General features: G+C 34.4%; 7 protein-coding genes and 1 long non-coding RNA gene across 29 annotated transcripts; 4 read left to right on the top strand and 4 right to left on the bottom strand.

Moving 5' to 3' along the window:
* Positions 1 to 5466: 5466 nt before the first annotated feature.
* LOC144558857 (uncharacterized) lies at positions 5467 to 8835 on the bottom strand. Of its 17 annotated transcripts, none has more exons than XR_013513023.1 (6): positions 8528 to 8832; positions 8107 to 8184; positions 7944 to 8014; positions 7652 to 7746; positions 7342 to 7534; positions 5467 to 6471 (listed from the first exon to the last, which is right to left on the bottom strand). It is a non-coding gene; the product is annotated as an uncharacterized LOC144558857 (long non-coding RNA). The 17 variants fall into 17 exon arrangements; XR_013513020.1 differs by having other exon boundaries at positions 8130 to 8184; positions 8335 to 8832; XR_013513018.1 differs by having other exon boundaries at positions 8335 to 8832.
* Positions 8836 to 11174: 2339 nt separating this feature from the next.
* LOC144557930 (putative clathrin assembly protein At5g35200) lies at positions 11175 to 19911 on the top strand. Of its 2 annotated transcripts, XM_078306597.1 has the most exons (17): positions 11176 to 11422; positions 11841 to 11882; positions 12536 to 12646; positions 13077 to 13146; positions 13276 to 13373; positions 13833 to 13974; positions 14465 to 14565; positions 14708 to 14791; positions 15618 to 15668; positions 16101 to 16166; positions 16365 to 16430; positions 16743 to 16823; positions 17099 to 17161; positions 17370 to 17534; positions 17722 to 17803; positions 18509 to 18627; positions 19173 to 19911. In XM_078306597.1, the coding sequence occupies exons 2-17, from the start codon at positions 11841 to 11843 to the stop codon at positions 19692 to 19694; spliced, it is 1863 nt and encodes a 620-aa protein (XP_078162723.1). In that variant the 5' UTR covers positions 11176 to 11422; the 3' UTR covers positions 19695 to 19911. The 2 variants fall into 2 exon arrangements, with proteins under 2 accessions (XP_078162725.1, XP_078162723.1); XM_078306599.1 differs by lacking the exon at positions 15618 to 15668 and having other exon boundaries at positions 11175 to 11422.
* Positions 19912 to 22288: 2377 nt separating this feature from the next.
* On the top strand, positions 22289 to 23546 carry LOC144558560 (F-box protein At5g50450-like). The gene is made up of 2 exons (XM_078307404.1): positions 22289 to 22415; positions 22817 to 23546. The coding sequence occupies exons 1-2, from the start codon at positions 22289 to 22291 to the stop codon at positions 23302 to 23304; spliced, it is 615 nt and encodes a 204-aa protein (XP_078163530.1). The 3' UTR covers positions 23305 to 23546.
* Positions 23547 to 25098: 1552 nt separating this feature from the next.
* Positions 25099 to 28281, bottom strand: LOC144557931 (uncharacterized). Its single transcript, XM_078306600.1, has 8 exons — positions 27994 to 28281; positions 27525 to 27649; positions 27366 to 27403; positions 26884 to 26994; positions 26507 to 26586; positions 25861 to 25897; positions 25637 to 25678; positions 25099 to 25470 (listed from the first exon to the last, which is right to left on the bottom strand). Exons 1-8 carry the CDS (start codon positions 28207 to 28209, stop codon positions 25397 to 25399), a joined length of 723 nt encoding a protein of 240 aa, XP_078162726.1. The 5' UTR covers positions 28210 to 28281; the 3' UTR covers positions 25099 to 25396.
* Positions 28282 to 32228: 3947 nt separating this feature from the next.
* Positions 32229 to 40401, top strand: LOC144558110 (putative GDP-L-fucose synthase 1). Of its 3 annotated transcripts, XM_078306840.1 has the most exons (6): positions 32229 to 32376; positions 32459 to 32679; positions 33056 to 33267; positions 33948 to 34223; positions 34623 to 34851; positions 40196 to 40401. In XM_078306840.1, the coding sequence occupies exons 1-6, from the start codon at positions 32358 to 32360 to the stop codon at positions 40217 to 40219; spliced, it is 981 nt and encodes a 326-aa protein (XP_078162966.1). In that variant the 5' UTR covers positions 32229 to 32357; the 3' UTR covers positions 40220 to 40401. The 3 variants fall into 3 exon arrangements, with proteins under 3 accessions (XP_078162966.1, XP_078162965.1, XP_078162967.1); XM_078306839.1 differs by lacking the exon at positions 40196 to 40401 and having other exon boundaries at positions 34623 to 35166; XM_078306841.1 differs by lacking the exon at positions 40196 to 40401 and having other exon boundaries at positions 32343 to 32375; positions 32470 to 32679; positions 34623 to 35166.
* On the bottom strand, positions 36665 to 39004 carry LOC144557940 (uncharacterized). Its single transcript, XM_078306612.1, has 3 exons — positions 38786 to 39004; positions 37478 to 38101; positions 36665 to 37369 (listed from the first exon to the last, which is right to left on the bottom strand). Exons 1-3 carry the CDS (start codon positions 38855 to 38857, stop codon positions 36911 to 36913), a joined length of 1155 nt encoding a protein of 384 aa, XP_078162738.1. The 5' UTR covers positions 38858 to 39004; the 3' UTR covers positions 36665 to 36910.
* A 1218-nt stretch (positions 40402 to 41619) lies between the features above and the next one.
* On the bottom strand, positions 41620 to 51784 carry LOC144558112 (protein transport protein SEC24 B-like). Its single transcript, XM_078306842.1, has 24 exons — positions 50709 to 51784; positions 50321 to 50551; positions 49641 to 49715; positions 49464 to 49562; positions 49268 to 49379; positions 49053 to 49180; positions 48857 to 48976; positions 48526 to 48606; positions 48318 to 48395; positions 48092 to 48184; positions 47846 to 47900; positions 47617 to 47693; positions 46333 to 46404; positions 46150 to 46233; positions 45856 to 45975; positions 45506 to 45574; positions 45333 to 45410; positions 44749 to 44887; positions 44365 to 44529; positions 43282 to 43427; positions 43020 to 43199; positions 42522 to 42610; positions 42395 to 42426; positions 41620 to 42069 (listed from the first exon to the last, which is right to left on the bottom strand). Exons 1-24 carry the CDS (start codon positions 51537 to 51539, stop codon positions 41957 to 41959), a joined length of 3267 nt encoding a protein of 1088 aa, XP_078162968.1. The 5' UTR covers positions 51540 to 51784; the 3' UTR covers positions 41620 to 41956.
* A 13295-nt stretch (positions 51785 to 65079) lies between these two features.
* Positions 65080 to 69841, top strand: LOC144557834 (ubiquitin receptor RAD23b-like). Of its 3 annotated transcripts, none has more exons than XM_078306447.1 (13): positions 65080 to 65315; positions 65899 to 66060; positions 66451 to 66486; positions 66580 to 66641; positions 66728 to 66772; positions 67097 to 67274; positions 67752 to 67871; positions 67998 to 68063; positions 68311 to 68358; positions 68455 to 68564; positions 68794 to 68872; positions 69143 to 69277; positions 69614 to 69841. In XM_078306447.1, the coding sequence occupies exons 1-12, from the start codon at positions 65250 to 65252 to the stop codon at positions 69254 to 69256; spliced, it is 1086 nt and encodes a 361-aa protein (XP_078162573.1). In that variant the 5' UTR covers positions 65080 to 65249; the 3' UTR covers positions 69257 to 69277; positions 69614 to 69841. The 3 variants fall into 3 exon arrangements, with proteins under 3 accessions (XP_078162573.1, XP_078162574.1, XP_078162575.1); XM_078306448.1 differs by having other exon boundaries at positions 69143 to 69261; XM_078306449.1 differs by lacking the exon at positions 66451 to 66486 and having other exon boundaries at positions 65112 to 65315.
* The last annotated feature ends 172 nt before the right edge of the window (positions 69842 to 70013 follow it).

The raw sequence follows: 70013 nt of genomic DNA on the forward strand, positions 1-70013 counted from the left end.
ATAAAGATTGAACTAAGAGAGTAGGGAGGGAGGGAAGTAAAGTGAAAACAAAAGGGAACAGCTCGCGTGATTGATTTATGCTTTAGTGTTACGAAAATATATCTAGATGTTCACATCATTGAGTTTTAATAATTAATTAGTTAAAAATAAAGGATGAAATTGGTAATCAATGCACATAAAAGAGGACAGCTTAACAAAACCTTATGGAATTGCCTCAACTACCATGAGTCAACTTGCAATATAATCCTTATTATGGAATTCATATCACCTAAGGTACCTCGTTTTTTTAGTTTCAATCTGGTCCGTTTGTTAGGTACTAGCACGAATCTTCAAGGGATAGCCTCATACCTCCTTTCTTGAGTTTGAATCTGGCACGTGCATTGCACGATTGAATCGAATTGGTTTGAATACATGATCAAAGAGTCTGGATTGGATTGGGGTTTAAAACACAAATTCTACTGGTCTGATTGATTCATTTAGAAGATTACAATTTTTTTTTTTTTTGATAATCTCTACAAAGACTGTAAAATCGTGAGTGTAGTTCGAACTTTTGATCTTTGAATAACCAAAATTCTAAGACTTTTTCTTCTAACCAACTTATTCAATTAACTCGATATATGACTGAATTTTGGGGAATCAGATTTTGTCCAAAGGGCTTTGGACAAAATCTCATCCAAAGCCGAGCATTATCATTTTATTTGCTTTAAGATTCGTGCCAACATATTTAAAACTTAATAACTCTGAATGACTCTGTAAATCTAAATCATCTGTATAAATTTTAACACAAATCAAATAATTTACAACTGACTTTGGATAAATTATTGTCCAAAGCCCTTTGAACATAAACTAAACCCGAATTTTGGATATACATAAAGAAGCTGGAGTTAAAAGCCTGCTTGAACATTATATTTCTTAAGATAACTTGTTTATAAATTAGAGGGTTCAAATGCCTCTATTTTTTGTGCCTCCATCATGTCTTTATTTTTAAAACTTTAAAATAAAACCATTAGATGTGATCTATGTTATTTTCTCTATGTGTCCATAAAAAAATTATCACATTTGGATTTTGCTTTTATGTAAATCAATAAGTCAAAAAATCAACATATAGAAATTATCCACATTAGTATACATTTTTACAAGCTCAAGATGACAATCAAAATAAAGTTGAAATGCCATAATTTTTACACGTGCATAGATAAAATGATGTAGTTCATATCCAACGATTTTATTTTGAATTTTAATATTTAAAATTTAAGTTATTAAAGTTTTTAAAAATAAAGACATGATAGAGGCACAAAAAATAAAGACATTTGAAACCTCCTCTATAAATTATTGTACTAGTAATGTTATAACAGGAATAATGTACTATTTTCTTATTGTTGGACTTAGCTTGCAGTTAGTTAATAATTAATGGATTGAAAATTATTGTAGTCTAATTATGAATTGTATTATACGGAACTTGACATATCCGATCTGTGTCCACCCATTATAATTTGATAAACTCTAAACCCTAAACCAAGTCATGGACGTGTTTTTTATTATTTTAAATAAAAATAATATATCAAATTTAGTATTAAGTTGTGAATTATTTGGTCGGTAATTGAATGATGATATAAACCTTTACTTTTTTAATAGTTTTATGAATAACTAATTGATTTTCAAAATATGTCTCTAAACCTATTCAAATGATCCCGTAAACTTCGTTACTCAATCAATCATGTAATCTGATTCAATGAATTATAAAAACTAGCAATTTTTTATTACAGTGTGGTTCCCAATAAATACCTAGTCTACTTGCTTTGATCATGATTACTTGGAACCAATGTTATAAAATGCGGTTTCTATGCGGTATGCGGAAGGCCACCGCATACCGCATATACGGTATACGGCCGCATATGCAGATTTATATATGCGGATTAAAAAGAGTGATAAAATAAAATATAACATAATATCTCATAATATTATAGATATAATAGAAAATACAAAAATATATAAGCCTGCAAATGTGAAAATTATACAAAATCCTTGAAGTATTTTATTTGAGTGAAGTGCTCTATTAGCTTTATGTGAAAAACACTCAAAATTATTAGTGGGGTATTTTGAAGTTTGGCCCAAAACTTTATTAAATCAAATAAAATTGCATTGGTTGGCCCAAAATACTAATATGTGTCCTCTTGGGCCTGACGTCACTAAGCAAAAAAGCAACACAAGCACAGCCACGTGAAAGAAAGAAAAAAGCGCATCCGATACACTTATAATCAATGAATACTTTAGTCCCAACTCTCTGAAACAAGAAAAATAAAGCGCTCTAGAGCCTATTAATAGATGGGAACAACTTGCAACATTACTTAACTGGGCAGTCCGCATCAACTGGGCAGCCCGGATCCGATTTTATATGGGTTTGGTTTTGGTGAATACTGAAACCTATAAAATCCGCATACTGAAACCGCATAGCCGGATTTTATGTGGTTCTGGACTGCATACGCATATGCTGATCCCACTTGTAGAAATTCTCTAACGACTTTTCAAACTTGAAAAGTGTCTGTAAACCTCTTCTATTAATTATGTATACTTCAATACTCAATCATATAAACTAATACAATAAATTATGCAAAATTAGCGATTTTCATTATAGTGTGGTCCCCAATAAATTCCTAGTCTAACTAACTACTTTGACCAGGACCACTTCAACCACTTGTAATACTTTGACCAGGACCACTTGTAGTTCTCTAACGACTTTTCAATACTAGCAGCTAACTCGGAACAACTTTAACCTCTGTAAACTATTTCGTTAAAAATTGTAAACTCTTTCTTTGAACCCTGTAAACATAACTATGTAAACTGTTTTTTTTAGAAACGAGTTAGAAGTGGTCCAATTCATTGGAGGGGTTTTCTGGGGATTATAGTATAGGGATATTACCTTTTCTCTATATTTAAGCTTTTGAAAATTATAAGTTTTTTTGTCTATTCTTAATTTTTTTTCAAATATATTTATATATCTATTTTTCTCTGAAAAATATTTAAAAATATACCTATTATTCAAAATAACTTAAAATTATGTCCCACTTAAATTTTTTCTCTCTCCATCTCTATTTCAGACTGCTAGAAATAATAGAGGTTAGATGCTACATTTACAAATTATACCCTCGCAGTGTATTAGGCGAGCCCCAACATACCAATGTTATTCGCTGTGAATTGTGATGTTAGTAGTACTTTTTTTGGGATATTTTTTGTTTGTTATTTTAGGTTAAAAATCTTTGAGTAATTGTATTTATCTCACGATTTACAAAGTAGTTATTATACAATATTTTTTTTTTAAATTCAAGAAGCATGAAAACACATATTGAATTACTTGTAAAATTATATAATTTGTTATATCAGGAAATAATAGATATGTAAAGTCAAAGAATGTGAATTAGTTTGTTCTCGCCCGATTAGCAAGTAGGTGGGCCTTTTGAATTTATATTATGGAAATGTAAACACAGCAGTAATTTTTTCAATTTGTATGACTAACGGACTACGCTGTATCAAATCCTTCCTTGAAGACGAAATGTTTTCTTCTTTCCAAAATTGATGCCGCCCAGAGGAATGCATAACCAAGAGGTACTGAATCAAACCGGACCGGAACAATCACCACTTAGAGAGGAGGAACATGGCAATGAATCAAATCAGACCGGGACAGTCACCACTCAACCGAAAAGACATTAAATCAAATCGGATTAGAATAATCACCACTCAAAAAGAAGAAAGAAGAAGGAAAGGATGAAGAAGAAAGAGAAAGAAGGATAACTATTTACATTTTCGTTATGGACAACAACTATAAAAATGCACATCTTATTCATATATAGTTACATTACTTATTCACATATATATAGTTAACTAGTAGATACAGGGTCGGTCCTGAAGATTTTGGGGTCCGGGGTGACAGAAAAATTTGCGATCTTAATATAAATATTTTTTTTATTAATATGTCAATAGATCATATAAAATATGGGGGACAAAATTTTCTTCTCCCTCTCCTTTTCTTTTTTCGCTACTTGATGCATATTTTTTAGGAAACATTGTTTTAAATTAAAAGATAAAACAAAGTAATAGAACGATAAAACCTAGGTAATGAGGCAGAGCAGCCCAGCAGCGGTCCGCCACCTTGCCTCACCCAGTTCAGTCACTGCCGCTGTCACGTCGCGTTGTGTCGCTATCGCTGCCGTTGTTGCTGTCGTGCCGCTCAATGTCGTTGCCGCGCGCGCCGTGCAGTGTCGCTGCCGCTGACGCGCCGCGCTGTGTTGCTGCCACTGCTCATGAGAAGAGCAAGATTTATTAATTTCTTTCTCCCTCGTTTACTTGTTTATTGATTTACAGAGAAAAAAAGGGCGGAACTAGATTTTCAATTTTTTAGGTTTTTAATTTTTTGAATCATGTTGGTTGTTACTGTTGAAGAATTGGTAGGTTGTCAAAATGAAGAAACTTTAAACAAATATTAAAATAAAAAAAATAAAAAAAAAAGAATGATTGAGCCTTTCCTTTTGGTGAAGAAAAGAAAAAATTGGGAATATTTTTTTGTCCAGTCAGCTGTCCGTAAATAGAATATTAATCTTGTTGTTCTGCGATTTTAAGTTTTTAACACATATAAACTTTTTTTTTTCGGGCCCTTTGAAAATTTAGGGCCCAGAGCCATCGCCCTGGGTACCCTGGGCCATTGAGTAGATATATTTTGTTAATCACTTATGTGGTTGGTTTGTAAACTTCATATATAACTAATGTTATTTTTGGTAAAAAAATATAATAATTACTGGTTAATGATCCAACTTTTTTTTTAGTTAGCATTTAAAAAAAATAAAAATTTAATTATCATGATATTTTAAAATTCTCATATTTTAGAGCAGACTCTGCATCATTATGGGGCGGCAGTTTTGATATGTCACGCTAATGAATTTTTATTATTTTTTATGAAATATTTTATTATTTTTAAATAGTAACTAAAAAAATCGGGTTAATGGTTAGGTAAGTAATTAGATTTTAAGATATTTTGGTTGTTTTCTTTTTGTATGACTTTGTACCGTTGATTGGTTTCTTGTTTCAATAAAAATCGGTGGCATAACCATCCGTATATATAAAAAAAAAATTGCTCGTCGATATCTTTATATTAAAAAACTTATAATAACTAGTAACCTTATTGCGGCTCCGCCGCAACTGTCATTCTTGTTATTGATTTTTGTAAGTGGCCTTTTTAGTTTCCTCGTTCGGCATATTTTTTTTTCAGCAACTGCATTGATTAAGTAAATATGGAAATAAATCTTGTTGTATATTCTTTTTGCGTGTACGTTGGTATATATAGGGTATTCTTGTCCCATACTGCAATGACTTGATTATTTTCTGTTAGCTTCACTTCTTTCAATTTGGGAATTTAGCTTCACTTCTTTCAATTTGGGATTTTGATCATCAAGTTTAATTATTTTCTACTAGATATAATACAAACCAGAACACTATGCCAACTGATTCAACATCCATTTTCTAATCGTCACCTAAAACAAAATAGAACTACTGATCCAAAATCCATAATATAACCATCATCTCAAAAGTAAAATAAAATAAAATGAAAGATAAGCTTTCCAGTGGTACGCTCCAAGAGCCCATCTACATCATGGCTGAGAGTCAAGGATTTAGATTAGTGTTATGGACTTCCATTTTGACATCCTAGATGAAGCATCTGACCACCTACTAAACATTTACCATTTGTCAGCTTCATCCAAACTTCTTTCCCATTTGAGTTTGAGAACTTCAAATCTGATGATGATAAGCCTTCCCATGAAGAATTCATTGCCGGCCTCATCAAAGCAAACGATGCCTTGTTCCACATGAAACTATTATGCCTTCTGTCATCTGCATCATAATTTACAATACAGAATTGTTTTTGTTTTCTTAATAAAAACAAAAAAGAAAGAACAGTCAATTTTTAATGCCAAAACTATAGGTGTAACTCAAATTTGAATGGTAAAAGAAGCATACTGTATGGGTGCTAACTCGCTTATATGAGATGCATTGTTAATCCCAACGGTTCTGTCTTGGTCGCTCAAGTAAAGAAGTTTTTATCCTAGAACTAAATGTTTGAACGGTATCAAACCATTAAATTTCGTACCAGAAATCAGATCATGCATACCTAATCAGAAAAATGAAAGCATGCACTCCTTATAACATTCAAAGATTTATCTATTTAGATTGTGATTCGATTTGCAATATTGACAATGCGTCTATTGTATTTCCATGGACATTATCTCCTTCTAGCGTTCCTTTGTGTCATACCAGAAATCAGATCATGCATACCTGATATGACAATTGGAAGCATGCACAGTGGAAATTTGAATCATTCTTTGTGGATTAGTCGAACAAAAAGAAGTTTACCCAAGTAGTAGCATTCCTTTGATCCACAACTGCGTAAGAAAAAACCCATCGATCTTCTAAGCAACTACGATCCTGAACAAAATAATTTGCGTTGCAATCAACTCACACTGTATAATAGATAGCATACAAATTTAGTGATAATATATGCTGCCGAAAAATGAAACCACAATCTGCCAAAAATAAAAGCACATCATAAAATAAAAATATTCAACTTACATAACATTCTTACTTAAATTTGTTTACATTAACAATTTGGCATGCTTGCAAGTCAACAGTCAACAACACTGAGTAAGACACGGAAAGAAATAAAACCCAAAATATTTTCCAGTTATTTTTTGGGTCTGAATTTCCCTGATTTATTTAGTTTGGTCAGAATTCAACCCAAAGAATACAAATAATATTAGGTTATGGAATTAAACCTACTGGAGCCATCGTCTACGTTTGAAATGCTGAATAGATCAATGGACTAAGCGTAATTGTCCAACTCAACCTAAATTTTTCCTGTCGATTCTACAACTATGCTCCAACTAATGGTAAATTTAGTATCAATGCATAATTACATTAATTATGCAATTCCAAGTAAGCTTATTTATTAAGCCTAAGATCATATAGCTCTCCGGTTTGGAATTTAATAACACTATTTGACTCAGTACAACAAAATTTAGCCTTAAGTATCCTGGATTGAGCACGTAAGATTCCAATTTTAGATCAAGTTGAACAACTAACCCAAGATAATACAATTTTGCCACAATTATCCCTTACTTGTGAAATTACTCCCAACTAAACATTCTTATCTTTATTCTCAGCTGCATATTTAGCCTTCACTTACTCTCAATAGTACTATGAAGAAGAAATACAAGATAAGCTATCAAAAAAATACATGGGAAAAAAATAGAAACTGTAGTGTGGCTATCTATTTTCAACCCTCAGCTACACATTTACCTTTTCAATAGCGATGGATGGTGTGACATTCTTTGTGAAGAGGTGTTCCCCAATCCCAACACAGGTTACAGTCATGATTTTGTCTTTGCTATGGTAGAGCTTTGTCATCTTCAAATTGCTGATGATGGAGTGCATTAAGTCCAAAATCTGAGACCTCGAGAACACCCCTTGCATCAAGCAAAAGATTTTCATGCTATTGAACAAATAGAAGGAAATATAAGGAATCCACCTAAATACTAAAACAAAAGAAACAAATCATAATGCTCCTATTCATAAAAAACTAAGCATCTGATTTACTTATATCATTCACCTTGAAATCTCAATGATATAGGCCTCTGCTATGGCAGTAATCCACAACAGTTATCAGTTGTTGGAAGTACTACCTGGCCTCATCCTCCAACTTCCCTTTGGACATGAAATGGAGTAAAAATTACACACAATAGCTATTAAATTTCTGACTAAATAAACTATATTATATTACAAGGATAACTATGCTAATCAGCACATGCTTGCATGGATGCTAATACAAAAAACAACCAGTTATCCAGGTTGTTTGATATCCAATATTGAATGTGGAAAACAGGTTTAGAGTAATATCTTACAATTGTGTCAAGGAGTTCAACAACAGTGACGAGTTCCATGACTATGTAATCTTGGTCTTGCTAGCCGTCACCTATGAAGCCCAAGCACAACCCAAATAAAGAGAAAGAAAAATTATGAGGCTATAATAGAGATATTTAAATAAGTAAATGATGAAGAACTTACAAAATGCCCAACCAACTTCATACATGTGAATAACATTGGATGCTTGATCAACTTCATTGTTGAAATTTCACGCTTAATCTGCTTTGCGATTACAATGAGATCAGAAAAGGGAAATATATTCTAAGGCTCATTTATTGCTGCATCTTATATGGTACTTGGATCACCATGAAGTCAGAAATTTTGATAAATGTAGGTACTCAACCTGAACAGTCCCAAATTGGCACCAACCTGATACCAGTAAGGGAGCCCCCACCACCAACTTTACATAAATTATTCCTAATTCTATATCTCTAGAAGCCCCTTTGCCTTTTCCCTTCAGTATGCCTTAAAAAGAGAAAGCTTCTCTGAGTAAGTGTCGATAAAGGTAAGATAGAGATGAACAACGAATGGACAAAAATTGGTAAAAAGAAAGACATATCACCGTAAATTGTAAGAAATTTAGCGAACACTTTGATTTACATTAGAAGGTTTTGCCTCAAGTGCCATAGCTGCCCCCGTTCCACTTGCGCTCCATTGTTTTTCTTTCCTTTGGAGTATTAAGGGTAATCGGTTTGTTTTGGACGTTAAGGGTGTGGGACAGAAAAGCGGAGGAAGTGGCAGAGAGGCGGAGAGTGTAAGGATGGGAGGGGAGAAAGGGAGGTTTGGAACGGTGTGGAAAGGAACGAAGAAAAGAGGAGGTGAAGATTTACTCGGTGGAAGGCAGACAAGAGGAGGAAACGAACAGGTGTCGACGTGAGGAGCGGAGGAGAGACATCTGTCGAAATGAGGGAGATAGGGAGAGAGAGTTTAAGTCGAGATCAACCGTTAGATAGGAGGGGAAAATAAATTGATGAGAAATGACGCTAGATGACATCAGCAAATTTAATCTGAAGCATCTATTTAGCATCAGACAACGGGGAGCCGGGGTGTTACTGTTCCTCGCTACAGTAACACCCCATTGAACTTTAAGATTTATAATATCAAATCAATTATCATTATAAAGTCTAAACTAGACTTTTTTTTTAAAGCTAATTTATTTTAGAAAGTATATGCGGTCAGCAGCTAATTTATTTCTTTTTTCTAAAACAATTGTTCCAGAAAATGGTAAAACGCCAGCTTGCGGCCATTTATCCTTAAAAAAAAACTTAATTTTAAAAATAACTCTACATTTAATTTTTTATTAAAAATGCCCCAACCGCCAGGACATGGGGCGGCCCAAAACACAAGCGGAGCGCCCGTGGCTGGGGCGCCCCATGACCTTTGATTTTTTTTTTTTTTTTTTTTTTGAGATTTTAGTATTTTTGATTTGAATAATTTTGTGAAAAAAAAAGTTTTTTTTATTTAGAGTGTATGCCAAAAAATAAAATATTTGATATATTTACGAAGTGATGTCGTAAATTTTTATAACTTTGATTTTTTTTTTTTTTTTTGGTGAACTTTGATTTTATTTGTCAGTTGGATATCACAAGTCTAAATATAACACTAATAAAGACTTGGCCTTTATTATGGTTTTTATAATATATGTGTAATATACACATATACACATACACACATATACACATACACATATACTAGTATTTTGATTTAAATAATTTTGTGAAGAAAAAGTTTTCTTGTTTAGTGTGTATGCCTAAAAATAAAACATTTGGATATATTTATGAAGTGATGTCGTAAATTCATATAATATGCAATAATTTTTTTTTTACAAAATTGATTTTCAGTGGTTCGTATAAAAGTTATACAGATTCAATTAATTTTATGTATAAATATTTTCTTATAATTTTGAACGAAAATTTTAACTGAGAATTTTTATTTTTTATTATGTATGCACATATATGTTGATGAATATCATTTGGAGATGCAATATGTTGGAGATCTTTAACCAAGAGACATCATGTCATGGATCACATGCATGCTCTTATTTTGATATGTTGGATCTAATACGCCTTAGTTTGTATGAAATTTCGGTCCAAACTAGATCATAACCAATCATTTTGGCAATTTGAGCCCAACTTCACTGAATTTTGGGCCAAACCTTGATCACATGGTTACTAAGTGGTAAAGACATAACTTTTATACAAACATTGTATTGGATCCAGAGGAGTATATGTTATGTTTTATCACATGGGATTGCATGTGTACAAAAGACAATATGTATATATGTTGCATGTTGTATGTGTATATATATACTAATATTATTTGTTAGTTGGATATCACAAGTCTAAATATAACACTAATTAAGGACTTGCCATTTATTCAAAATAGTAGTTTAGAGCGATTAAAATAGTATGTGTATATATGTAGCTTTGTATATGTATATGTATATGTATATGTATATGTATATGTATATATGTATATGTATATGTGTATATGTATATGTATATGTATATATATATGTGTACGTGTATGTGTATATGTGTATGTATATCTGTATATGTATATGTATATGTATATGTATGTGTGTGTGTGTGTGTGTGTGTGTGTGTGTGTGTGTGTGTATATGTGTATGTGTGTGTGTATGTGTGTGTGTGTATATTATACATATATTATAAAAACCATAATAAAGGCCAAGTCTTTATTAGTGTTATATTTAGACTTGTGATATCCAACTGACAAATAAAATCAAAGTTCACCAAAAAAATAAAAATAAAAAAATCAAAGTTATAAAAATTTACGACATCACTTCGTAAATATATCAAATATTTTATTTTTTGGCATACACTCTAAATAAAATAAAATAAAAATTTCACAAAATTATTCAAATCAAAATACTAAGATCTCAAAAAAAAAAAAAAAAAAATCAAAGGCCATGGGGCGCCCCAACCACGGGCGCTCCGCTTGTGTTTTGGGCCGCCCCATGTCCTGGCGGTTGGGGCATTTTTAATAAAAAATTAAATGTAGGGTTATTTTTAAAATTAAGTTTTTTTTTGAAGGATATTAATAAAAATGGCCGGCCAGCTTGTTTGCTGCTTGGAGGGTCGCTCCGTTCATGCGCGCCAAATATATCCTGTATATAAATAGATTCCCGTTCCGGTGTTTCACGAATCTGAATATCTATACCTGCAGCGAATCACTCATTCTTCAAATGAAGGAAAATTCATCTCATATGTGGGACCCAATTATCATTGGTTTGTTACACGCAAAACACCAGATGGGCGCAAACAAAGAATAACTTTTGCAAATCAGGTGGCTGATTCTAGATTCTAGAATGGTTAATCAGCTCGATCGCCATTTCGCCAATTTCTTCTCTCTTCCTCCCATTCCTTCCTCCTCTTCTCTTTCTCCCACTAAAGGCGAGGCGTGAAGGTCTTAATTCCAAAGCCCTAAATTTTGCCAGGTTTTTTCTATAATGAATAATTTATTGTTTAGTTTTCAAGATTTCGGGTGTGTTTTTGCTTCCATTTATAATATATCTCTTTTCTTTGAATTGGCATTCAAAATATTTTATTTTCTTAGTTGATATTGGCAATCATCTAATTTTATTAGACAATCTAACATTTCACATTTGGATTAAGCTTTATTGTGCTCACGCCCCCCTCAGCTTCTCAATCATTACACTCAAACCCCTTTTTACTTTTACGACAGCATTTTTTAACTAGGAAAATAATGTACTTGGGTTTTAACATTTGGGATGCATGAAGCTTCTTAATAACTTGTGGGCATAATGTCAGGCACAAAGAAGTTTAATTATTCATAGTTCATCTTCTATTTATCTATTTGCTATTTTTTTTTTTGTGATTTTTATAATGTATCAGATGCAAAGACCATACAGGCAAGCAAGTATTGGCCTAAATCAGGTATAAACATGATGCAATTTTATGTTCGTAACAATCTAGAAGTGTTTATATATTACTTATTATTATGACTAGAACTAGGGTGTTCTTAAGTTCACCAAGTCCCTTTGTGAACTCAACTCTAAAACCTATTGGATTGGCTTCAAATGATGAATCCAAACCATTGAAACCCATCTAATTTACGAGTGATGCGTCTACATGCAAACATTTTAAACTTTCAAATTAATTTAGTATACTTTTGGTTTCATTAATATGAAACGGGCTTAATGCCTTTTATCCAAAAAAAATTAAGTTAGTATAACTTAAGCGGTCAAAATTAGAAGGTTTATAAATAATTCTAATGCATTCATTTTCTAAACGTTTTTTGACCACTTGACTGTATACAAAATTAATTCGAAAATTTAAAATTTTCACATGTAGACGCATCACTCGTAAGGTAGATGGGTTTGAACGGTTTGGATTTGTTGTTTGAAACCAATCCAATAGGTTTTAGAGTTAACTTCACGAAGGGGTTTGGTAAACTTAAGAACACCCTAGTTCTACTCTTATTATTATTATTTTTATTTTTTAAAAAGGGCTTGAAAGCCCATTGGAAGTGTGTATTTATTATGGAATGACACTAGTTTCTTGACACTAAGCTATGCTTTTGAAATCAGAAAATGAATATTGTAGTAGGCACAAATCCTCAGCAGAGTATCAGAAGAGCCCTTGGAGTTCTAAAAGACTCCACTGCAGTCGGATTAGTGAAAGTAAATAGTGAGTACAAGGTTTGTTAATCTTCAATTGTTGTTATATTTTTTTAAAGTTAGAACCTTTTAATTTAATTATTCATTTGCTTTTGATTTTGGTTATGGTTATTATATGTTGTCAAGTAAAATATCTTTTATAAAGCCAGGGTGAGCTTACTAATAGTTTTAGGAAAGAGAGAATGAATATTGTATTGATCTTGTGTCCTTGATTATAATTACATTGAGTCTATTTATAGACTTGATTATGGTATATATCTAAACATCTCCACTAATCATCACCTACGTACCACTCTTGTATTCCTATGTATCTCCTACATTGTACACTCACTAATATCTCCAAATCCTTGTGAGTTTAAACCTTGCACTTCTCTTTTCTTTTGTTATCTTTGAGCAATTCATTAACCAGCATGATTTCTTGTTTACTTCTAATTTCTTAATACACTAATAGGATTTGGATGTTGCCATTGTAAAAGCGACCAACCATTTTGAGCTATTGCCCAAGGAGAAACACGTAAGAAGTTAGTATCAACCCCACCCCTCCATTATCATTTCCCCCTCAAGGCAATGAGTTACAATTCTTACAAATAGGACCAATCCTTTCTTAAAATGCATGGTTAAAAATATACAACTGTTTCTCTCATGAACAGCTATTTTTCAAGCAATTTCGTCCTCAAGACCCCGTGCCGATGTAGCATATTGCATACACAATCTTGTAAAAAGGCTTGCTAGGACAAGTAGCTGGGCGGTAAGTTTACTTAAATTTGTACTTTTTCTCTTCTGTAAAGCCTGTGGTTAATTATGATTTATTTTGGTGATTTCATTGAGAGGGGATTGCAATTGCAGCACCATAAACTTAAGCCTGATTAACCTTACAGTTAAATTTAACCAATCTAGAATTAATTACCATCAATAAAAAAATCTATGCACCTATCTATCTCTGATTAGCCTGAAATTTACCGCCTCCGATAACCCTCAGCCTCAATTATGCAACCAATCTGAATTAACTATAAATTATGCAAATAAGCGTAATTTGACCCTATGTTAATCGAAGAAGGCCACCAAAAAAGAAAAAAACTGATGCCTTATCCTTATTGTTTGAAACTAAGCAGCCAAACAACAGGAAATTTTGGTCCAACAAGTTGCTGAAGCAAGAGGCAGTAATTTTCTTGATTACCTCTCATCCATACATTTTTTACTAACCTAGGTGGCTTTGAAAACCTTAGTTGTAATTCACCGTGCATTGAGGGAGACTGACCGATCGTTTCGAGAAGAGCTCTTGAAATACCGTCGTACTAGAGCTCAAATGCTTAATTTATCACATTTCAAGGATGACTCTAGCCCCACAGGTACCTGATCTCCCTTTTCAATTAACTATTATTTTATCATCCAATTTAGTGATATGTACTATGCTGGTCAGCTCTGGCATTGGCATATACATACCAGTAGACATGCTTGTAAGGTATAGTAAGATGATGGGCCAAAAATAAAAAATAAAAAACCCTCTCATTAGTGTTTAGTCCCTTTTATATGTACAGCACTATAATTGTCTTCTACCTTTTACAGTCAGATGCTGACGTAATGATATAAAATCCAGTAAAAGAATATTCAAAAAGGACTCCTGACTGATATTATATCATCTCAGGATTTAAACTTGCTGGCAGTGTAACTGGTTGTTGTACCTACCATCACATTCCAGTACAGTACAAATGTGATCCAGGTCAATACAAATTAGCCTTCTGTTGGAGTAATCCATGGTACAGAAGTATAATATATAATATCTCTCATACTAAGTTTCCCCCCCCCCCCCCCCCGTTTTTTTTTTTTGTGAAATTGAAGCATGGGATTATTCAGCATGGGTTCGGACATACGCTTTGTTTCTGGAAGAACGACTTGAGTGCTCTAAAATGCTAAAATATGATATTGAATCGGAGCCCAATGTAAGCTTTTGGCTTCCTTTTTCTACAAGCCCCCACCCCCCTTTCTCAGATCCAGTGGAATATCCTCAAAGATAAAACTGATTTCGATAATGGCTGCTAGTTCTTATTTCATAGTAACCCTAGAATTTCATTTGGATTGTAGAGAGTCACAGAGCTTGAAACGAATGAGTTGCTTGAGCAGCTACCGGCTTTGCAAAATCTTCTTTTTCGTCTTGTCGGTTGCCAGGTATGCTATTTCAACACCACTCACTTCCATTGTGTTTTTGCAAGTTATACCAAGCATTGTGCAATGAAGAGGGTTCACGTGCTTCCGTAGGAGTACTCATAATTTTATATATATACAAATTACACTGACCCTTAATTGCAATATGATGGAAAGATGTATCCATTGGACATTTACAATGTTGCCCCTGATTCCAATAAGTCACTTATTTCTTAAGATCAATTTAAGATAAATAAACAAAGATAATTGACACATTGCAAGAAATGAATGTGTTAGAGAGGTGAGACTCATGATGAAAGACCAAGGACAATTTAGTAATTTTTTATTAAGTTAATTTTTATGTAGCATTTCTTTGTTATTGCAAATATTATTGGATATTGTCTTGTAAACATGGAAAAAAATATTGGGTTCAATCTGCAAAAAACTTTTTCTAGAGATGAGAAATTTTATCTCAGACATAATTAATGGAAAACAACATGCCCTCAAAAGAAAACAACATTCCTACTCTGTAGTCTATGGAGCTTAGGTAATATCAAATACTAGTGCAACAAAGCTGGAACATTTCCTCTATTGTCCTCACTTAAGAAAGTGCCGAAATTCACCCTCCTTTCTTGATAATAATTAGTACACAAATGAGGAAAGTAAAATCTGTAATCCTGACATTTCTAATGAAACTATGAAAGGGCATTTCCATAAGGGAAAAAACACTTCTTTTGAGAGGGCATATGAGGATCTAATTTTTTTCACAAGGGATACATCATATTTTAATTTGCCCTAGAGACATAGGAGAAAAATCACAATTTAATAACGTTGATTCCTTCATTTCCAGCCAGAAGGTTTAGCGGTTCATAACCAAATGATTCGATTTGCAGTCTCTATGGTGAGTTCATTTATTTGTAAATTTTTTCTTTACAAAAGTTTTTTCTATAAAAATGGTTTAACAGTGGACCCTCCATATAATCCTTTGCAAATTGTCTCACCTTCACACTTCTACATATTCTCAAAGTATCCCTGTAAACAACAAAAATCTGCAGGGCCTTACAAAGATAGGAATTATCAGATATAACCCTACAAATGTATTAATTACTTCCCTCTTTGGCTCTCCTCTCAATTTACTTCAAAAAGGAATGACCAATCTAGCTTTCATGCAAAACTGGTCATCTCTACATAAATGTGGATGTGAAAAGGTATATTATGTACTATAATCAGGTTTTAGATGTGCATCTCACTTTGAAAGAAAATATTATGTTCATTTTTTTAGGGCATAAAAGACAGCATCCCTTTAAGAAAGCTTTTTTTAATTAACTTACAGGTTGCACAAGAAAGTATAAAAATCTATGCTGCAATCAGAACAGGAACTGCTAATTTGGCAGACAAGGTACTCAACTAAGCCAAGCTTAGTACTTGTTCTGTAATCTTTTAAACCAACTCAGTATCAAACTAACCATGAAAAAACTAGAAGAACCTACTATGTTTCAATTTCCTGAGAGACAATGAGAACTAGTAAACTTCTTGCTAATATATTTTAAATAGTCAAAGCCACTAACCTTAAAAAAAAAAAAAATTAAATTTGCAGTTCTTTGATATGCAACGACATGATGCAATCAGAGCACTTGATATCTATAGTAAGGCTGTTCTGCAGGTAATATTTCACCTCTGGCAATGAATTTGATGTTTTGCTTCTATGACAAATGTACCCTTATAAATACTCAAAATTCAGAATACCTTTGTCAGTTTTTTTTTTACTAAAATTCAGAATTTGTAGCCATTCATCTACAAAGTAATTAATGTACTGAGGTTGGTTTTGTCATTTTTTGAAGTTAATGGGAAGAGAAAGGTTCTGATGTGTAGTTTCCATCTCTTAGAGGCATATGCAGTCTTTAAAGCTTTTATACTTTGCCTTTATTGGATGATTAATTATTCGAAGAAATATAATAACAAGGTTTTTTCATAGGGTGGGAGTCTAACAGACTTTTACAAGACTTGTAGAAAACTTAATCTTGGCCGAGTCAATGACTTCAAAAAAGTTGAGCAGGTACTTGTTTTTCTTTTTCAATTACTTCACTGTATGCATATATTGACAGTAAAATTCTAATCACGACATACCCTCATCAAATAGCAAGTAGTCTGTTAATTTGTCCCAACTCCCAAGTGCTTATAGAAAAGTGTGGGTGAAAGAAAGGAAAAATGACGACAAGGGGAATCAAACATATGGCTAGCTACATGTTATTAGTAGAAATCTTGATTTCAAAGGAAACATATGCAAAATGTTGTTTACATCTTCACTCGTATTGGATTATGTTATTGCAGCCTCCTGAATCATTCCTTGGAGCAATGGAAGAATACATAAAAAATGTGCCTCGTCATAATATGGTAAAGGTCCTACAAAAATAAATAATTATTTTTCAAGAGAGAAATAGGTATGTATGTTGTTATCGTATATGCACCAAGCATTACCATGCTGGATGCACACTGTCCAGTGCAAAAGTGAAGTTATCTTAGTTTCACCCAATTCTTCGAACAAACAATATCTGATGATAATCAACCTTATCTTTACATTATTCAATTGTTATACTTGTAGCTTGAAAATGGAAGAGAATCTTTGGCAATACAATATAAGAATAATAAAGAGCCAGAAACGCCTGTTGCAACAAACTTGAGTTCACGTGAAGTGATCTTACCAGAAACTCACTCTGCTAAAACTACAGTTCAACCTGCACCTTCTAACTCAGTTGCTGACCTACTGGTAAGTTCATTGTAGCATTGGAATTACAATTCCAGTTGAGTGCAGGACTTGCTGGCATGATGACAAGCTGATATGATATTGAAATGTGCATGACACCCAACTAACCCTTTTGTGAGATTACAGCTAGCTTCACTGCATATTCTGATCTCTTCATTAAAGATTTTTTTTTATCTTATTGGTGTAACAGTGTTTGGACAACATCACGCATGATTCAACTGCACATCAAGTAGAGGAGACAAACCCCTTGGCAGATGCTTTGATTTCTAATGGTAATCTTCTTAATTTGATTTTTCTTTCCTTATTTTGTTCTTTGACATTAGAAATTAAAGGAAGTGATTTCCAGTTTTCTACAAATTATTTTCAATTATACTCGAAAACAGACAATCTTATGTTTATTTTCAAAATATTCGCAACAGCATTACTTTCAACTGTTTTTAGTCAAGTCAATTCTGAAATAATTATAAAAATATCAACATAGCTGGTAAAAGTAATGTGTAAAAACTGAAACAGTCCTTCAATGTAATCAGATGAAGGATTACTATCATGGTAAAAGCATTACTATCATGCCGTCATTTTTAAGAACTTTAATAACTCAAAATTTAAATCACAAATAAAAGATGTGATCTATGTTATTTTCTCTATATGCTCATAAAAAAATTATCACTTTTCAATTTTGTTTTTATATAAATCAATAAGTTGAAAAATCAACTTCTAGAAATTATCCACATTAGTACATTTTTTACAAGTTCTTGATGACAACCAAAACAAAATTAAAATGTGATATTTTTTTTGTGTACACAGAGAGAAAAGAACATAGATCACATCTAATGGTTTTATTTTGACATTTATGATTTAAATTTTGATTTTTTAGCATTTTTAAAAATGGAGGCACGGTAGAGGCACAAAAAAATGGAGGCAACCCTCCTCTACTAAATATTATATCAATTTAACTAATGTTTGCTTTTTGCATGTAGAAACTTCGACAAATAATTCCTGTTCTTCTTCTAATCCAACATATGCGATGGCAGACTGGGAATTGGCACTTATTGCCACATCGAGTTCAAATCAAAGTCCTCTTCCCGAGAATAAATTGGCAAGCTCAATTTTTATTACTAATGACAGATTTAAAAAAAAAAAAGGAATGGAAATAATAAAACTTGAGAAATTTTAAACAAGAAAATGTCTCTATTAGCAACTGTTGTTTTACCTTTCTTTTCCGTTTGACTTGGTATAATTGCAGATATACCTTTTCTGTGGGGTATTTCTATTTTATATAGTATTACTTTTCTTGATGCAGCACACATTTTTGTTTTCTTTTTTGACAGAACTTCACTTTTCTTATTGTATATCTTATAAATTTTCGGGCTGCGTTAGTACTATTTTTATTTCCTTCCTTCCTTTTATTTATTTACTTTTTAGAGGCCTGAAACTTGCATCTTTTGGTGCCAGTCTTTTTTCCCACTGAGGTTGAAACCAACAATATTATCTTTGCGAGAATTTGCCTCAAACACTAGGACTTACCAATGGTTGCTAAAGAAAATAATATTGAAAGTGGCTAAGCATCTTTGGTCAATACCCATCCATAATGTCGCATTCTGAATGAAAAAGTTATTAATATATTCGTTTTTCTTTTTGTAGGCTGATGGATTCAATAAATTGATGCTAGACAGTTTGTATGAAAATTCTGCTGCACAGGGGCCAACAAACACTGAATTGGGTTTCCCAATTAGCTCTGATCAGGTGGCCCCAGCAAACCCATTTGAGATGGTTTTGTTTTCTGATGACCCAACTTGTGTGCCTAGTAATGAAATATCATCTAGCAATACGGAGCTTGAAACTAATGGGGGACACGACGACCTGTTCTTCTGGTCTAATTCTGAAGCAATAACTAGCAATATTGCACCAATTGGTCTTGAATCAGGACATGAGAACTCGTTCTCTCTGCCTGGTACTGGGGAAAGAGTACCTAGCAATGATGTACCAATTGGCACAGAAATGGGACATGACAACCAATTCTTCTGGCGCAGTTCTGAAATGATTCCTCGCAATGTACCACTTGATACTGAAACCGGTAATGGAAAAGATGCCATGTTGCAAGTGCAAGGACAAGAAATTAGCCATGACAGCACCAAAAATCCATTTGGTAACCCATTTATGTAATGCACTAACCAAAGTTAGATATCGAAAAGGGTTTGATTGAGTTTCAGCCACGGGAGTTAAGATATTAGAACAAATTAATTGAGTACAGAAGTTGAGATGTAGATAAGCACTAAGCAAGCTGTCTTAGTTTCTAATTGTAATATTATTTTCTTGCCATTGTAACTATGACTCTCTTTCTTTTCAATTATCTAGGCCATGGTATCTTTTTGTTTTAGAAAGAGTTTGCTTAATAGATTCAAATATTAGTTTTTAAATTTAGGTTCAGAGAAGACAAAAACGTTAAATCTAACAGATTGCAGTGATATATATATATATTGTTAAGCCACTGTTGGATCAATAATTTTGTAAAATACTTAATAAATAGTAAAAAAATTCAGAAAAATGTAAAATTTGGTCTCCAAGCACATATTAATATGGAGAACAAGATGAACGGTTTGGATCGGTCATTTGGATTTTGAATTTTAGATTTATAGTCCAATGCACAAACTCCTCAATACATTGCAATGCACCATAGCCCATCTCTCTCTCTCTCTATCTATATATATATATATATATATATATATATATATTTTATCTTGACAGTTTCCATTTTATACGAAAAGAAAGGATAAAAAAAATCATAAGGAGAAAGGATCCATGATTTATGATTTATTATGATATTACATGAAAAGGAGATTCATCCACTGAATTTCTAAAGCCTCACAAAATTAGTTATAAAGATTTATAACTTATTTATAATGCATTTTATTTTTCATTAATATTTGACAACTTGACTGCATACTAAATAAAATTTGAAGGAGGAATTTCATGTATATCCCTAAAAAACTTCAAAATTACGTACTTCATCCTCTAAATTTTTTATACGTTTTTACCCTTTTAAATTTTAAAAACTCACAGATTACTCATTCCATTCCATTGCATTTTATTTTCATTAGGTGAATTCTTGTCTCTCTAATTGATATGTGATTTGGCTTCAATTAATCTTGTCTCATTTTGAGTTAAATGTCTTATATTTCTTATTGTGGTTAATTTCTTACTGAGCATAACTAACCATTGTGTTATTCAATTAAGTCATACTAAAAAAATATTTTGAGATGAAATGATTGGCGATTGTTTTGCTTTTGCAATTAATCAAGCTCAAGAAGATGAAGAAAGGGATGGATCCCGTAGTCCCAAGGAATGCCTCATGCCATGCAATTTCAATCCATGCAAACTCTTCGCGCGACTGCCTTTATTTTTTATCAATGAAAGGTTCTTTATATTCTCGGAATGGTACCTGCATTAGTGACCCCTTTAGATGAAAAATAAAATTATTCGTAACAGATAATAATAGAATATGCATAAGGATAATTTATAACGGGTACGGATATAAATCCGACTCTTACCGTAATATTTGGCACCCCTATTCCTGACAAAAAATAATAATAATAATAATTCGGTGCTGAGTATCACCTCCTCGAAGACCAAACTAATGACTCCGAGAGATTAATGATATGCGCATCCTGTCTTGGTGTCTTGATTTCCTCTAATATTTAATTTTTTGCAACTTTAAAAATGGAAAATATTATCACCGTAGTCGCTCAATGAAAAAAAATTGTTGTTTTAAATATTCATTTGTTTGATCTTTGTTGGAAACAATGGCTACTTACAAAGCTTTGTAAAATGATTGGAATTCTTGCAACATATATATATTTAATTATTTATATAAGCAACCATATAATAAGTTGAACAGCAGTATATATAATAGTTTTGTCACAAAAAATAGGCTCCATCCTTCACACAATATGGAAATCTTATTATAGTTTAGTCACAAAAATTATGCTTTACTCTTAATACAACATCAAAATCTCATGCCCAGATGAAACTAAATCAATGCTCGGCTATTTACTTATGACACTTACACGAGTATATACTTAAATGTCATTATTTATTCGTCAAAAATAGAAAAATGACTCATTTGTCTTTGAAAAATGAACAATTAGAAGACTATTGTTTTTTCTTAAATTTATTAAAATGGATGCTTTATAAATTTAAAATGATTTTTAATAGAAAAGACATTAAAATGAGTAATTTGCGAGTTTGAGGAGAAGGGTAAATACGATATTATGAATTTTAGAGGGAGAACATGTAATTTTAAATTTTTGAGGGGTATAATGAAATTCCTTCAAATTTAAAAGTTCGAAACAAATAAACCTTATGGCGCCTACGGGCTTCTCTTCAAATAAAAAAAAACAAAAAAAAAAACTTATGAATTAAATGGTTAAAGATGATATTTCAAAGGACTGTTGTGCATAATAGGTTGAAATCTGGGATTACCGCCGGCGCCAAATATAGACTTCCCTTTCATTCCGTAATTACTAATTAATTACTCGTCGGAATCCCTTGCGAGCTCTGACTGGAAAGTGGAAGAGGAGAACGAGAGCCAAGAGAGTTCCATCGACTGAATTTCCGCGTGCTGAACTCGCGGGTCTTTTCAGCATAGGGAAATTTTATGGGAATTGAAGGTTTTGGTTCTTCAGTCTTCACATCAATTTGTTGATTCCCGAATGAAAAGAACTCATTGAAAATTAAAGATAACAGGTGTTCGTTAGAACATGGGAAAAAGAAAAACTTTCACAATAATCAATTCTAATTCCTCCTTGCGACAAAGATTAAATAACATGGAACAATCACCAGTGAATGTTGCACATCTCAAGCCAAAGATTCAAGAGTTAATTATAAGTATTCCGTAAAATTTCAAACGAAAATGATTTTGATTTTGATTTCTAATTCAACCAATGCACAAAAACCATACCTCAAATTGGATAAGGGATAAGGGAGAACTCGATCAATACAGGCATGAACATTAGTTGGGCCAGGTGGGGACAGGAAGGAGAGGGTTCAAAATTGGTACCATGCTGGTAATGCACATACCTTTTTGAAAGGTAAAAGGCTACAAATACATACCAATATACCATACTTAGTTTTAGTCATTCTTCAACCAAATTCAGTTTAGTCCAATACAAGGAAACTTAACACTAATTTTAATTTAATTTTTTTGTGATACAAGTAACAACGTTTTACCATCGTATAATCAGATTGAGTTCTATTGCTTGGGGCTGACCTCTTGGCACGAGCTGCAGAAGCATCCCATCCCGAGGCACTCTACTCTCTTGCAGTGATTCAATTCCTAGGAATAAATCCAGCAACACTTTGTGCCAAGTCGTCCATGCTCGGTCACGCAGATGCCGTAATTGAAATCGGCCACTGCCTCTGGAGGTGTGCCAATATGCCTCACGGCCCTCACCCGCCTGACTGGGTTCAAAGCCTGTTGGTTGATGAAGACGATGAGATTGGAGAGAAGAACGAGATGGAATTGGTTGAACACCTTGGTAGGCAAGCACACCCAGCGAATTTATTCCTAATTGAGTGGTGGCAATTATCTGACGTGAAGATCAAGAGGGAATCAGACGGTCTAAAACTCTGCTCATGTCTATGTGGCAGGAGGGAGACAAGGAGCAACGAGTTCTACAGGTGCTGCTGCAACAATGAGTTTTACTGCTCCCATGCCTGCCAGGTTGTGCACTGGGATACTCACCACCATGCCACGTGCCATCTCAACAATGAATAAATTGCAAATGTTCGCCTGTTATTGCTGATTAAAACATTTATTACTGTAACGATGTGAGATGCTTAAACTTAACATTATTTGTAGCATTTTATGGTAAACATGCAGCTGTTTTTTTTTTTTTAACAAACAAGTTTTCTGGCATGTACCATGGGTTTTTCTTCTAATTATTGCATTCTGGTAAATAGTGATAAAATAAGATCTGCTTTGCACATGTTCAGTAAAATTTATTAGTTTTATGTCAATCTTGGCACAATCTTGGCGTCAAATTATTTTAATTAGTACCGAATGTATGATGTTACTTTTGGAACCTTTTTGGCACTTACATGCTGAAATTTTGGAACCTTTTAGCAATATATTTTGATGTATTGTTGTCTCTTTGAGTTTGTTTGTGTTGGAATGCAAAGCTATTTTAATATTTGGCCCTGAAAATGTGCAGTTGTTTTTTAAGTTGAATTATGAGAAACACAGGGGCTTTTTTTGAGAAATAACTCTATCTTTATAGAGTTCTGCAGCCGCTCAAAATAAGAATGGCTTCCACCAAAACAATGACCAAAATTATTTGGCATTCAATTTGACAAAGCGCATAAATCGGAACAGGTGTAGTGTTATGTCATTTTTAATTTATCGTAGAAAGTAAAAACAGTGAAGCTCATCTACCATCGCCTACTGCAATGGTCTCAGTTTCACAGAATTTTAAAGATGCTGTGAGCAGGAGAGAATACAACAGCTCTACCTTACAATTCCTGTGAAAATAGCATTGGACCAGTACTGGTATACACTTGACTCAGCTAAGGTTACCTCTGAATATTTATTTACTTTTGTAGTATGATCCTTAGCAATTTTGTCAATATTGAATAGTAATATTTTTTTTTCTTATGGTTTTGATGATTTGTTCTACTCAATTAACTACTTTAAGGAGCAATGCCAAATGCCAATGCCACGTTTTATCTCTTCTGTTTTTAGGATTTGTTTATTTATTTATTTTTTGCTAAAGTGAATTATTAATATCGGTAGCGAAAAAGTAGGTATTGCTGCAAGATGGAAATTTTGTGCACACATAAACCCCAAAATCTGCTGCTAAATATTTCTTTTTCAATATTCTTTTCTCTACCAATGCAAGTCATTTTATAGTTTGGTGGAGAAACAAAATGTTTTTTCTGCAATATTGTAATATATATGTTTTAAAAAATTCACTTGTATTGTTTAAAAATAAAGAACTTGGCAAGATCATGAACGAAAGATTTTGTCTAGTACAGTACATGATTCATAGTTTTTCTCATCGAAAGAGAACGAACCTTACACATTTGAAGAGTGAAACCTATTTGAATTTTAAATAAAAAAAATAAACAGAGAAAATCTTACACAGGACGAGAAATAGATACAATTTTGGAGGCAATCATTAACACCTCTCTAATTTAAATAGGTACAGCGATTTTTTTAATTTGAAGTATTAATGTATATGATCCCTTTAAGATTGGTGCTAATATGTAACTAAAGGTTCAGATCTGAACGCAACTCACGCCTGTAATGTACAGGATTCCTTTAAGATTTGTGCTAATATGTAACTAAAGGTCCAGATCTAAACTCAAACGGCGCATTAGTCCAGAGGCTATTAATCCTTATTTTACTGAAGATTTACTAATGTTTGAGTACATTTTTCCTAAATATTGTCGACAACCACTCTTTGTACTAAAAATTGACAAATTATTGGATTTAATCTCAATTTGAATTCATAAATCAAAGTTGCAGTGCTGATAAAGGTCGTAAGATCACCTAGAAAGGAACATCGAAAAATAACAAGGCAACAATACATCATGAACTGATAAATCGCAAAAATAGAAGCTTATTACACCTCTCAGTGCACCTAAATAGGCTTCCCAAAACAGAAAAACAATCTCAGCATTAAGTTCTACACGTTTCCCAACAAAAACAACAAATAAACAGTGCCAAATAGAAATGCTAAAGGCAACCCTTTTTTTTAACCCAACAGCTAACACCTAGATGTATGAAGCATGACAAATTTGGTTAGACAAAATGTTGGAAAAAAAAAATGGAACTAAAAATGTGAAAATAAAAGAATTTTAAGAATTCGTCAGTGTTTATTTTGCTTTCTTCGCGAAACAACCTCAGCTGCCCAAGCCTTCCCTACATCTGTCTGAAATTTTCCTGAAGATAACATATAGACAAACAAATCACTCTGCTTTCAAATTAAGGATCACAGGTAACAGAAGAATTTCTGTGTTACATTCAGTTTGTGTTTTTTTTTTTTTTTTTTATGATGCTTCAAACTTTGTATTAAGACTCAAATGCTGATGTATAGAAATGCCTGTACCTGCTGTTGATTGGAAAAATTCTTCCAGGTCATGCCCTTGTTCTGGGAAAAAAAGATCATAATATGTTCAATAAAGTTGATTTGCAGAACCCCTGTGTGCCACATTTTAATTTAAAGATCCTGGATTCCCCATTTAATGCTGAACACAGAAACAATTGTTCCAGCAGGAACTAAAGAACAACACGGATTGATGAAGATATCAGTAAAGCTAAGTAAAGGATTACCATTTTCATATTCCAGCGCTTGAAGAATCATCTCGACCTGGAAATTCCTCTAAGTTCAGATTAAATCCAAACAATTCATAAAATATAGATGACACCATTGACATATAATCATACCCAGATTCGAATATCACTTATTCATAAATAAGTAACTCTTATAGGGCAAATAACCATGATGATGATTGCAAAGATTTCCACCAACTATAATTAAATATTAGAGATGTTTAATAAAAACTGCCATGCTCTGCTGGTATCTACTTTCACAACCTATGCTGCCAAAAGGTCCCAAGTTCTTATAGTTCTTCTCAAATACCGAGTCTTACATTTTTCAGTGCCTTGTTTGCTTAAATTGCAGATGAAAGCAAAATTGCTAAAATTGTGGTCAACTGAGGAAATTCTAGTAAAATTCTAGTAAAATTGCTAAAACTGTGGGCACAATTTCTCAACATCAGGTCAACTGAGGAAATTCTAGTAAAATTGTGGTAGATATGCTGAACTGTGAGTCTTATTGAGGCTTACTTGTGCTCAACTTTAAGCACCAAACTTTCAGATTACCAGTTCTAATTAAAATTCTGACAAAGATTCTAGTAGGTGCCTGACAATTTCAGAATGAAAAAATAACTGATTGAACAAATGAAGAAAAACATACCTTGTCAAAATCCTTGACAATCTTAGCTTCAGGAGAAGAATTCTCTTCGTATTCCATCCATAGCTCGTGTATTTCTTTGGCTACAAGAGAATTTGAAATGAATTAACAAAAACCTTCAGTGATACAAATTATTATCAGATTATTAATACAAGAAATAATAATTACGGAAACAATCATAGATAATTATATGCGACAACATCATTGAGCAGCATGTCACAGTATTTGCAAAGCTTTTCATTGGATTTTTAAACATTGCTCCATTTTCTATAGCGTCCTCTATGTGCCATTCAATTTCCACTTTTCCTACTCATCATGCACCTATAACTAGGTTTAACTAACACTGACCATTTCAGACATTTGTATATTATATAATATACCTCTAGAAGGTTCACCAAGCAATGTACACATATGGTCAAGTGCTTCTCTCTCCATGCGGCTTTTTTCCGATTTGGGCACACCATCAGCAGGAGTGATATCACCCACAATAGCTGCATTTATTAAATCATATGCATCTCGAATTGTAAGATTTAGCAAAAGAGTGTAACCCCTGATCAATTGCAAATAATGGGCATCACACAAATTGATACTTCAACTGAATTTCAGCTGTATGTGATAACCAGTCTGAATTATAGGCTATATACATGTGGAATTTAAAGCCCAATTAGCTGTATGTAAATCAACTAATCAACCATTATAAACTAAGCATCGACTTAGATCTTCCTTCTTTTTTATGAAAGCTTTCTCAAGTTTACACAAAATGGCCCCAAATACCTAATTAACACCACTAAAGTCAAAAGAATTGAGCAAAATTAAACCAGCAAATTAATCATTGATAAAAAGCTCAAAAAAGAGGACTGACCTTCAGCAATGTCATGCACCAAAGCCATCTTGATGCACCTAATCACATATGAAACAATCAAAAGATGAACAAATCAGAAGTTTTACAAGTATAGATGAATCTCTCAGAAGTGACAAATATTTCTCTTGGAAAAGAAATAAAAACAAAGAAAAAAAAAACCTGTCACGGTCGATTCCAGGAATGTCAGGAGCTACAAGAGCCATGACACCCATGCGGTACATGTGGTCAGCAATTGATTCTGGCCCCTTCACACCTCTATTAACCCAACCTGTTCTTTTCGTCGTCTGTATGAGATCAATATCATGTGCTAGAGAAGATCAAAACAGGTCCTTTAATTATCCTACGCAGTACCAAAATGCACTAAGATTCGGTAATGATATATTTTTTTTGTTCATTTATATATCCTGGATCGTGCTCTATTTCTCAGTAAAACTAGTAAGTCCCATACTTTCCAGAGAATGTATGCTCCAACCTTCATATCATACCTAATATATCCTACAGTTGCTCTGGAATATTTTCGATAGTTCCTCTCATTTCCTCATTCGACAATCGAACTTTATCAGGAATTATTCAATCAACGACAAATACACTGCTACTTAAGAGACAACGAAGGGAGAGAGAGAGAGACCTTGAGGCGGTGGCAGAGAGTGAGAAAATCGATGGCGGAGGAGGCGGTAGAGGCGGAGGAAGAGGCAGGGTGGGAAGAAGACATCCTGACCGTTATCGTGCGAATCTGGGGAGAGATTCGACGGTGGGGATTGGAGGAGGATATAAAAGGTGGGAGCAGAGAGAAGGAGCGACTGGATTTGGTACACACAGAAGTGAGCGCTTGGCTCCCAGTCATTTTTCCCAACCACTGCGTCTCTTTCCTTCTCTGGGTGTATATCCCGAGAAATTAGTTTTTTAATCAATACACGTGTCGTTATTTACAAACATCAGAATTCACACGAATATTAAAGAGATCCTGTGCATCCATATCGGATCGGATCGGCCTGGATTCTGATTGGACGATCCCAGTACAAACATAAATATTCTGTTACCATACCGGATATGGATAATGGACTCCTTGATCCAGGCCGAGCCAGTGCAAGGACAAAAGGGTCAATAGCAGCTAATGGGCTGGGCTGGGCTTTGATCAGAAAGTTCTCCTACTAAAGCCCAAATATCCAGTTTTAATTATTTGTCAACGAATTTTCTTGGGATGTACTCATTGTTTGCTTTATTTGCGAATAAAGAAATGCGCTTCATTTACTCTCCTCTCCATTGTCAACGTGGGATGCACTCATTGAATGCTTGCTTTATTTGCTGAGCTAAGAGATGCTCTCTATTATAAACTATCTCCATTGTCAACTCTAGTCTCCGATCTCGATGAAGCCAGCTTCGTAAGTGGGGCGCACTTATTTTTTATTTATTTTTCCAAATCTCAATTTTGTCCTCAAATAATACTTATTTGACTCCGACAAATTGTGCTCTCTCTGAGTCGGTCTAAATAAATTGTCGTAGTAAAGGAAGTACTTTCTTCACAATTACTAGATAAGCACTGGTCTCATATTTTATGAAAAAAAAAAAAAAACATATCCCAATATACTAGTGATGAATTTATAGCAAAATTCTAGAATCAAGCAAGAAAATTAATTTGCCAAGGATTAACATGGTATGTTCTGTAGAGCATATGAAAATCGAGACCAACTTTTCAAGAGAATCTATGTAGTAACACAAATTAGAGAATTTCAACAGTATTTAATTTTTTATGGTTTTTTGTTGGAAAATAAGTTACACGGTGCCTATAAATTATTAAATAACAAAAATTATTCCTTAATGATAACTTTCTTCAAAGATACTTTAACATTTTATTCCTTTCTAGAGGTGCACTCAAGGTGAAAAATCTAAGTTTGATTGCAATAATTGTTTAAAAAAAAATCAAGAAGAGGGTTAAAATGCACCATTGGTTTTGTGCTCCAATCAACCCCACGTCTCTATCTCTGTTTACAAAGTTCAAACAATCGATCAGAACCGCTCAACATGATATACATATTAAAATGTGCTTAGAGACCATATTTTATATATTTTTTAAAAAAATTTACTAATTTTTTAGATAGGTACAAAATCACTGCTTTTGGATGGTTCAGATGCAGTGATTTTGTACCTATCTAAAAAAATTCCAAAAAATATAAAATTTGGTCTTTAAGCACATTTTAGTATGTATATCATGTTGAGCGGTTCGAATCGATTGTTTGAACTTTGTAAACGAAAATAGAGACGTGGGATATAATTGGAGCACAAAACCAATAGTACATTTTAAACTTCTCAAAAATCAAATACATTTCTTTAAATTTGGTTTTAATCGTATTTGGTGTATGATGTACTTACATATTTTGTTGCTTTAGATATATATAGCAACATGGACCATGTTTCGTGGCAATTAATTTTGACTGATTAAGGGAGAGCACAATTTGATGATTTCAAAATAAGAAGTTATTAATTGAGGGCAAAACTGAAATTAAGAAAAAAAATTAGCATCAGCCCTTAATATAGTATTTAATATACGCACGTACCTTTGTAAGTTTATGTCGAATTGCGCATATGTCCTTCAATTATCTCTAATGTAATTTTTTTCATCTCTAATGTAATTCTTTTAAGCCTTGAGATCTTAAAGTAATGCATAGGTCAACATTTTACACCATATTTTTTGAGAGAAATTATGAAAATCATTTTACACCATTTTAACATTTGTTTATATTTAACTTTAAACAACGGTTGTTCCAATCATAACAAATATTATAACGTATTGATTAGTTCATAACTTATGCTACTATTTATTATGATATAATATAATGGAATCAAAATAATTCAGATCAATTTGAGGATTTTATGTTGTCATCTAAGTTCTACATTTTTCTTAGTATTGCTAGAAAAAACATCTCGATAGTATAAAAACTAAAAAGTGAATAACTTCTTTTTAGCACGAGAAATTGAAGCATTTAACCTCTCCTTTTATATATATAGAGAGAGAGAGTCCGGCTAATGTCATAACGTTATAATTTCAGTCTAAGTTATAACGAGTCAGTTTTTGAGATTTCAAAATCCGAATAGTTGATCCGAACCGCTCATCACGATCTCCATATTCAAATGTGCTAGGAGACCAAATTTTATAGTTTTTGAGATTTTTTTACTATTTTTTAAAATAGGTACAAAATCACTATTTTGAATGGCCGAGAATGATCTGAAAACAATGATTTTGTATCTATCTTAAAAAATTGTAAAAAATATCTCAAAAAATATAAAATTTGAACTCCAAGCACATTTGAATATGAAGATCATGTTGAGCGGTTCGGATCGATTGTTCGGATTTTGAAATCTCAAAAACTGACTCGTTATAACTTAGGCTGAAATTATATCGTTATGACATTAGCCGGACTCTATATATATAAAGAGAGAGAGATGAGCTACGGTGAGTCATGGAGTAAAACGCGTTTGTACTCCACGCCGTATTTTCATTTTGAAAGTCCAAACGATCGATCCGAACCATTAGATGTGATCTCCATATTGAAATGTGCTTGGAGACCAAATTTTACATTTTTTGGAATTTTTTTACTATTTATTAAGCAATTTGAAAATTGTTGTTTTGCTGTGAACAGTAAAAACAATAAAAATTTCAGGACTACCGGATCAGCAATTTTCAAAATTGCTTAATATAGTAAAAAAATTCCAAAAAAATGTAAAATTTGGTCTCCAAGCACATTTCAATATGGAGATCATGTTGAGCGGTTCGAATTCGGTCGTTTGGATTTTCAAAATAAAAATATAGTGTCATGAAGCACGATCTCATTTTACTTCATGGCTCACCGTAGCCTATCTATATATATATATATATATATAGGCTATGGCTAATTTGCTGCCGGCGGTGCTGCCGCCTTTTTTTTTATTTTGTGATGTCCAAACAACAAATCCAAACCGTTAGATGTTTAATCTATATTATAATCTACTTGGAGACCAAATTTTACATTTTTTGGAATTTTTTTACTATTTATTAAGCTGGTTTGAAAACCGCTTATTTCAATGCTGCAGAAATTTACTGAAAATAGCGATTTTCAAACTAGCTTAATAAATAGTAAAAAAATTCCAAAAAATGTAAAATTTGGTCTCCAAGTAGATTACAATATAGATTAAACATCTAACGGTTTGGATTTATTGTTTGGACATCACAAAATAATAAAAAGGCGGCAGCACCGCCGGCAGCAAATTAGCCGGACCCTATATATATTGGAATATCATGACATAATCTATCAGTCTTTTATTTATATCTTATTTTAATAATTTAGCACTTATCTCTGTTGTAAAATGTAGCCGTCTGACTCACATATGCGGCCATATATACCTAGTCAGTGATTTTCTACATATAAAATCTCATACAATCAAGTTCATGCAGTTTTAAATATACGAGTACATATACATTTTATGTAGATTTGAAAAAAATCTAAAAATTATTTTGCAGAGAAAATTAAAATCTATAATCTTTATATTATGGTAAAGAACACAAATCACTGGACTAAACAAGTTTTTAGATATAAATTAGTTTTATTTTATCTATATTTCTTTAACAAAGTATTGTAAAACTGCATATGTACTTTTACATACAAATATGCATATACGAGCATACCGCACATGTAAAACACAGTGGCTTTTCATATGCATGAACAAAACTAGATTTTACAACCCTGACACTTAATGATCACATTATGCAATTGTAAAATATTTATACTTTGCAACGGAAAAAGTTGCAGATGTCTTTGTGTCAAATTCATCGCTCTAATAAATAGTGATAAAGAGAAGTAGAGAACAGAGCCCCTCAGTCAACAATTTATCAGCTAGTCGAGGGTTCTTCTGACAAATCTTCCCACTGTACCTTCATATAAGCCAAAAAAGTAAACGCAACCAGTTCCACCACTTCCACACCGAGATCTCTCTCTCTCTCTTTCTCTCTCTTCTTCAATGGGCTCTCTCGATTCAGGTATTAACCCCTAAACCATAAACCCCGTCTCTCTCTCTCTCTCTCACTCTCGCTCTGTCTGACTTCCCCTGACAACTTGCAGATTTCTCGACGGGAACATTCCTCTCTGACAAATCAGGAAAAATTTTCGTCGCGGGGCATCTCGGTCTGGTGGGATCGGCCGTGCACCGCCGCCTAGCCTCCCTTGGCTTCACTGACATCGTCGTCAAATCTCGAACAGAGCTGGACCTGACACGTCAGGCTGCTGTCGAAGACTTCTTTTCCTCTGAGCGGCCCCGCTATGTCATTGTCGCTGCCGCAAAGGTCTGTGCTTAACTGTTAAAATTAGAACCAGAGTATAGCTTATTTGAATTAGATAAAAATGAATCATTTGGTACATGTAGTAGCTGAGCCGTCCGGATATCCAAAATTTTCCAATTTTTCATTAATGAACTTGACCTAATGGATGTTTAGAAAAACTATCCATTATTCAAGAAGTAATCCTTTAAAAAAGTTGGTTGCTTGTGTACTAATTGAAATTTTGTATGCTCGGAAAAAGTAGGACAACTTGGTTTTGACCAACCTAGTGTAATGTGCTGTAATTAAAAAAATGCTAGACACCCCAAATTAAAATGCTATAAACCTCCAATTAAAGATTATTGGTAATTTCATTGTCATTTCTGTTCAATCTGTTTCAAAGGTTGGAGGCATCCATGCAAACTCTACATATCCAGCCGATTTCATTGCATGCAACCTCCAAATTCAAACAAACATTATTGATGCAGCTCTAAAATGTGGCTCTGTGAAAAAGCTCCTCTTCCTAGGCTCCTCATGCATCTACCCGAAGATGGCCCCACAACCAATTACCGAGGAGGCACTCCTCACAGGCCCACTCGAGCCCACCAATGAATGGTAATGCTCCACTCAGACCCACTCAAGCCCCCCCCCCCCCCCCCCCCCAATGAACACTGAGGTTTTCTATTGACTATGCAAAATGAAAAAGTGGCAAAACCATGAAAAGTTACAACCTAGCAAAATACATTGTTATACTGAAACTCAGCACTGAAAGTATACCAGGCAACTGAGGCAATAATATTTTGTTGAATTACAGATATCTATAGTGGGTTGAAATCGTGGTTTTCTGATGGTCTTATGATATTTTTAGTTTGGTATGGAAAATAATCCAAGGAGAACAAATATTCATTTTGGTTGGAGTCTGTTTTTATCTGTGGTGTATGACCCTTTGGATTCAATTTTATAATTTTTCTTGTAGTGGCTTTGCTCAAGTATCATAAAGTATTCTTTGAGTTTGCCAAACGATTACAGATGGAATCAGTCGTAACCCTTGGAAAGGCCCAATTGATAAATTATGAGTTGTGTGGAATTAATTACATCAAGTACTTGAGATGATTTTTCTTCCAGTAGTAATTGAGCTATGTGGACCAGCAGTTAAATTTTTTTTATTGTTTAGCTTTCTTTCGCAATTGCTACCTAACAAATGGGGGCTTGGAATAGGAAAATATGTTTTTAAGAGAAGTTTTCCGACTCCAATGAGCACTACAAAATATTAACACTGCCCTTTATGATTCCAGGTATGCAGTAGCCAAAATTGCAGGTATCAAAATGTGCCAGGCATACCGGCTCCAGCACGGGCTTGATGCTATCTCAGCCATGCCGACAAACCTTTACGGACCAAGGGATAACTTCCACCCTGAGAACTCACATGTGCTGCCAGCACTTATCAGACGGTTTCATGAGGCAAAGGTGAATGGTGCAAAGGAGGTGGTGGTGTGGGGCACCGGCTCACCTCTAAGGGAGTTTCTCCATGTAGACGACCTCGCCGATGCTTGTGTGTTCTTGATGGACAGGTATATGTCTCTATATTTAGTGCTATTATTTTACTGGTATGCATGGTAATGTTATCGGATTGTTTTATGTTGTTGGAGGTAGCTATACAAACAAAGAGTTTAAAGCCCTCCAAAATAGTAACATCATTCAAGTACCAATTATGCATGAGTCTTATTGATTTTTTTGCTCGTCGGTTAATATTGTATTGTAAAATTACAATTTGTCAGTATGCACAGTATTGCATCTTTTGGGATAACATGGGGAATGGAGGATATAGATCTAATCAGATGATTTGTTGGCTACATGTCCATGAAATTTCTTTCCTGGCATGTGCAAAACTGATGTTTGACAATTAGCGCTGCATGGTAATATAACCCAAAATTCATAATTTATTTTGATCAACTTGTGGGATTTTACAGTTACTCTGGGCTAGAGCATGTTAATGTGGGGAGTGGCATTGAGGTGACAATAAAGGAGCTAGCGGAGTTGGTCAAGGAAGTGGTTGGTTTCCAAGGAGAGCTTGTTTGGGACAAAACCAAGCCTGATGGAACCCCTCGCAAATTAATGGACAGCTCCAGGCTCGCTTCCCTGGGCTGGACCCCGAAAGTTCCACTAAGGGACGGGCTTGTTGAAACATACAAGTGGTACGTTGAGAACGTGGTCAAGCACTAATGATAGAACCGGAGGTCGTGTGTTTTTATTAATTTTGGAGCTTCCCTCCTGGTGGATTATTCTTGTTGTACTTCTCATCTGTACTTCTTGAGGTATTTATCAATTATTCTCTCTTTTTGTAGTTGGAATAAAGTTATCTAAGTCAAAGCATTTACATATGAATTTTACTGGATTTGGAAAGTTTGAGAAGTGATTTGGAATTATATAAAATTTGTAAGGATCAAAATAATAAATGATTGATGCTCTAAAGACTTTGTAATTTACATATTCATTTCTTCGTGTGTTGAATTATTATTGTTTTTATTTACTTGTTTATATAAACTAGCACGGATTGACTAGTTTAACTGAAAAGTGTGAAACGATGGGTGCAATTTAGCACGGATTGACTAGTTTAACTGAAAAGTCTGAAACGATGGGTGCAATTTAGCACGGATTGACTAGTTTAACTGAAAAGTGTGAAACGATGGGCGCAATTTAGCACGGATTGACTAGTTTATTGATCTTTGGGTAATTATTGATCTTTAAATGTTTCTCATTACTAACGATGAACACTAACGTATGGTTATGGTAAGAACAAACGAAATTCCTAATAAAGATAAAATACCTGTCTAAGCTAATGCGTAAGACATGCATTCTTCCCAAATCGAATAAAAACGAGTCATTCAACATTTCAAAAATGAAATAAGTCAAAGATTTGGACAGATGGCTATCAGCCTAAGCTAGGATTACTTTATTATACTTATCCATCGGTATAAAAAATCACAAAACCTCTCTCGTTCGCAAGAAACAATAAATAAATTACCAATAAACATGATCTATTTCAAAAATGACCTAAGAGTCACACTTATCAAAATAACCCACATAAATTACAATTTTCACATACACATCAGTGGGGTTGGGATAAGTTTCAATTTCATGAAAAGTGGTATAATGATATGCGTTTCTATTACTAGACCATACACACACAGAGGTACATAACAAACCACAATATAATGATATGATATGCATAGGTATTATGGACTGGTTCATGCTCCTTGATGCCGGTTGCCAGTTCCACTCACCAGAACTAGGAGGTGTGAAAACAAAGAACACTAACATATACACTGATTTCAGACTCAAAGAAGAAAAAATGAGAAAAGAAAACAGAACTGACAACAATGATTGCAACCTTTATTTTTGCCCAGAACAAATTTAATAAAAACTGCCCAGCCTGACCTATTTAAACTGTAAATTTGTAGTCTAGTCCCCCCAACAAGGCTTAATACGTATTTACAAGTCAAACCCTGGAGCTTATGGAAAGTTTCAGACCCATCTTGGCAAACTGAGTACTGTACCAGTACACATCCAGTTGCTGGTACAGGTGAGGCTTACACAAAAAATATTCATCCCAAGTTTGGTATAAAGGTAGCTATACAACTAAGTATTTTTCATGCTTTCTCATGATGTACAACCAAGGCATTTTTTTTTCATGTTTTCTCATGATCTACAACTAAGTTCACACTTAAATTTCACAAAATCCTGAGAGACACTGACACATGTATGCCACAGCAACTAACCATCAACCTATATCTAATACCAGTACAAGTAACAGAAACTTAGCACAACAAAACTGTGTCCAAAATCAACCATTCAAGCAAACCCAAAGATCTTATGTTGCCACCTGTAAGTACTTTATTATAGAGCTTATTTTGATGTGCATTGTGTGCGTGTGCTTTTTATCTTCTTCAAAATATATTAAATGCATTTCAATTATGATCTTACGTCACCAAAATAATCTTTTCAGAAGTCAAAACATCATAAATTCATAATTCATATATAATGTAAAATCAGTGCACAACACAATATCACCCAAAATTCAGCAACGTAATATCAGAGTACTAATTAACCCAACCATCACCTACCAATTAATAACATAAAAATTGCCATATTGACCAGAAAACAAAGGAAAACAATAAGAAGAGGAAAACCCTTTCTCTTCTTCACATCAGTTTAAGTTACTGAGAAGACATCAGACTAAACATACAACACTGACACATCAAGCCAGAACACTTCCTGACTTTGTGGCGCGGCAATCGGGACACCTGTCAGTCTCCAATTCGCAGACCACGCAGAGGCAGAGATGGTTGCAGGGGAGCACGACCACGCAAGCCTCTTCGTCACGGCAACGACTGCACACGGTTGTCGGGTGCCATGTTTCAGGGTCACACGTAATCTCATCCAAATTGCTGAATGCCTCTCCAACAGCCCCTGCAGCCGGGGCATGCCTCCTTGGCTCATCCTCGTCAAGCAAGATTTGGAGCTCTTCAATCAATCGCTGGTGCAGCTTTGCTCTTGTCTCGGCTCTCTTTAGTTCGTCAAGTAGCTCTTTTTGGCTCTGTCGAAGCTCATCTAGCTCCTCATCCTTCGCATCAGACCTGAACTTGTAATATTCAGTGTCACCCTTCGCTGCTTCTAGGTTTTGCTTTAGGTCTGACACCGTCTCCAGACAAATCAGCTGCAGAGCATATTACAGAGATATTAGTATTTAGTAAGGCTGTAATTAAGGAAACAGTTAATGTTGTTTACCCAATTTTGTAATAAACTAATACAGGGCTACACATACAATTTGTTCAACCACGCAAGCCTCTTTGTCACGGCAACTACTGCACAAAGACCCATACGGGTGCCATATTTCGGGGTCACACGCAATCTCATCCGAATTGCCGAATGCCTCTCCAACAGCCCCTGCAGCCGGAGCATGCCTCCTTGGCTCATCCAAGTCAAGCAAGATTTGGAGCTCTTCAATCAATCGCTGGTGCAGCTTTGCTCTTGTCTCGGCTCTCTTTAGTTCGTCAAGTAGCTCTTTTTGGCTCTGTCGAAGCTCCTCTAGCTCCTCATCCTTCGCATCACACTTGAACTTGTAATATTCAGTGTCAGCCTTCGCTTCTTCTACTTTTTGCTTTTCGCTCTGTCGAAGCTCCTCTAGCTCCTCATCCTTCGCATCACACTTAAACTTGTAATATTCAGCGTCACCCTTTGCTGCTTCTACATCCTCATCCTTCGCAGCACACTTAAACATGTAAAATTCAGCGTCTGTCTCTGCTTCTTCTACCTTTTGCTTTTCACTCCGTCGAAGTTCTTCTAGCTCCTCCTCCTTGATTTCACACCTAAACTTGTAAAATTCAGCTTCGGCCTTTGCTTCTTCTAGTTTTTGCTTTAGATCTGACACCGTCTCCAGACAACTCAGCTGCAGAGCATATTACAGAGATATTAGTATTTAATAAGGTTGTAATTAAGGAAACAGTTAATGTTGTTTACCCAATTTTGTAATATACTAATTGGAGATGGAAGGATGTGTGCTGTAATGGGGGAGCCATGGAGTAACAGTGCGATGCAGCATCGGTCGTTCTCGTTCAAAGAGGTTTCAAAGTGAGGAACTTGGTGGATGAGGAGACAGCCATGTGGAATTGTAGTAAGATCATAAGCTTATTTGTTCAACCAGGGTGTATAGAAAAAAAATCTTTTTCTTTAGCAATTTGAACTCGGAACAAAATCTGAGACCTTTTTGTTATTATTGAACATAAGAAAATGCAAGAAATTTATAATTTCAAATTTCGTATTTCCTGCAAACCATTTTCAGAAAGAATATGCAAAGATCACGGGTTTCTATTCGAAAGAGAGGAAAACAAATTGGTGCTAATCTCCGACAAACGCCAATTAATTAATTACAAAAATCAGTAATAGATTGATAGCTCGAATGTCAATTCATAAAATATATCTCGAATGTCAATTCTGATTTGGCAAGTTTTTATTTTCCGTCAGAAAAAAGATTTAGAAAACAAAAAAAATGGAAAAGACGAAACCAACCGTTTTTCAAAAAAGTAATCTTCTTAAAATCTTACAAATTCAATTATTAATCAAAATTACTTACATGTTCCTCCGCTTCGATTCTGCTCCTCTTTCCATCTGGAATGTCGATGAAAATCCCAATTCTCTTGACCATGTTTTTCTTAAAAAAAAAAAAACTATCTTGGTTTCCGGAAGAATGAGAGAGAAGGAGAACTCGAAAGAATCAGAGAAGAGAAAGAAGTTGGGGGGGTTATAAAGAAAAGGTTTCTAAAAATAGAAGTAGCGTTTCTAAAAATGGAGAACTGAGTTAAAAATAGAAAGCAGCGTTTCCGAGGAAAGGCCTATAAAAGGAAATTAGTATTTAACTGAGAGTTAAATCCGAAATTAGAGTTTAGATCCGAACCGTACAATCAGCTTTAGCACGAATATTAAAGGAGACATGTGCATTCAATTTTGGGCCAGCTTGGCCCGATTCTGATCAGACGCTCCAGATCTAAACCATAAACCCCAGCTTGGGTAATATTTTCCTTTTTGTAATATTCAATGGGCTCTCTCGATTGAGGTATTAACCCCTAAACCAAACCATAAACCCCGTCTCTCTCTCTCTCTCTCTCTCTCTCTCGCTCTCGGTGTGTCTGACTTCCCCTGACACCTCGCCGATAGATTTCTTGACGGGATCATTCCTCTCTGACAAATCAGGGAAGGTTTTCGTTGCGGAGCATCTCGGTCTGGTGGGTTGGGCCGTGCACTGCCGCCTAGCTTCCCTTGGCTTCACTGACACCGTTGGAATTAGTCCTAATCCTTGGAAAGACTCAATTGATAAATAATGAGTTGTGTGGAATTAATTACATCAAGTACGTGAGATGATTTATTTATTATTCCAGTAGTAATTGAGCCTATTTGTACCAGCAGTTAAATTTTTATATTGTTTAGCTTTCTTTCGCAATATGCCACCTACCAAATGGTTGCTCGGAATAGGAAAATATGTTGCACAAGAAGTTTTCCGACTCCAATAATTAACACCACCCTTGATTATGCATGAGTCTTATTGATTGTTTTGCCCCTCAGTTAATATTGTATTTTTAAAATTGCAATCTGTCAGTATGCACAGTATTGCATCTTCTGGTATAACACGGGGAATGGAGGATATAGATCTAATCAGATGATTTGTTGGCTACCATGTCCATGAAATTTCATTCCTTGCATGTGCAAAACTAATGTTTGACAATTAGCAGGTCTGGTCCCCTGTTGACCACATGATCACTCCATGTAGAATTTAAAATATAACCCAAAATTCATAAATTTTTTCGAGTGGCATTGAGGTGACAGTATATAAAGGAGCTAGTGCCTAGTGGAGTTGGTCAAGGAGGTGGTCGGTTTCCAAGGAGACCTTGTTCGGGACAAAACCAAGCCTGATGGAAACCCTCGCAAATTAATGGACAGCTCCAGGCTCGCTTCCATGGGCTGGACATTGAAACATACAAGTGGTAAGTTGAGAAATGTGGTCAAGCAGTAATGATAGAAGCCGAGATCCACAGTGTTGTTATGAATTTTGATCCTCAAGGGGTGTTTTGGGCATTTTGGTGCTTTCCTCCTGGAGGATTATTCTTGTTGTACTTTTTATCTATACTTCTTGCGGTATTTATCGATTATTATCTCTTTTTGTAGTTGGAATAAAGTTATCTGAGTCAAAGCATTTATTAATAACTGGATATGGATTTGGAAGCTTGGAAAAGTGATTTGGAATTGAATAAAACTTCTCAAGGACCAAAATAATATAGAATAATATATTATTGATACTCTAAAGACCTTTTGTGTAATTTACATAACTGACGCTATGGTACTATGCATAGTGCGGATTGTCCGTATTATGGATCAATATTTTTATTTTCAAAATATAACGGTCGAGCTGTTCAACATGGTCTTCATATGAATATGTACTTATAAACTAAATTTTACATTTTTTAGAACTTTTTACTATCTTTTAGATGGGTAGAAAATTGTTGTTTTTGGATGGTCTACAATTTCCATATCAAGTGAACTTTTTATCCATAAAAAATGTAGTAATTAAATTCTTAAAAATAAAAATGTAAAATTTAGTTTACAAGTACATATTTATATAGAGACTATGTTGAACAATTTGGATCCACCGGTAGGACTTTCAAACTAAAGATTTGAGTTCATAGTATGAGTTAATATGTGCTATGCATAGTAGCATAGTCTCACTCAATTTACATATTCGTTTCTTCGTATGTTGAATTATTATTATTTTCATTTACTTGTTTATATAAATTAGTAAGGCTAGCTAAATTGTATGCATCATTACAAGTTTAACTTAAATTCTGAACGATGGGTGCAATCCAGGAGAAACCCTAAACTATATAATTTGTTGGATAAATCAATTGTCATAAATTACAAAATAAAAAATTATATAAAATATTATATACATCAGTTTATTCATAACAACCAAAATTATATGATTATATGCATATATAATAAATTATCGCGTGTGTGTGTGTGTATCAATTATCCTACGTGGCAACGGTAAGCTATAGTTTTGTTTGTACTATTAGCCGATGAGCCAACAAAATGTGTTTTTATTTCTAACATACGAATTAGTAGATGAATGTCCTTGTAAAATATGTGACTAATAATAAAAACTTTTGTGGAAAGGAAATCTTTTGGGTTAAGCAAAACGACGAATTCTTTACGGGAAAAAAAATAGCTTAACACAATGATATATTTTCGCAGAACAAGCGAAATTCCTAATTTGAACCCGTGTGGATATGGTAAGATCACGCGAAATTCCTAATAAAGAGAAATCACCAGTCTAAACGAATGCATAAGACATTCTTTCCAAAATCAAATAAAAAGTCATGCAACATTTGACAAATGAAATAAGTCGAAGATAAGGACATGGCTATCAGCCTACGCTAGGATTATTCTATTATACTCATCCATGGGTATCAAAAATCACAAAACCTCTCTCGTTCACAAGAAAAATAAATAAATACCAATGAACAAAACATAACATGTATGATCTATTTCCAAAAATAATCTAGACCTGATGACAGTATTATCACCTAAGAGTCGCACTTATCAAAATAACCCACACAGAGGCTTTGTATTTTGTCTTCCTTAAAATCAATCTCCAATCACATATATAGCATTCAAAAAGGAGTCTGCTTATATAAGCTTCATAGTTCCATATTAACAGCAGGAGACTCTCTCTTTCTCCCTGACTCTCTGATATTTAATTTGATTTAGTTTGGATTTGTATTTGCCGATGTACATGTACGAGGAACTCTACATACGAAAGGCTTCCAGGGGACTTGTCCTCTACCATGTAAGAATGGAAGAGCATTCCTACAACGCATTAAACACAAGTTGAAATGATTAACAAAACAAACAGTATTGATTTTTATGGTCATTACTGATGTTCAAATCATATAAAAGATCCTCAGATATGGGTTTCAATTAAAACTGCACCAAGTAGTGAAGCCATGGCTATTTTTTTTTTTTTCAATGGCATTCAATTGTAATGATACTCGGGTTTGATATAGTATGAAACCATCTTGGTAAAAACCAACATAAATTACAATTTTCACATACAAATCAGTGGGGTTGGGATAAGTTTCTATTTCACTTGCTTTAGAATAGGGATAATTATATAGGGATTTGTTTAACTGACCTGATGGTTCGCCTTTTTTGCACAACCGAAGCCTACATCAAATTTCAAATAATCAATAATTGACATGTACAATAAAGAATGTGGCGAATGAAGATGAGAAAATCTAATTAGGAAGGGTGGATAATACCTTAGGTATGAACATCTCTGTCGCCTTATTTCATTAACAACTTCATTTAATTTCTTCGATAAATCATTGTCAAATTGCTGTAATACAAGCTGCAAGAATAAGAGTGCAATCCAGTTAAACATCATGCAAACACAAAATTAGACGAGATTCCAATCTAATAAAAGAACACACGACCTGATTCATTAAAATGTCATGAAAATGACAACTACCCAGATTAAAGAAAACCAGCATAAAATCAATCTTTATTCAACAAAAGTGACGTCTTTTCTAAATAATAATTCTCCTATTTCCTTCCATCACTGTTGTCTTAGTTTCATTTTTCCATAGGACACATCCCAAACCACTTAGCTAGCATAATTAAACAATTGTATAATCCGAAAAAAATACTTAGCAACAAAAATTATTCAATGACTCATTCCTTCCTTTGAAAAAAGCGTCCTTTTGCAAATACCAAAAGTTGTTCTTACTTTTGCAACAATAAATGCATGAAAAAATTACCTGGCTTGGCACACCTTCCAAAGAAGGTGAACCAAATAACTTGTGAAGAATCTCAGGATTTACCATTCCTCCAACATAAATCAAAGCGTCTTCACCATTTTCTAAGAGAAAAACCCCTTCATCAGTCAAATGTTCACTAGAAAGAGCAATCACAGGAGGCAAAATGGAATCTTCTTCCTCCTGAAAAAAAAAATGATAAATCAGGCATCTAAATGACATTTCAGCATAACTTATTGACAGAACTATGAAGTGGTGAGTTTACCTTAGAAGTGAGGTCATGAATGGGGATCAGTCTTGGATAAACCAAAGGGACAGCAAGTGAGGTAGAAATCAAAGTCGCGTGGCTGGCCCAATAAGACCGGTCATCCAACCGCCCATCATTTCTCAAGCCAACACTCTTTATCAATGCTGAAATTACAAAAAGGTTCGAATGATAAACAAAGCAATGCACAAGTAGATTATAAACAGTCAAGGAGAAATTTTCCAAGTTGATAATGGTACCATATCAAACATGACTGGCCAACACTCTTCATCACTCTTTGTTTGATAATAGTACCATATCAAACAAAGCAATGAACAAGCTGTGTATTGTCAAATGGTAACTGATAAAAGCTACCCAAACCATGATGTTTTATTCAGGTCAATTAGAAAGCTTGATCAATGTTATCTTTTATAATTCATGAACCAAGCAAAAATAATAAAAAACAATTTAAAAAAAAAAAAAAAGAGGTAGGTACTGATAACTTGCAAAAACACAGCTGTTAAATATATTATATTAACAGTTGCGGTCACATTTTGTTTCTAAGTTTATGCGTTTAATATGGTATGTTAAGTGTACCAGATCGATATTATATTTTATAATTCACAAAACAGAGATGGGGCCTGGTAGGTTACAAAAACACAGCTGTTAAATGTGTTATATTAGCAGCTGTTGTTAAGTTTTGTTTCTCACTTTTTTGTGTTTAATATGGTCCATTAAGTGTACCAGTAGTGGGTGCGTTTTGTTATGCTTTTAAAAGTGGAAACTGATTTTTTAAAAACTCAAACTTTGGTTAGACAGCTCAGAGGGTTATATGTACCTGTTGAAGGATAGATAGTATTACCAGTACAATCTTTTATCTTTCTTTTTTTTAAGGTTAATGGGTAGGTTACCCACCAACAATTATATTAATAAAGAAAAAGTTTGTACAGAATACTCGCTACAATATTTTATTACCAGTACAATCTTTTATCTATTTAACTTCAGATCTGTAAGACTTGGTTTCATTCGATGAAACCGGCAGTTATGCTGCTTTTTCTAAAAAAAAGAGAAAGACAGAGAACAAAGAGACATGATTGTACTAACCTAAGGTATACAAAGGTAAAAGCTTAAGTGCCTCTGGTAGAATCAGCTGTCCTGAAGAAGAAATAGAAGCACAGAATTTGCGGTATGACCCCAGTATATTTATACAGTGGTTCACAATCTGCTCTCTGACTTGCGTAAGTGGAGCTGTTGGAATTCCATTTGCAGCTGTCCAAAGAAATGTTAATAGTTTAGTGTTTTTTTTTATTTAATGAAACAAACTAAATTCATCTCCAAAGCCGGTTATAAAGCAATATTCAATAGTGTATTAAACTTGAAAACAATATCCACCATTCCTCCTAAAATATGTTATCCAGATAACGGCAAGTAAATATGTCTTAGCTCTGAAAGGATTTTTGGGAAAGGACTGATAGAAGATTTTAGTACCTTGTTTGAGAAAGCAGGAGAACTGTGAATCCAAGTCAGCCGACCTGAAGAGGTTGCCAAGCACAGTTGTGCATGGGAGAGATAGGTTTATAACCCTTATTCTTCTTTGTCCATGCACCGTGGTGTAAAGGACAGCACACTAAAAAAGAAGCATTTCAAGAATTAAAAAATGATAATATACTGTTCATCAGAAGATTATAAATGTTACTATTTTGCAACTCTAGGTACAGTTTGGTCACTTAATTCGAGCTAGCTTACAATTGTAATATGAATACACATATTTAACGACAGTTCTGTAGCTCAATTTGATTCTCTCATTATTCTAATCATAATTCTAGCTCTCACATGCCTCTCATGTTCATTATTCATGCCATTGACCCCTATTTGCAATTTGTGTTAAAATCAAATGCCCTTCTTTTAACATGACAAAAACAGGAAATTGTGTCAATACCTGTACTAGATGTTTAAGTGCAAATTGACAAAAACACTATTTTTCTTCTAAAAGTCAAGATCAAAGAAATCCAAGGGCTCAATTAGAAACTTTATTATAACCAAAAACTAGTTGTGACTTAATAAAAGTATACCTGAAACCCGCATTCTGCGCCTTCTTGGAACTTATCATCATGCTTAAAAGTGACCATTATTGTCTTATCTGAGTCGATCTGCATAAAAGATGCTTCTTTAAGAGACAAAACTTACTAGTACCCACAAAAGAAGGTTTTTTCAGTATGATGAAATTTAAGGACACTAAACTCACCGCAGGGAGGTCGATATCAGTAGGAACACGCTTGCAGAAATTGCCAGAGTATTCTTGAACTTGAAGACCCTGTTTATAATTTAATAAAAGAAAAGGAATCAATGAAAAAATAATTGTTTCTAACCGGAATAAGGACATTAGAAAACCAAATAGCATTGAAATTGGGCTCTTGTTTGATTGTACTAAGAAATTTGACATACACTGCAAACAGTGTTTTCAAGTTAACTTAATGGAACTGTTTTTCTGGTTATGCATAGCTAAAACCTTACTTATTTAAGCATGATCTCAACCCAACTGATCAAGAAAAGCATTAGTGAACTAGATTTCTAAAATATCATATCAAGACTAACCTGGCCACATCTAACACGCATGACAGCCTCAAAACCTTGAGGCCTACTGAGATTCCATCTAAGGTCATTATAAAGCTTGGCAGGATCAGCAACAGCCGAAAATGGGTAGTAGTAATAAATCTGTAAATAAAAACAACAACTTCCATAAGCAACTGTCCAATAACCAAAACCAAATACTGCTATTTTGTCCCATTCTTTCTACACAATTTTGCAATCATTAACACATCATCCGAAAGTACTTTCCAAAAAATAAATTCACGAAACGTATGCAACCAGATCAATTATTTTGCTTACCTGGCCACCAGTAGTTCTTGGTACAACAGAGATCGAAGCAATATCAACATAAGTTTGAGTCGTGAGGAACACATCTACACAAACCTGTACATTGAAAAAAGAAAAACATGCAAGTCTTTTCAAGATAAATCAAACCTACAGTTGTTGTTCTGAAGGACTAAGACAGCTCCATTCTATTCTCACCTGATATTCTGCAAATTCCACTGCCATTGTTTTGAGAGTCTTGTCAGCTGGCTGGAGTAACTTATGCGGTTCCTGAAGCCAATAAATCACCACGAATGGTGCAAGATATATTCATTATCTCAAGCATTAAATGACCAAATTGAATTATTTCATGATGGGTTCACTTATATTATCGTTGCTTATAACATGAATGTATTTAAATAACTTAATAACAAATAACAAACCCCAAAAGTTCAATTATGCCAATAAACCGTCTTAGTCCTTGTAATGAAGAAACTGAAATTGAAATCATTTGTTCTTATCTTAATCTATATAAAGTAATCTTGTATGTTGACATTAACCCCAGAAAAGCCAGATCTTAGCCTCCTACCGGGATATTGGGACTAGAAAGTGAAGAGATGCAGAAATGTGGACCAGATATTAGCTTACTGTTGAGGTAAGAACAAAGTATCAGTAAATTTGACCAGATCAATGTGGTGTTCAAGGTGGGAAAGAAATAGCATGTGCTTTGAAGATAAAAAGGAAAATTCTGAAAGGAACTGATGCAAACTCTTTAATATTGTTACGAGTTTAGGAGAGAAGCACCCAAACTTAAGAATTCCAGTGAAACTGGTTTGAATATGTAATAAAATAAATTGAATGGATCAATGATTCAATGGAGCATAGACGAAGAATGTGGTTGCTGTAGCTACACAAATAAGATACTACTCAGAATACCAATCCACCACTTGGAGGTTTGAAATAAAATAAGGAGACTCATGGATCTGTTAAGATCGTGACATTGTGAGCTTTTTAACAAGGTTGCAGGGCCAGAGTGGTTATTTAGAACTACGCATGAACTCTCTGACATGCTGTGAGACAAGGTTGCAGGGACGGAATGGTTATTAAGAATGTGACATCTGTCTGACAGAAGTATTTAGGAGTATAGAAAATGGATGTGCGAACCGCCAAAGAAAGCATGGACAAGATTGGTAAATTAAAAAAAAAAGAGTAAGAACCTAGTCCAGGGCCTAGAGTTGGGTACTTTCTACGGGATTTTGTATATCTGCCAATGCTTTGAATAACTGCATTTTCAGTTCTGGAAGTATCTTATTTTATCAAAATGGTGAGAGTTCTAGCAAAGTCAGAAATATTTTATTTAATTTTTAGTCATCAATTAAATCATTTTCCAACAGGTATCATAATAATAGTTAAATGAACTTCAATATCAGTGGAAATCAGAACCTGCTATAATTTCTAATGTACGTATGAAATGTACTCACTAAACAAGTTAACAGCTTATACCTTGTCAGCAGCAGACACATTAATCCTTCCTTCAGCTTCTCTCGAAGACAAAGACCCAATTCCAACTGATGGCAACACTGCAGATAAAATCTTGTTAATTGTTACTTTGAAATTGCACCAATGCAATTAAAAGAAAAAAGGACGCATATGCAGATTCAGAAGATAACAATATACTAATTTAGCAAGTATAATAGAATATTACAGTTCATTTAGTTTGTAAGAAACATACCAGATTGAAATACAAGAAGCTTTCCCCCAGTGGGCTTCAAAGCCAAAAACCCTGCCTGAAAATTTATCACAAGATATAACAAGGAATATCATAACTTAATATTAATTTCTTCAGATCAGCATGTTTGCACCTTGAACTATTTAAATATTTAACAAGTTGTGCCTCAAAGCATCTTAACAGAAAAAAACAAATGGGAAAAGAAACAAAATCGAAGCCTTCTTACAAAAAATATTATAAAATAAGTACCTTAATAGCAGCCCCAAAAGCAGACTCGGCAATTTTGTTGGTTTGGTACATGCTTGGAATACTTTCTAACAACTGCTCCAAGGCCTCGCGACACTAAACCAAGAAAATAAATGCAAATAGAAAACAAATTCAGATATTTCTTCAAGTTCACATGGAAGTGTTGAGTATGTCTCCAAGTGTAGCACGAAGCACACTAGGAAGAAAATGAGTTTATATAGATCCAAACCTCGCCAAGTGGAACAATGAGATCAGTTTGAAGAGGTGTGTAAACATCTTCCACATCAGGTACTATGAGCATCACGGGCTACAAAAAGAAAAATGAAAAAACATTTGATCCTTCACTTATTTTACAGACTATCAAAAGCTCTCAGCATTAAAGCTCAAAACTTCAAGGCAAAGAATAACAAATGAACATTAACAGGAAATAACCACACCTGTTGCTGAGAACGCTTAAGGTTGTAGAAATGAATAGTGGAGTCGAAAGTTGCAATCCCCACCATTGTTCGAGGGCCTTCCTACAAATTCAGAAAGGGGAAAGAAAGAAAAAAAATAAATGCACACATCGTATCCAAATCACTAAATTGCTTACAAATTACAGCTGACACTTTTGACCTTGATCTGGTTAAGTATACACATGCATTCTTCTTTTCCCTGAGTGTTATCATTTCCAAAATGTACTACAAATGGACCAAACAAGAGCTTGTGTATGTGTGCGTGTGTGAAACAAGCACTATCTTAAACACAAAGAGAAGATGAGAAGCTTACAGGAATATCAGAAATAGCCTGGCTAATTGCACTGCAAGCAGCAGCAGCTGCGCCAGTGCCTACCGCGTTCATCGAGACATCTACTAAGAAGAAATACACTGCTGGCATCGGCTCGCGTACCTATGTCAAGATAAATATTCATACACTAGCTAAAATAGATGAGAGTAGGAATAGAAGTAATACTATCCAAACAAACCATGAATTCTTTTGTAGCTACAAATTCAACTGTCCCTCTGCACAATTCAGGCCTTTCATCTGCATCTCGCCGCCTCGTGTCGGGTCCTAGATTGCATATGTAGTCCCTTGGCGTATCATTACTGAATCCTGCAATGTGTTAACAGCGTATAACAGTTTGTTGGGTCCATTACAGAAACCTAGTTCATAAGAACAGGATTAAATGCTGTTGCTCACCACATAAGTTACAAACAAAGCGACGGCCTTGGTCAATAAATCTCATGAAAGGATTGATGTATGCTTTGCACCTTATGCACCTGACAGGACCTATTTCCCCAAAGTCTACCAGCTGCATTTAAAACAAAAGGGAATAAATTAATAGCACAAGCCTTGCAAGAGGGGGGCAGCGCTTAGGGAGTTGTTTTGTAATTACCTGGATAGGCTCTTCTGATGGGTGTGGGAGCGCAAATGGTTGCACCATTAAAGCCAAAGGCATGCAGGATTGTGTCAAAATATCCCCATTGCATGGTATCTGTCAAATTTTAATGCAGCATTAGTGCATGTAAATAGGAAATGCAAGAAAACTTATATTTAATTGAAAGAGATATACCTGATTCAAAGTGCATCTCATCAGACGAGGACTACAGTTGCCGGTATCCCTGACAACAAAATCACTTGTGGCAGGCTGATGCACACACAGTATCAGAAAGGCAAAGCATGAAAACAACAAAAGTCAGTTTGTACCTTCCTTGAAAAGACAGTTTGTATCTTTCTTAAAAAGACATATATATCATACAAATGTATTGCCTCAATTCATAAGGACGAAAAAGAACACTACGAAAAGACAATTATGTATTTTATGATCATAGTAAAGGTACAACTCAGTATTGGAATGAAGCCAACATGACAAAAACTGATTTAGGTACATCTTAAGTTCAAACATAAATTAGTATATACTAGCTGGCTTCATCTGCTCTTTAATTATTTTCTATATGTGCTTAATTATTGAATGAGGCTGTTCAAATATTGATTGAGCCTCAAACATCAAGATGTTGCGAAAAAAGGAAAATAAAACTGGTACTACACCAATACCAATTACCAGTCAACCCTACACTTCTTGGCAAGACTACCTACATACTACAAACTGCCAGGTAACCATCCACAACAGCACCTGAGTAAACAATGCTACGAGGATAAAATCTTTGGACATATAGTACCAGCACAGCTACCAAAATTCCCAGGAATCACATTTCAAAGGACAAATTTAGCTGAGCAGATTCTGAGACATACCGGGGGTGGGTTGACTACAGTTCCTTGGCGAGTCTCAAAATATGCTTGTGAAGAAGATGAAGGTACAGGCCGAGGGATCTGATTCGGGTCAATCTTTGACGGAGTACCAACCTGGGCACCTGCATGAGGCGAGTAGCCCATGACCGCACCTGCATGGGGTGGGGTCATGGGCTGTTGCCCCATTGCAGCAGGCCCCATCCTAACTGGTGGTATGACACCTGACATGCCTCCCTAAAAGTTCATAAATCAAACAAGAAAATTAAGTTAAAGGTGGCGCAAGCATAACCCAGTCCCAGATAAGGATAATAGCATCAAAAATAAGAGGACTCTACGTAGAGTAGTTTATCAAGGAATGGTATTTGAGAATTCAATCTGAAGCAAAACCCACCGGCCTTTGCTGAGTTTGCCATGCATGAGCACCAAATGGTGAAGCAGCAGAACCCGCTGGTGCGCCCATAGGCGGAGCACCCATGAATGGTGGTGCCATAGATGGTTGACTCATAGGCTGTAGCCCCATTGGCGGCTGACCCACAGACGGTTGGCCCATTGGCGGTTGACCCATAAAAGGCTGCTGACCTGGAAACAACTGTGTGGGCCCACGGACAGACTGTGATGCCGGTGCCGGTGGTCCAGAGTAAGGTTGCGAACCAGGTAGTCCTGGTAAAGGTCGGGATCCCATAGGGTTCTGATTCAAACTTCCAGGAAAGGGACTCGCAACCTGCCTCTGGGGAGCCGAAACTAACGGTGTTGAAGCAAAGGGCTGAGATGCAGTGGTGCCCATCATAGAATTCGGCTGGGGTGTTGGTAGACCAATCATGGGATTTGGCTGTGCTGACACTGGATTCAGATTCTGGTTTGCCATATAGGAAGCTGAAGTAGGTCGTCCAGGAGGGGCGTTAAATGACTGATTAGGCGGAGGACTACCGGGTGTAGGACCCCGAAACGATTGGGCCAGAGGCGCTCGGATCATAGAAGGAGGTCCATTAGGTGGGCCCACGGGGGCACCGTTGCTTGGGAAGGAACTCCGTGACAAGGCGGCAGGAGGCGGACCAGGGCGGGAGATCGGGCCTGATGTGGCAGTTGCTGGAGGTGGCGCGCCCACTTGACCGGAGATCTGGAGGTTTTGGAAAGAGCCAGAAAGATTAGGATTTTGGTTGGGGTTGGGATTGGGAATGTAATTTGGAGGCGGTCGCATTGGAGCAGGAGGAGGCGACGCCATGGATTTAGCGGAGAAAGGAGAAAAAAAGAGGTGGCGATGAAGCTGGATTTGGTGGAGAGGAGAGAGAGAAGGTGGCGATGGTCGCCAGAAACGGGGGATGAGAGAGAGATCGGGATCGGATCTGAAGGGAGAGTCGGACGGAGAGAGCTAGGCTGTGATCGGAATCAATTCTACCTCCCCAAACAAAACGAAAGCATTTGCCTTAACACGGTCTATCGTGTGGTCCCCACCGTGGCAGAGTAAGTGTTATTAAATCGATGGAGCCCACGAGCCAGAGAGATGCTCCGTTTCAGGTAACAGCCCAAAATAATTGCGCTGTAAATACTAAATAATGAGTCCGCATCGTCTGCATTAATTCAAAAGAGAATCTTTTGAGTTTTAACGCATCTTCTCCGTCTGATTTTAAACGAAGTCAATCCGGTCACAACCTATAATTCAGAGACTCTTTAATATTAGTGTGGATATAATTCACACGGATCTTAAAGTATATTGGACGGTCGATATGCATTAACTCAAAAGATTCTTTTTTGAGCTAATGGAGAGGATACGAGCTCGTAAATAATTGGATGAATCAAGGAAGATATGGTGCGGAGAGGTAAACGGCGTGGACGGGAATTTTACGAGGCGAGTGATGGAAAGGTACTATTATTCGTGACGTGTAGAGTTCTAATTGGTTGTGACAGCGTGGTCCACGGGTGCGGTGTAAACGGAGAAGCACACATAGAACACTAGTACGCTGCACTTTGGTGAACGAGCGTTAAAAATTGAATTTTTTTTTTTTAAATAAATCGCAATTAGACAAATAATAATAAAAGATGTTTTTCTTTTCTTACATAGTTACATGTCCCGTAAGAAAATCACAATTCACGAATCACGATTAAAAAATAATAATAAAAGATTATGATTACCTCACTCCTTAGTTTTTACAAAACTAACAGTTCAGGGGATATACCGAATCAAAGATTTGGTACACCTTTCTGCACACATTACACTAACCGTCACCAAATTGCCCACTGTACTGTACGAAAGATTCGGTACAGTGGGTCGGTTGTTTTTTTTTTATGATCATAATAACAATCTCCGCAGGTCTATCTCTGTAAAAAATCCCGCACAAACTGTCAAAAATATCATAAGAGGACCGCTCAGTCATTAATAAGCGTTTGATAAACTGTTAGTATTTAACTTGAATTATCAAAGTATTTATCTTGAATTTGCAAAATATTAATCCCTATGTAATGATCTCTATTTATGAAAGAATAAATCAATCCATTAATTGTCCCCGCACATAATTTCTTTTTTTTGAATCATCTCCGCACAACTGGGGACCATTAAATAAATAATCCCCTCATAAATACTTGTCAGTTATCTCCGCACAAAATTTCCTTTTTTTTTTGGATTGTCCTCGCACAACTGGAGACCATTAAATAAACAATCCCCTCACCCAATGACAAATAATTCTCAGACATAATGATAAATATTTTATGTTACATGGATAAATACTTCTCAAACATAATTGAAACTTTCAGCAAAACATCAATAATATACTTCTCAGATACAACTACAACTTTTAGTAAAATATCAATGATAAATATTTCTCAAGCATAATGATAAATATTTTATATTACATGGATAAGTATTTTATGTTACATGAATAAATATTTCTCAGATATAATTACAATTTTCAGTAAAACATCAATAATAAATACTTCTCAGACATAATGATAAATATTTTATGTTATATGGATAAATATTTTATGTTAATGGATAAATACTTCTTAGACATAGCTGCAACTTTTAGTAAAACATCAATGATAAATACTTCTCATGCATAATGATAAATAATTTATGTTATATGGATAAGTATTTTATCTTACATGAATAAATACTTTACTAGTATCGTGCCCGTGCGTTGCAACGGGGACAATATTATAAGAGAACTCGAAAAAAAAATCGTTCTATTTTTTCTAATTCAATATTGTCAAATAGGAAACTAAGAATTTACATATATAGGATCTGTTCAGCACGATAAGGAATAGGGGAAGAAAAGATGATTATGGAATTAAAAAATGATCACTCTTCTAATCTTATTCTAAATGTGTTCAACAGTTCAATAATTAAAATATGGCAAGTGAACAATTATTAAAATAAAAAATAGTAAAAAAATGACTCTTATGCGATTATATTATAGTACATCAACCAAAACTCAAAACTCAATAAAATGTTGTTGAGTTTCACAAATTATAGTAACAAATAAAAATAAATAAAATATTGAATATTAACACATGAGCAAATCCTATTCTATAAAATACATAAATGCAAATTATGATAAATAAAATTAGTGTAAATAATTAAACTTGACAGTTGATAATTAAAAATTACAACAAACAAAGATCATTAAATAGTTTATAAAGACAGTTGATAACTAAAAATTACAGCAAACAAAGACGATTAAAATAATTCATACAACTAAAAATTACAACAACAATAAACTTATCTAAAATGATAAAAATTACAACAACTAAATAGATTATATGAATACAATGATGCAGCATCTCAGAAATAATTAAATAATCAATTACCAGAACTGCAGTATATAAATACAATGATTCGAACAAAAAAAATTAATTATTAAAGACAAATAAATATTAATTTATATTATACAATGCTGAGAAAAATTAAAAGACAAATGAAAAAGAATTAAATGATCTAAGTGTAGAAAAAGATAAGTCTAAGTTGGCACTCCCTAATACTGATCATCTCACCTATTAAAACCAGAGCACAACATAGAACTAATTGCTTGAACTTTTTTAGACACCATTTCTACTACAGTCCCTTGATGTGTGAAACAAATACCAACCAATTCATGTGTTTGTCCATTCACAGCCCAGGAGATCTAAAAGTATGCATATTCACTTTCTGTTTCTGGTAACCAGTTTGGTAGGAGTGTACCAGTACGTACAGTATTTTGACAAGCTTTGGCTTTGCCCATGCCAATGTTTAAAAGAAAGATAAAACAAGGCAGATTTAGATATCAGATTATAGGTTGCACAAACTTGATTATGATGCAAGATGTGGGGTTTTCTTTATGTACATCTCATTTTGAGTTAATATCATATTATCTTTTTGCATTTCTTTTAACTTTATCGATTATGCTCTCTGCTTTGCTGCAATAGTAGACAACATTTGTGCTAATAAAAATATCATAACATATTAATCATGCGAGTTACTCATTTTTTTTACAGAAACTCAAAGAATGAAAACCCCGCATACAAGTTACTCATACAAACTTAACATGTAAAATGAGAGCATCTCACCTTGCAAATACTGCGATTAGGTCATCCAATGTATCATTAACTAACTTTAGAAACCTAACAAAATCAAGATGTCAACTTACAATGACGTCAGCATATTACAATTCCACAAAAATTAAGCAGTTAGGGAAACTTAAAACCTGGGGACCACCATGACGTACATGTCGGAATGAGATCTGTCGATGTCGACAAACACAGGGGTCGTACTTCTTCAAGGAATCCAGCCAGTTGGTTCTCGTGGCAGATGCTGCGGGAATCTTTTCTTCCTCCAAGTCTCACCATACACTCTCTTGCATATCAAACTATGAAAGCAAATAATTAAATACAATTCTATCCAGTTAACTTTTTTTGGCAATTTAGTTAGCATGTGCAGTGATTCACAAAAATGATTATATCAGCAGCTGATGCATAGGTACGATGGTTCTCATGGATAACTTTAAAAGATGATGTGTACCCAGTACCCACATCACTTTGTTAGACTAATTTTATATTTCTTCAGCTTTTGTAGATTAGTTACACTAATTTGACAGTGTTAACACAAATTGTTAATTTATACTAAACAAACAATATTATTATATGAGTTTCACTTACCTCTAGAGCCTTCTTTGCCTCTCTTTCAGTTGAATGATCTGATATGTGTACCTCTAGAGCCTTCTTTGTCAATAGATTGATCGTTCGTATATTGAAATCATAGATCGATGCTTCGAGTTTTTCAACGGCAGCCATCACCCCTCTTAATAAATCTTTAGGGTTTCTCCTTCTACTCACATATTATGGATTTAATCTCGTATTAGTATCTATAGAAACCAAAAAAATACAAATAAGGAAGTGAACAAAATCTTGATTTTCATTGCCATCGGAAGGTGTTTTGATTGGAGAGAGAAATATATAGGGAAAGAAAGAAACATAAATTATATAGATGAAGTCGTAAAATTAGAGAGAGAAATAGGGAAATAAATAAATAAGGAAACAGTGCATTACAATTAAAATTAAATCTGACAATATAATTTTTTGTGTGACGGTACGTGTGGCGAGTATATTTTTAGTTAAATTTATACTTCTATACCCAATTTAGATGCATTTAATCAAAAGAAGATAGATTATGTGATTGGAGAGCTGAGATTAAATCTAAAATTTGAGCTTTTAATCGTAGTCGTTGGCGGATCGGACACCAAACGTGCTTAATAATAGAATGAAGATATTACATGGATAAATATTTTATATGTTAGCGGGAATTGTTATTAAAGGAGAGTACAATTAATGCATGAATTGTTATTTTAAGACAGTATAATTAATGCGGGAATTGTTATTAGATGACAGCATAATTAATGCAGAGGTTGTTATTAAATGACAGTCTAATTTAATGCGGGGATAAATAAAAATTATTAGCGGAATAAATGGGAGGATAAATGGTTGTTAAGGAAGTTAATATTGAGGAGAGAGGGTGCAGGGAAATAGGGGGGACAGGGGTGAGGGGATTAGTATAATTATTCTTTTTTTATATTTGTTGTCATTTTCATTAAATTTAGAGATCAATTTTAATATGAATTATATTCATAGTATTTTAGTCTAAATTATATAAAAATTATGTATGAACGTACAAATTTTGCAAATAAAATAAAATAAAAGTCATTGGACCCCATTCATACTCTAGTATGCATCTGGTTCGATATCTGAAAAATTAATGAATAATAAACTAGAACATTAATATTTTCAGAAGATATTTTTTAAATTAAACTTGCATCTTTTCAAGATAGACTAAGTTCGTAATTTATAAAAAAAAAAAATTAAAAGATGCGCACATGTATATACTGTTTGATTGGAAACTAATAAAAAAATTATTGCACATTCGTACGTAATTTCCATAGGCAAGTTTTGAGTAAATTGATGGATGAAATTTGGGGCTTTAAATTTTATTCCTTGGAAATTGAGCGGGCCGTGGAGCTCGGTTTTAATTTTCCTGCAAAGAGCCCTTTGAGCGCTCTCCTCTTGATCATATATATCTGATACAAATAATTAACAAGTCTTTAATAAATTGACAGAATTTATTAATCTCTTTTTTTTTTGACAGTTCCTCTCTTATTTCGTTGATTATTAAATTGTGCTTGTATTATTTACAGCAATCTATAGTACTTAGCGTCAATTAAAAAACCAGCTTACGATTGCGCATCGATCGATGGGAATTCGCATGAGATATCTCGTATTTTGCCGAAATTCTTATTAATACCATTTAAAAAAAAAACATCATTGAAATTAGAAAATTTGAAAAATACCATAGCCTTCAATTCAATATGGGATTTCATTCTTAGAGGAACGCATATTAAATTGGAGACCCTCCAAAAATCCAAAAATGCACTGTAATATACTGATATTAAGATTTTTGGGGGGCCTCCAATTTAATCTGCACCCCTCCAAGAATGAAGTCGCATATTGAATTGGAGGCCCTGATATTTTTCGAATTTCCCATAATTTGTGGTTTTTTTTTTACAGTGGTATATTAATAAAAATTTCGGTATATTTTACGTGACTTACTAAAAAAACTCAACTGTCCAAATACATTCTACATGAATCTCAAAGTTCAAATAACACTAGCTCTTGCGCTATCTCGAATAGTCACCAGACACGTCAGTCACGCAAAATGAGTTCGACTAGTATGACATCGGTGTTATATGACACTAACTTCAAAATTGATTGAATAGACTTCAAATGACTAATCCAAACCGTTCAAACCAGATTTACATTACGAGTGATGCGTTTGCATGTAATTTTTTTTTATATTTTCGAGTTATTTTAGTGTCAAATCAAGCGGTAAAAATGTTGAAAAATGAATGCATTAAAATTAACGTTAAAACTCACACACTTGACCGCTTGACTTGATACTAAATAAATTTGAAAATTATAAATTTTGCATATAACACACAACTAATGAAGTATATCGGTTTGAACGGTTTTGATTCAATGTTTGAAGTCCATTCAATAGATTTTAGAGTTAGTATTACATAGACTGAAATGACACTAATATTTTTTTTTGTGAGTGGTTAGCAGCGGCTGCCAACCTGAAATTTTATTAAATAGAATAAAGTCCGTACAGTCTCCACACAACATCAGGTGATAAAACTTTACAAAATAATCCCTCTAACTATTGGAAATTAATCCCAGTCTAATCCCCCCTCAACATAATCTATACCACAGCCAGCCCGGTTGAATTACCTGATATGCCAGTAACTCCGGTGGTACCAGTAACCCCCTAAATATGAAATTATTCCTTTGTAACCACAGATTCCAACATACACACATGAACCAAATGGCGGATAAGCCTTGATCCCCTTGATTTTTTAGAAATGCCATAGAGTCACATCAGGTGGTTGTTGTCTCTCGTCAGATTATGAGGAGATTTATCCCCACCGTTGACGCCACCTTCCTCCAAACTGCTCTAGCATAGCTGCACTCGAACAATAGGAGTTGGGTCGTCTCCAAGGGGCAATCAGGACATAGAGGACACTGTTGCTGGCATGGTATGTTCCGTTGTTGCAGCACCTCTCTCGTCAGAATTCTATCTTGTAGGAATAGATATGTAACGCCGCGTAATTTAGGTAATAAAATTTTATAGTCAAATTAAAATTTCATAAGCACAATAGAATAAAATTTAGGAGACTTCTAAATTTCAGACAAACAGCTGTTAGTATTCTAATCATTTATCATTCAATTCGGATCTAAATGAAATTTAATACCTGAAAACCTAACCTCAAGATCTACAACATTCGTTTAGAAACTTATCCCAAATTCTGAACGTAAAATTCTCCATAGATTTCCAAAGTCAGTAAACAATGCTGTTCTGGAACTGCAGACCCCTGTCGACTATTTTCTTAATTCTTCTTCACTGGAAATTCCGATTAAGATGAAACCAGTTGCGTTAGAACTGTAACAGAAAAACCTATGACTCTTATGTTTTAACTTTTTCCAAATTTCTAACCTATAATTTCAGTTATTTCAATCTTTGAAGACAAACATTAAAACAAAATTATATCATGGACCCAAATCCGAATTTACAATATGGTGGCCCACTAAACCCAAGCCCAAAGATCACAAATCCTCTTCTAAACCTAACCCTACCCTATATAAAGCCCCCCTCTCTCTTTTCCCTTGCCCTAGCTGCCACTCCCTCTTTCTCTCTTTCGGCCGTTAGGCTGCCGCAATCACCCGCGCCTTCCTCAACCTCTAGGCCGCCACCTCCTTGGCTAGGGGTGTTCAAATGGTTCGGTTTATTTGATTTTGAACCGAATCGGTAAGATTCGGTTTAAATGATTTGATTGTTCGGTTGAATTGGTTCGGTTCGGTTCGGTTGATTTTGTGACTTAGATCGGTTTAAATAGTTCGGTTTTGATTTCTCAAAACCGATTAAACTGAACCGACCGATTTTATTGATAGGTCTAGACTTCGAGTATTATTTTGGTTCATTAATTCTCGGTTCAACCGATCAAACTAAAATTATGAATGTATAGGTATATTGAGTTTTGATTTTTGAGAAAATTCGGTTCAACCGATCAAACCGAAGTTTAAATCGGTTTAAATGGTTCGGTTTTAATTCGATTTGCTATTTTAGTTCGGTCAGTTCGGTTGGATTTTCAAACTTCAGTTTTAAGTTCGGTTTGGTTATTTTAGTTCGGTTTAAACTGAACCGACCGTTTGAACACCCCTATCCTCGGCCACCACCGCAGCCACCTTCCCCAAACCGAGACCCCTTCTTCTCTACCCCCAAGCCGTCACAGCAGCCTCCACCTCAGATCCGAGCCCCATCCTCTCCTAGACCCAAAAACTCAAGGAATAAATGATAAGATGACGCATTCACGGTTGATGGATGGTCAGTGAATTAACGCATCACAAACAAAGTGGTGGTCAGTAAATTAAGATAAGATAATGCATCCACGGTTGATGGATGGTCAGTGAATTAACGCATCACAAACAAAGTGGTGGTCAGTGAATTAAGATAAGATAACGCATCCATGGTTGATGGATGGTCAGTGAATTAACGCATCACAAACAAAGTGATGGTCAATGATAACTGCTAGCAGGGTAAAAGTGCAAGATAACGCATCCACAGTTGATGGGCGGTCAGTGAATTAATGCATCACAAGCAAAGTGGTGGTCAGTGAATTAACACATCACAAGGAAAGTGGTGGTCAGTGAATTAAGATAAAATAACGTATCCACAGTTGATGGATGGTCAGTGAACTAACGCATCACAAGCAAAGTGGTGGTCAGTGAATTAACGCATCACAAGCAAAGTGATGGTCAGTGAGTTATTGGTTATGAAAGTGGAAATGGTTTTATGTTATGATGTATGGTACATTCATAAGCATAATTGCATGAGGATAGTATAGTTACATTATGATTGTCAAATATGCATATTGGATTAGTAGGATGGTTTTTAAATTTATAAATGTTGCATTCATGATAGAATTGCATAGTAGGATATATCTTTATTATTGTTGAATGATTAAAGTAGTTTAGTAAAATAATGATTTTACAAATCCCCGGGCTGGAACTAAATCATGCACTGAGAGAAGGTTCGATCTCTCACCCGTTCCACTTTTATGTGGGTTCCAGGTAATGAAGAAGAAGGGCTCGAGTGAGGTCAAGCAGAAGAATACAGATAGCCACGATTTGTTTTTTACTTTTGTACTTGAAAAATTGATACATTGAACAGGCATGACAGTAGTTGGTTTACTAGCCATGTCCGTTTTGATCATTTCTATGTTATAAACTCGTTTTGATATTCAATTAAGTGGCTTGTTTGATTTTGTTATTGATAATGTATGTGATGTAAATACGCCTTACGTAGAAATACGTGGCAGGTTGTCTCGAGGTGTGACAAGATATAGGAAGATCCTTACCGTTGTTGGTATCTTGGCCTGCCAAACTTCCAGAAACATCCATCTTGTTTTACCACCAGTCTTGATGACCTGGTAAATTGACTTGGCAGAATATGAACCCCCACTGTGCCATCTCCATTGCAGCGATGTACCCTGTATTATGCAGGACCAATTAAATAGGGGTAGAAGTCTGATCAGCCCCTTATAGAAATAGGAGCCTCCTGAATTCCATCTGTACCTCCCCCCTTGGAATGAGACTCTGATTCTGAGCACAGTATCGGTCCAGAGAGCCATCGGTTGAGTATTTGGGCGCCATCACCACCGCAACAAGAGGGAGATGTTCTGGAGTTGTATGTCTGACAAGCCCATACATCCCCATTCTCTTGGTACACATATCACCTTCCAATTGATTAATGATAATCCCTTGGTGTTACCCGTGTATTTCTCCCAAATAAATCCTCGTCTAATATTATCAATCCTCTCATAACCCAACATGGCAGTTTATAGCTTGCCATGTAGTAAATTGGTAATGCTGAAAGGACTGATCTCGCCAATTGAACCCATCCACCTTTAGTCAGAATTTTAGACTTCCATCCTTGTAATCTTTTTTTGAATTTTTTGATTAGAGGCAAGAAGTCACTCCTTTTAGGTGTTGTAATTGAAAGAGGCATTCCCAAGTAAAGGATTGGTAACTTCTCTCTTTTATATCCCAAGATCATGACAGCTTCCCTTATCTGAACATCTGTCATGTTGAATGGGACCATCATGCTTTTTGAGAAGTTAATTTGCAAGCCCGATATTCCTGAGAACAGTCTCAACATGAGTTTGAAGTGAATCAAAGATTGTTGGTCCGCATTACAAATAAATACTGTGTCATCTGCGTATTGCAATGCCAATACCGACTCCTCCAATTTTGAAGAGATTGGTGCTGTGAGCATTCTATTTAACCCACGTTACCCACCTACCATCATTTGTAGCACGTCCACCGCTATAACAAATAACATTGGGGAGATGGGATCCCCTTGTCAAATTCACTAATGTTATACTAGCTGAATTCACGCAAAATATATATGAGATATCTCAGAGGATACGCACTCGATTGATGACAAATGAAAGCGAGAACATTCACATATAGAGAACATAAATTGACCAATACGCTATTATGTATTTCTCACCGTTATGCCTACTGTTTATATACGTTGTAATTTGTAAAAGTCTTAAATACATGATCATGATAAAACATAGTGCATCAATTGGATATTTATCTTTTAAATTGGAATAAAGAAATTCTAAATGGTCTTAGATCACATTCGGTTGATTCATGGATATAAAAAAGCCACGTTGTGATTATTTGCGTATTGTAACTATTTTTCAAAAAAGAGACGACACAACACATGCACGAACTGATCTAGTTATAACACATCACAAAATGTGATCAAGTATCACTGCATGTGATCAATATAACAAAAAAAAATGTTGTTATTTATTTTAAATAACAATTCAAATTTTAAACAATAAATTTAATTTTTAATACATAATTTTTTTTCAACGTTATTTCTTTATTTTACAGTTATTTACATTTTTTTTTCTTATTTTTGACTTTTTGATTTTTTTTTCACTTGAACTAATATAAAGTTTGAAAAAATAGTTATACACGTGACTAATATGTCGTGACCAAGTGTACACATGCTGTGATCATACATTTCTCGTGATTCTTATCACAGTACACATTTATATCACATGATATATAATTTTCTAACATTTGTTATACTTGGCTTCCTTTTTGTTCGTGTAGGATTGAACAACTCTGTTAATATCTGAAAAAAAGGGGCGGAATTAGAAATTTATGATGGAGGGCTAAACCTAAGTTGCAAAATGTGGTGAGGGGATCTAAATTCATACTATCTTAACTACAAAATATAGTTTTAGCTACTAGACAACAAGCAAATATTTGATATTTATTGAAGAGAACTGAACTATATAAAATGCTTAAAATTTTTAAAATAAAATTAAATTTTAATATACATGATTAAAATTTTAAAATTATAAAATAGCTTAGCACCATTTAAAATATACTAATATATAAGATCAAATATTCCAACAACACTGTCTCTGCAAATCAAATATTCCAACAACACTGATAAGAAAAGTTAGAAAAATCAAAATCATATAATTCTAACAACACTGTCTCTACTCTCTACAAATCAAATATTTCAAGTCTATTTGTTTCCCACACAAACCTATATAATTCATTGACTTCTTTCCTCCCAATCACTTCTTTGTTGAAATCTGAACTCACGAACCAATCTAATTTCGATTAAATGTTCCTCTTCTCTCCATGTTCCATCATCGAAATTTCTCGCATAATTCTGCGAGTCATATCCAGCCACCTTGTATCGGCATCGCGGCGGTTTAAGAATGCTTCGAATCCTTGCCCAGATAACAGCCAAAACCCACTTGCACCTTGACCCCATTTTTCCAATCGCTGCGCTTTAACTCCTGTGATTCTCTCGATTGTACTATGAAGAAGATAAAAATGTCGAATAGGATATCTTTAGGAAGATAAATCTGCGTAATACACCGATTGTGCTAAAAATATATATTTTTCTTCGTTTAAAACCCTAAAAATATATATTTTCTTCGTTTAAATAGGTACATTGGATGCGTTGAGAATAACAACTATTCGAAATAGCACAACTATTTTTGATTGGTGGCAATATGAACAACAAATTTGCTATTCATAATAGTTGAGAACAACACTAATCCGATGTTCTTGTAAACAGCGGCAGAACTAGAAAATTTAGCTTGGAGGGCTGAAATTTAAAATACATAATTATTAATTTTTTGTTAGTAGAATTTGAACCCAAGACCTTTCAAGAATAAAATAGAGTCTTAATCACTAAACTAGAAACATACATCTAACATTTTATGAGTGAGCTGAACTATATAAAAATTTCAAAGAAATAAAAAATCAATTTAATTTCAAAATCATGGGGTGGCTTAGCTCCTGGCCCCTTAGCATAGTGTAGATCTACCCTTGTAAATAATGGAACAACGACTATTCTCGTGTGTGAAGAAAGAGAACAAAAGAAAATGAAAATACCATACCAATTCAAATTTATAATCCATAAAATATTTCCACTAATCCGAATAACATTATATTAACATTATTTTGTACTAATTTGAAAATTACTATTTTCTAATTATTCTCATCTACTAATTTTAATTATCCTATTTTTATACTAATACTAGCACAATCCAAATGTGTAATTAGCTTTGATTGATAAGATCAAAGAAGTGCAAAATTTCTTACTCGCATGTTATGCACTTGGGATCACAAGTAAGATAACACATTTCATCCTCTTACAATTTTAAGTCATTTGCTCTCACTTGGTATGTTCTGGTCCTCTTGAATCGAGCAGCCAGGTTGGTTTGGATAGAACTTGGATCCATATCATTACGGTATAAATGATTTTATTTATGTAAAAGGGTTAAAATTTCGTTATTTTATTATATTATTATATATATATTTTTTATACATGTTGTACTTATTATTGAAGATGATGCATTATCACTGAAGACTATTTATTATCATTACACAGTTCAAGTTAATAAGTCTTGTCAAATAATTAATAATTTAAATTATCAACATGTTAACTAGCGCATATATTTTTCTGTATTCGCGATGACATAAATTGTGGAACACTTTAAAAATATCTGATATTGTCATCTATAGATATAAATAGAAAAACAATGACTAACAATATTAAAGCTTAATAATTGTAAGATTGAAGACTAGACTAAACAATGACTAACAAAAATAATTGTAAGATTGAAGTCATTATTATCAATTTATCATTACAAAAAGTCATTGTTTTCAATCTTACTTCAAACTAAAGTAGATTAAAATAATCATGTTTAGTTAGAGTTTGATGGAATAAGTTAATGAAGAGAAAGAAAATTGTAACATGATGTTACTTAACCACAGGACCCACATGTGAAGTAAGTTACTCCACCTAGATAAATATAATAACTTAATTCAGATTAACTCAAATAACACAATCTTACTCTTTGAAATTTACTTTTTATTTAACTCCTTAAAAATAAATTAAAAAATTTACTCCACAACCATGCACAACCATTGACCATTAATAAGACTAAATCCGGCCGTCTCCGTCTGAAGTCTGAACTGTCAACCTCACATCGGAGCTTTGTACTGTACTATTGTCTGTGTATTGTCATGATAAAAAAATATATAAAAAATTGAGGGACTACTTGACAATTTTGTCAAAACCTGACACGTACAACCGAGTCCTGACTCCTGAGTCCTGACAAGCCCAAGACTCAACGCAACCAGGTTACATGTCTCAAGCGTCAAGCCACATCTCCCAAATGATTGATTCCGTTTCCTTTCGGTAATCGAATATACCTTTCCCTCGCGCTCTCTCTCTAGGGTTTTTCCCTTTGCGTGTACCTTCGTCTCCTCCAAGACAATAGAGAAGAGAGACCCATCGATCGAAGACGCCATGAAGCTCACAGTGAAGACGCTTAAGGGAACCCATTTCGAGATCCGGGTTCAGCCATCCGACACAGTAATCTCAATCTCAGTCTCTTTTTCCAACTATTGGGTTTCCTCTGTGCGTATGGATTGGATGGGGTTTGGGTGTTTAATGAGAGAACCTCCCTACCTTCCTAAATAGCAACAGGTTTTCCTGTACATTGTGGTAGTTCAAAATAGTGCTATAACAGTGTCAAATATATATATATATATTTTTTTCTTTAAAATAATTAATTGGTATTCTGGTATGTATGGTTTAACCAAAACTTCAAAATAATTATATCAATTTGATTGTTGGTTTACATAGTAATTAGGTAATGTAAGTACCTCTCTGCTTAAACTTTACTGCATATCCAAGTGGATATTAATTGAAGACTTAACCTAACTCAGAGCCATCCATATTCGCTTGATCCAAATTGCATATCCCATTGCTTCTAGAAATACTCAAATTACCTCCTTTCTAAAATAAAGTTAGACTAATATGGACTATTTCATAAGAAAAGTAAAGGAAAAGTATGTGCTTTAAACATGATATTTTGGGTGCTTTCTGGGTATACCTGATGCAATTGTTTTTATGTTTGATTCATATTAGTAACTAGATGAAACTTAAATGTCAGATAATGGCGGTAAAGAAGAACATTGAGGATGTGCAAGGGAAGGATAACTACCCATGGGGCCAGCAGCTTCTTATCCACAACGGTAAGGTGTTAAAGGACGAAAGTACCCTCGAAGAGAACAAAGTTAGTGAGGATGGTTTTCTTGTCGTCATGCTTAGTAAGGTACATTAATGCATTCAAAACAGTTTAGTTCATATCAAACCTAAGTTCTTTAATGTGGCTTTGCTATATGGATACTTTCTAAGGCTCAAATATCAATTATTGTTCTGCTGAAAGAAATAGAAATCCCAAAGAAACAGTGTATCTTTGCAAAAACCTGAAAAATATTCTAGACAACCCAATAGTCAATTTTGTTCTTTATCTTTAACTATATAAGGTTTGTGCGTTATCTTTGAGAAAATTACAGATGAGAGGCATATGTAATTTTCTTACACGTGTTGCGAGGGTATAGGTGACGATTTGACTTTAGAGAGTTATGCACAAAAAAAGTTTTTTTTTTTTTTTGTAAAGATCTCCTATTTAATTTTTGTTTTTTTATACATCTTGAAACAGAGTAAAGCCTCAGCTTCAAGTGGATCATCTGGTCAGGTAAGATGCCATGCCAGTTTACTTTGTAATGCTGAGGATTTATAGATACTAACTCCACTAATTTTTAATAAAAACGATAAATTATATTTTTAGACCTCAGTGACTCCTGCAACAAAACCACCTGTTCCTCAAGAGGCTGCACCTCCTCAAGCCCCGTAAGTGCATAATCCATAAATTTATATTTTTTAACTTGCAGCATTTTATTATTTCTCATCATTTTATTTATATCCATTTATTTCAGGGCAGCATCTAATCCTTCCCCACAACCTGAGGGAGCTGCTACTGTGTACCTTCCTTGACTTTATTTGTACATTATAGCAATTAAATTTCAGATCTATCATGTTGTCTTTTACATTTGCTAACATTTTTTTGTTAGCATCAATAATTTGTAGATCTGTGAACTTTTGAGCATTGTTGGTGAGCTCGGTGTTTTTAAAATTAAGAGTGAAATTGAATGATAAAAAGATAAAAAAACTAAATTATAAATTGAATTGAGTTCAGCAGTAGTCGATTCTCTCAATTGGTGGCCTTAAGCAGTAAACAAGCCTCAGTAAACTATTCGTTTCTTCCCTCCCCAAAAAGCTCAACTACATTGAACAACTTTAAACAGGGTTTCTTCAGATGTTTATGGTCAAGCTGCATCAAATGTAGTGGCAGGTAGTGAACTTGACCCAATGGTGAGTCATTTGATGGAGATGGGAGGTGGCAGCTGGGATAGAGATACTGTCTTGCGGGCCCTTCGTGCAGCCTATAACAACCCTGAGCGTGCAGTCGAGTACCTTTATTCTGTAAGGGAAATACTGAATTTTTTTTTCTACATTTTGGAATCAGGTTACAGTTTAACTGTACCGAAACCCAATAACTGTTATATATGCGGTGTATAAGGCTTGCTTATTGTAATTGTGTAGATGCGTGAGCCCAATACCATTTCATTTTTATATCCATTAAGGTTCTAATTCTACTCAGTTAAGTCTTAATTAGCCTCCAAATTATGAACTAGGACTTATTTGCTACTGTTTAACTCTGGATCAATGGTTGATCCACAATTGTGCAACTGATCCACTAGGCTTTGTTTAGCTCTTAATTATTTCATTGATTCTGTTCTGCTTGTGACATGAAACTTGATGCTCCACTTTAGGAAAGCTGAATTCACAATAGCTTGTTGTCTAATGAAACAAAAGATCGACGACCATTGATCTTAAATCCCTCCTGCAAAGTGATTAATGCTTTCGATACTTAATATTTTATCCCTTTTGTTCTTTTAGGGAATTCCAGCAACAGCTGACATACCGGTCCCAACTGGTCAGGGGGCCCACAGTCCTGACAGCACTGCATCGGCTCTTTCTGGACTCCCAAATACAGCGCCTCTTAACATGTTTCCTCAAGTATGTAAAATTATTAGTTGATTATTTTCTCTTCTTGTTTGCTTTTTTTTTTTTTCCTTCCATTTTGCCTTACTGCCATTACTTGTATGTAATATGGCTATTTTGTTTTCATTGTCCATCTAAAAGGGTGGTTCTCCAGCCGATGGAGGTGGTAACGCGGGCACTCTGGAGTTTCTTAGGAATAATCAACAGGTCAATAGCAAATATTATATCTATTTTTATTTAGTGTACTCGAATACATCACTTGTTATTGTTCTTGAATTCCAATACTTAATATGCACATCTCAGTTTTATCTTTAATGTTTGCAAAGTTGAGTGTCACATTGATCCTTAATTAAGTAGACTGATGATTTAATATTGGTTCAAAGAAACCCAAAGTTAGGTGCAGCACAATATTTAATACCTTTGTTAACTTGTGTTAAATGATTATTGGGTGCAGTTTCAAGCATTACGTGAGATGGTCCAAGCAAATCCTCAAATTCTACAGGTTTGTCAGATATTGCCTCTTTTAATTTAATATTATATATGCTTATATTGATATTAATCTTGTTGTAATTAAATTGTTTTCTCCTACTTGGTGCAGCCAATGCTCCAAGAATTGAGCAAACAGAATCCTCAGCTCCTTAGAATGATTCAGGAGAATCATGCTGAGTTTCTTCAGCTGTTAAATGAACCCGGTGAAGGCGGTGAGGGGTAAGTTTCAAACCACCAGTTAAATATAACCCATCAATGCAGTTTTAACTAGTCATGCCGGTACCTGGCTATACAAATGGACAATACTATATCAAACACAGTACACTAGAATAATATGAAGCAGAGCAAACTTTGAGATCTGTTTTGTTTTTTCCTTAATTGCATCCTCAATTTTTTTTTTCTTGTATTATTAATTGTTCTAAAATAATTGTACCACATATAAATTCAGGGAGCAATTTGATTTGGGTGAGGAGGAGATGCCACATTCTATAAATGTAACCCCTGAAGAGCAAGAGGCTATTGCTAGAGTATGTTTACTATTATTTTCCTTTCCTTACATTTTATCTACATTTTGGTACCAAACCACTATAGTGCTTGTACTATGCATGTTTCTTTATTCCTTTTTATCTTTAAATATTTGTTCCAATATTTAGGTTTATTTTATTGTTGACTTTTGTGTTGAAGTGAGATAATGCTAGTACTAGTGCTAACATGTTTTCAGTATGTAATACTCTCAAATTGGTACAACTTTGGCAGAATTTAACTTATCGAAATTTGTTTGGATATGATTATGACAGCTGGAATCAATGGGCTTTGACCGGGCCCGCGTGCTCGAGGCATTCTTGGCATGTGACAGAAATGAGCAATTGGCCGCAAATTATCTGTTAGAACATGCAGCCGATGAGGATTAGTGAGAGTATGCTTCTATCCAAGTAATATTTGCTTCTGTTTCTTAGGTGTTTTTTTTTTTTTGTTATAGATAACACTCAGTTTTCTTTGCATCATCATATCACTAGTATAACACTTAAGTTTTCCTGTATTTGCAATAACAAACATAAGGTTTATGCTACTTGCATTTGTTAAATGCCTTCTGTAATAGACATTTGGATAAAAAAATTCAGAAGCCCTGAACTATGGGGATGTGTTAGAAAGATTTTGCTTTATATTTTTGGGCAGTGATTCAGGCCTCTTGACAGTTAACTTCCATTGCTGGGCATACAAACCAAAATGCATCTAACAGACTTGCTTTCTTTTTGTCATTTTTTTAGGCAGAGGAATATTTTGGTGGAGCTGCTCGAAAATTTACATGTTATTTATTCATAATTGTTTTTTTTCTTCAAGGAGAGGCTATGTAACAGGGTTTAATTTAGTGATCCTTATAGTGCCATCCAAAGTCACCTTTGCATTTTTATCTTGTCAGAATAGATTATGGACAGCTGAAGCTTTAGTGTGAAGGATTCTGCTTAGAAGCTATAATTTATAAGAACTTTTTCCTTTAGTTTCTTTAGGATTTTTTTTATTTTTTATTTTATAATTTGAGCCTCCCAATCGTGCCACCGAGAATAAATTTAGGAGATCCACCCGGGGAGAACATCCACAGAATAATGATTCTTTTTAATAAATGAAAAATGAGGAGGGTTCAAATGCCTCCATTTTTTGTGCCTCCAT

This window comes from Carex rostrata, chromosome 8 (genome assembly GCF_964058835.1).
Source record: "Carex rostrata chromosome 8, lpCarRost1.2, whole genome shotgun sequence".
Lineage (NCBI taxonomy): Eukaryota > Viridiplantae > Streptophyta > Magnoliopsida > Poales > Cyperaceae > Carex > Carex rostrata.

Coding starts and splice junctions, on each gene's coding strand:
- LOC144557930 (XM_078306597.1), top strand. CDS start 11,841: ATGCAAAGACCATACAGGCAAGCAAGTATTGGCCTAAATCAG. Junction 13,975..14,464: donor GGATGACTCTAGCCCCACAG/GTACCTGATCTC, acceptor GTGAAATTGAAG/CATGGGATTATTCAGCATGG. Junction 17,804..18,508: donor AGATGCTTTGATTTCTAATG/GTAATCTTCTTA, acceptor TTTTGCATGTAG/AAACTTCGACAAATAATTCC.
- LOC144558560 (XM_078307404.1), top strand. CDS start 22,289: ATGGGAAAAAGAAAAACTTTCACAATAATCAATTCTAATTCCTCCTTG. Junction 22,416..22,816: donor GATTCAAGAGTTAATTATAA/GTATTCCGTAAA, acceptor CACGAGCTGCAG/AAGCATCCCATCCCGAGGCA.
- LOC144557931 (XM_078306600.1), bottom strand. CDS start 28,209: ATGACTGGGAGCCAAGCGCTCACTTCTGTGTGTACCAAATCCAGTCGC. Junction 27,404..27,524: donor CCTGGAATCGACCGTGACAG/GTTTTTTTTTTC, acceptor ATATGTGATTAG/GTGCATCAAGATGGCTTTGG. Junction 26,587..26,883: donor GCTTGGTGAACCTTCTAGAG/GTATATTATATA, acceptor ATTCTCTTGTAG/CCAAAGAAATACACGAGCTA.
- LOC144558110 (XM_078306840.1), top strand. Junction 33,268..33,947: donor CTCGAGCCCACCAATGAATG/GTAATGCTCCAC, acceptor TTATGATTCCAG/GTATGCAGTAGCCAAAATTG. Junction 34,852..40,195: donor TTGAAACATACAAGTGGTAC/GTTGAGAACGTG, acceptor ACAAGTGGTAAG/TTGAGAAATGTGGTCAAGCA.
- LOC144557940 (XM_078306612.1), bottom strand. CDS start 38,857: ATGGTCAAGAGAATTGGGATTTTCATCGACATTCCAGATGGAAAGAGG. Junction 38,102..38,785: donor GAATCGAAGCGGAGGAACAT/GTAAGTAATTTT, acceptor TATGCTCTGCAG/CTGAGTTGTCTGGAGACGGT. Junction 37,370..37,477: donor CTTGCGTGGTTGAACAAATT/GTATGTGTAGCC, acceptor TATGCTCTGCAG/CTGATTTGTCTGGAGACGGT.
- LOC144558112 (XM_078306842.1), bottom strand. CDS start 51,539: ATGGCGTCGCCTCCTCCTGCTCCAATGCGACCGCCTCCAAATTACATT. Junction 46,234..46,332: donor TGGAATTTGCAGAATATCAG/GTGAGAATAGAA, acceptor TTCAATGTACAG/GTTTGTGTAGATGTGTTCCT. Junction 42,070..42,394: donor CAAAAAAGGCGAACCATCAG/GTCAGTTAAACA, acceptor AATGCGTTGTAG/GAATGCTCTTCCATTCTTAC.
- LOC144557834 (XM_078306447.1), top strand. CDS start 65,250: ATGAAGCTCACAGTGAAGACGCTTAAGGGAACCCATTTCGAGATCCGG. Junction 67,872..67,997: donor CTCTTAACATGTTTCCTCAA/GTATGTAAAATT, acceptor TCCATCTAAAAG/GGTGGTTCTCCAGCCGATGG. Junction 68,873..69,142: donor AGCAAGAGGCTATTGCTAGA/GTATGTTTACTA, acceptor TGATTATGACAG/CTGGAATCAATGGGCTTTGA.